At 38.1% G+C, this 72,089-nt stretch overlaps 1 pseudogene; it reads left to right on the top strand.

Moving 5' to 3' along the window:
* The first annotated feature begins 20,910 nt into the window (after nt 1-20,910).
* LOC102433090 lies at nt 20,911-30,373 on the top strand (annotated as a pseudogene).
* The last annotated feature ends 41,716 nt before the right edge of the window (nt 30,374-72,089 follow it).

Genomic DNA, 72,089 nt, shown 5'->3' with positions numbered 1-72,089 from the left:
CATGCGGGCATGTACATACAGTGCGATTGAAACTTCGTGACCCATGCACAGAAGTCGGTATTTTGTGGAAGAGCCACACTCAAGGGACCAAAGAGTCGCATGTGGCTCGCAGGCTGCACTTTGGCAACCACTGGGCTAGGTCCTCACAGCCACAGCAGCTTGCCTTGGTCCTCACAGCCCTGGCTTCATCTGGAAGGTCGCCTGGAAGGACGTCCAGAAGGTCGTTTGACTGTCTGGTCTAATTAGAATATTATGCTTTTATTATTATAGAAGACTGCTAAAGTACAAAGTGATCTGGTCAATAGAAAATGTATTTTGATAAAGAATCATGTGAATTATTTGTTTTATTAAATATGTATGCAACTTAAATAATAACGTCAGTAAACCATTCTCTAGATTTGTTGTGTCATCAGAAACTACAATTTTATTCAATATAGCCATGTATTTAATTCTATAGTAAATGAAATAAAATGCATATTAATTATACAAATTATAAAAGCAATAGCAGCAGGAATAATAATAAAAAAAGAGATTGGTGAAAACTTGCATTTTCAGATCACTTTATTGCATAAATTTCTGTGTGTAGCCCTAACCGGTTTGGCTCAGTGGATAGGGCATCGGCCTGCAGACTGAAAGGTCCCAGGTTCGATTCCGGCCGAGGGCATGTACCTTGGTTGCGGGCACATACCCAGTGGGAGGTGTGCAGGAGGCAGCTGATTGATGTTTCTCTCTCATCGATCTTTCTAACTCTCTATCCCTCTCCCTTCCTCTCTGAAAAATCAATAAAATATATAAAAAAAATTTCTGTGTGTAAACAAAGCAATCATTTAATTTCCATATATGGAGCCAGTTTACTTTTTAGATATGTTAAGTAACTCCCATTCTCTAAAATATTATGAGACCTTGATTGCATATTTGGAGAAATGATTGTTCTCTAAATTTTCTGTTAACTTTAAGCTGGACTCCACCATAAATCACATTATAGTAGGCAAAGTTCTGTTACACCCAACATCTCAATTTTACTAGAGTGTGTCACTTCTACATAATCAAGAAGAAAGAAAAAGTGACATGTGGTGTTGAAGAAGTGCCAGAACGCATTGAAGATCTATAATCCATATGTACACAAGTAGTTAATAATATGTTGAAAGCCTTTTGCAGGAAGTATCAAAGTAAATTTATTTTCCAGGGTTTCACTTATAATCTTAATTTAAATACTTTGTAGTGTTACAAAAGGCAAAGCTATTTATCTTACTCTTATCTCAAGTAAATGCAAAATAAATGAGCTAATCTACCCAATATTTCACCTGATATTTCAAAATTGGGATTTTTAAAGTGCTTCAGATGGTCATGCATTAGTAGACAACTTCTGCATTTTAAATCATACTGACTCATCTTAAATGGTGCATTGGACTCTGAGTGGTAAACACACATGCAATACACCAATGATGTATTATAAAATTGTACACCTGAAACCTATATAATTTTATTAACCAATGCTACCTCAGTAGATTTAACATTTTAAAAATAATGGTGCATGCCCATTTTGGGGCTGTTTTATAGAGCATATGCTCAAAAATAGTGTCCTAAAGAAAATTCTTCTAACTCTAAAAAACAAAACAGTTATGTAGCAAAACTGAATAGGGAGAATTAGTATGAAAGTTATTTTTAAAGGTTATCTTGTGAATGTCTAATCCATTAGTAACTAGTTCTCTTTATAGAGAACAATAGATCTGTTACTGTCACATGTACACTTCAGAGTCGATAATACTGACAGGTACAGAGATGTATATTTCTTAAGAAGCTAGTAACTCACCTTCTCAATGACTGGCAGGTGACCCAGAATGCTGAGAATAAAAATGCATTGGCCCATTTTGGCCTCAAAGAAGAATGAATTTTTTTCAAACGTTGCCAGATAATGTGCCATTCTAATATTTTCTTAACTATACCGTTTTCCTACTAGGTAATCTTAATAAACAACACTTCTCTTTTCATTTATACTACAGGTCCGGTGCAAGAAATTCATGCATGGGTGGGGGGGGGGTCCCTCAGCCCGGACTGCACCCTCTTGCAATCCAGGACCCTTCAGGGGACGTCCAACTGCTGGTTTAGGCCCAATCTCACAGGGATACCTGTAGGATCGGGCCTAAACCGGCAGGCAGACATCCCTCTCACAATCCGGGACCGCTGGCTCCTAACCGCTTGCTGCCTGCCTGCCTGATCACCCCTAACCACTCTGCCTGCCTGCCTGATCTCCCCTAACTGCTTGCCTGCCTGCCTGATTGCCCCTAACTGCCTCTGCCTCAGCCCCCGCAACACAGCTTCGTCCAGAAGGACATCCAGAAGGTCATTTGTCTGTCCAGTCTAATTAGCATATTACACTTTTATTATTGTAGATTGCATCCTAAATTTACAATAAAATTAAAACATGTGGCAATATATTCCAGGTATGTTGATATAGTCTATCCAGGATAAAATTTTAAAATACAGTTTTATAAATAATGTATTGATTAATACATCATAGTTTGTTTGATATGTTTTGGTAGTGGGTTAATTAACATTAATTATACAGACAGTCCCTGACTCATGATGGTTTGATTTATATTTTTTACTTTATAATGGCGGGAATGGGATACATATTGAGAAGAAATGGTGCAACTGATTTAAATCTCCATCTTTTTCAGTGCTGGAGATATTCAGTAGGATACTCTGTCCTGATGCAAGGCAGTAGCAGTGAGGCCAAACTCCCAGCCAGGCATGAGGTCACCAGGGCAAATTATGGATACTTAGTGTTCTGTGTTGCAGCATTTTTGGATATTGTGTACTGAGCACGTTTAAGGTAGGCTAGGCTAAGCTATGATATTCAGTAGATTAGATGTAATAAATGCATCTTTGAATTACAATAGCTTTAGCAAGACATAGACCCATAGTAAATCAAGAAGCATATGTAGTTTACTCAGTGTTTAAATAGGTAACTGCATGAAGGGGATTTATAAAAATGAAGATTCAAAGAATTAAATATACTGAATGAGGGACTGCAATACTGAATGAGCAGTGATTGAAAGTAAGTCTCTCAAGCATTATTTTTCATCTGGATGCAAAAACCTCTAATATTAATCCAAGGGAGGTCATTTTTACAGGCAAATAACTCTATTATATAGCCAAAGGACTGACATAATTTATTTGGATTATTCTGCCAATAATTAATTTGCTCTTCCTTTGAGCTGGTTTAACTGTTTTCTAGTTTAAAAATCTCTAAGAAATTATATAAATTATTTTTGGTCTTTTTTCCCCCCTTAACATTCCATGATATAATAGGCACCATCATAAGAAGACGTTGAAGTGCTGGGTGGTTCTAGCCTGGATGTTGATCTGTCCCTACACCTCCAGCCTATTCTCAAGGCTTAAGCACTCTCCTCCAGCACAGGTGCTTCTGTGTATATCACTGCATCATATCTGTCCAGCTCTGGGCAGGGTAACCATCGAGAGGCAGGGCACAGTCACTAAATATCCCAGATTCCTCATCACTCAGTGAGAATATTCTGAGGCAAGTTCCACAATTTACCATAGAAGTTTGCCAGTAAAATTGAACCACAGTGTCTCACAGGGGTAATTTTTGCACCCGTTGTCATCCCATGTCTTTGTCTCACTTTCCCATTATCTCATTGTGCTTCCTGGAATTGCTTCCCCTCAAAACTATTTGACCTCAAATACATGTCTCAAGATTTGCTTTTAAGAATCCAAAACCTATTTTTATTTTGGAGGTGAAGGAATAAAAATGTTACTTTTTCAACGTTTGATCTCACAATATTACTATCCATAGGGTATCAAATCCTAATTCATGTGCATTACAGCCAAGATACTTAGTGACCTGTTATCAATTATTTTTTGTTCTTGGAGAGAGTAGAATTGTTTTCAGTTAACTAACAAATCAATGTCTTCTGTTCGTCTATACTGTATATAATCTGTCTATCAGTAAAGAAGAAAATATTGATATAAGGCAATAGTTGAAATTCACCTAGTAATGGCTACATAGTTCTTAAAAAAATGGAACTTTCTAATATTGAGAGCTAGTTCATAGATTTATACTATTCTTATTGGTGTCATGGTTAATCTCCAAACAAAAAATCTTATGAGATAATTGAATATAGATTTCATAATTGACATCAGGTTTTGGTTGACAATCTCCAGATTTTACAAAAGAGCAAACATAGCTTAGCTTAAAAGAAAAGATTTTCCCAAGCCATCTCAACTGTGGCTCTCATTTCTCGGTTTCTTGCACGACAAACCTCTTGACAGCTCTCATTGTATCTGTTGCCTCTACTTTGTTGTCTCTCTCAGTTTCTGTCCAAATCGCTGGTAAACTCAACCACTTCACTGAAATCACCTTAAAAGTAATTCATCCACAACTTTATCCCACCCAACTCAATAGTCACTTCTTGGTCTTCCTTTCATTCAACATACTCAGCAACATTTTACACAGTCATTGAAACAATGACCCTTGGAATCCATGACTCCCTCTCTCCTTGTTTGGTTCATACCTCAGTAGAAATTTATTTTTCCTCTCCTGCTTTTTCCTCCTCAGATCAACACAGTTGAGTGAAATATTTTAAGATGTGGTTCCTAATCCTTCTATTAATTCAATTCCTGAGTAATTCCATCCAATGAAAACATTTTACAGTATTTGTATTTTGAGCTTTAATATCATTAATGATTAACTGGCATTCCTCCTTGCCAATTAACAAATCCGATTGCCTAATAAGCTGCTTAAACTTACATGTAAGGCTCAGAAGTCATATTTCCTGTAGAGACAACAGAGGCAACAGAACTGAGGGGCTGCAGTTGCTGGACACTCCTAGGATTTGGGGCCTGGCAGCCGGGGGAATGGACCAGGAGAGGTTGGCTGACCTTGGAAGGTTGGTCAGCCTCTGGAAGTTGGCTGTGGGAGCACACTGACCACCAGGGGGCAGCTTCTGCATTGAGTGTCTGCTCCCTGGTGGTCAGTGCGCATCATAGTGACTGGTCGACCGGTCGTTCCTGTCCTTTGGTTGCAAAGGTCACTTAGGCTTTTATATATATAAACTAGAGGCCCAGTGCACAAAAATTTGTGCACTCGGGGGGTTCCCTCAGCCCGGCCTGCGCCCATTCACAGTCCAGGATCCCTTGGGGGATGTCCACCTGTCGACTTAGGCCCACTCCCCAGGGGGATCGGGCCTAAGCTGGAAGTCAGACATCCATCTGGCAGCCCGGGAGCCCTTAGGGGATGTCCACTTGCCAGCATGGAGCAGGTCTAAGCTGCAGTAGGACATCCACAGTGCTGCTGAGGAGGTGGGGGAGGCTCCTGCCATCACTGCTGTGCTAGCCTGGCTTGTGGCTGAGCAGAGTTCCCCCTGTGGGAGCGCACTGAACACCAGGGGGGAGCTCCTGCATTGAGCATCTGCCCCCTGGTGGTCAGTGTGTGTCATAGTGACCAGTCATTCCCAGTCATTCTGCTGTTAGGATCAATTTGCATATTACCCTTTTATTATATAGGATAGAGGCCTGGTGCATGGGTGGGGGCTGGCTGGTTTGCCCTGAAGGGTGTCCTGGATCAGGGTGGGGGTCCCACTGGGGTGCCTGGCCAGCCTGGGTGAGGGACTGAGGGCTGTTTTCAGGCTGACCACACCCCCTTCAGGGTGGGGGGTCCCCACTGGGGTGCCTAGCCAGCCTGGGTGAGGGGCTGATGGCCATTTTCAGGCTGGCCATGGCCGAGGTCTGGAAGTAGGTATCTGGGATTTATTTATCTTCTATAATAAAAACTTTGTAGTTTTGAGCAGAGCTCAGGGCCGGCAGGCAGGTGGGAAGCTTGGCTTCCTCCATTGCCAGGGGCAACGCAAGCCTCCTGCTCGCTCCAACTCAGTGGCCGTCACCATCTTAGTTGGGTTAATTTGCAATATCCCGCTCCTGATTGGCTGGTGGGTTGTGGCTTGTGGGTGTAGCAGAGGTGAGGTCAACTTGCATGTTTCTTTTTTATTAGATTAGATGAGATGCGACTAGTTGCTTGATCTCTTGAAACCATAATTTTCTATTCTATGCATTAGTAGTAACCACCACTAGCTTCAGTAGTTATTGTGAGAATTACACTGATACATGTAAACATGTATAATAAGGTAGGCACTTACTAGATGGTGGTGATATTTGACACTATTAATAAGCCAATAATACTGACCCACTGAATTGAATGTTGGAAATTGTCAACCTGTCAAATAAAGGCAAAGCCAAAACAAGTTTATGTTTATCTCTGAGATACATATGCTAAAATTTAGTTATATTAGATGTTCAAAATTGTTTTGATTATTTCATTGAATTATAAACTTAGTTATTTTGATAAAATATCAGTACAACGTATTAATATGTAGCTTTGGCAAACTACAATGTATCACATATCCCATAGCTTTAAAATATATATATGTACAGTATATATTTGTACTGTACATTTTATCTCACGAAATACTGGTCACTATAATAGGCTATTGATGTCTGCTAGCATAGAGTAAGTTATTATTGCTACTGACGTCATTTAATTGCGTGTAGATATTACTAAATTGTTTATTTTATATGCCTATGCTGTGATTTGAGCCATTTATCAAAGAGAAAAAATAAAAACAGAAATCAAACCAGGACTTTTAAAATCTACTTAAAACAAGCTCATTGTAGTGATCTGGCTATTACCCTCTCAAGAACACTTAATCATGGTGATAGGGCACTATTATTAAAATTAAAACAAAATGCTGCTTACCCAGGAAGAGCACATTTACCTTGAGAACGATCTCATATGAGTGATATATTATTTACGCTGGCATAGGATACTGCTCCAGTAAACAGATTAAATAAAAAGTCCCCCTTGCCAACCGGCTGAACTCCTAGTACCAACTTTCTTCCCAACCACCCAGATTAATCTTAACTTTATGTTCTTGTTTCTTCTCTCATAGAGTAACAGAGCGGAGAGGTGGAGAGACTGAGAGAAACAGAGAAAGAGAAAGGAAGAGGGTGAGAAAAAGAGGGAGAACTCCAAGGCTTTAAATTAATAGAATAGACACATTTCATATTTTCTTTTTATAAATTAAAAATACAACTAAAAGCAAATAAAGGCAAGAATTTTCTCACAGGAAAACAATACAAAATGCAAACATCCAACAGCTCCTGGTAGAATCTTTCCTTGGATGCTTCATTTACATCATGCCTTCACAATAAACCAACTACACAATGAAAGCAGCTATATGCCTACGGAAAGTAAAATGCCATCACTTTAAAAATATACTCCAAATGAGTGGTGTGTGGGAAGATTATCAACCTTTTGTTCTTCTGAAAGGATAAAACAATGAAAAATATAGAAACTCAAAAAATAGGGTCTTCTTGTTACAAAATCCTTTTAGAATCATAGACCTTAAATGTAAAATAAATAAGCCAGAAATTCTGTTTTTCTTCAATGCTTTAGAATTACTTTTCACTTTATGATAATCTTCAATAGCTGACTTTTATAGACATTACAACTTATGTGTATCTAAACCCATATCTCAAGTGAGAATTTCCTTAAGAATATGTTAAGCATTCATATATTTAAGATTATTCATATTTATACTTCATATATTATAGGGATTTTCAGGCAATTTATTGAAAATGCACATCCTATATAATTAAAGGCTAATATGCAAATTGTTCCCTCAGGAGTTTGACCGATTGGGAGTTTGACGGTTAGTTATGATGTGCACTGACCACCAGGGGGCGGCATGAAACAAAGGAAGGCCCAGGCTGGCAGCTAGAAGGGCCTGATTGGCTCTGATCGCCAGCCAGGCCTAGGGACCCTAACCATGCACGATTTTGTGCACCGAGCCTCTAGTAATACTATAATCTATAATAATGAAAGCATAATATGCTCATTACATTGCGGAAGACCTTCCTGATGAAGCTGGGGCTGTGAGGGAAGCCCAGGTCCTGGGTGCCAGAGGGAAGCCAGTGCTGGCAGCCAGGGGAAGGAAGGCCTCCTCTTGCATGAATTTCGTGCACCGGGCCTCTAGCAAAATATAAACAACAACAACAAAAAAAAAACAAGAAAAATTGTACTAGGAGTTCATATCTTATTATCTACTAGGAAAAATATTTTAGTTTTTCAAGGGAAAAAATGATATTCCACATTCAGTTAAAATATATATATAAATAATTGATTTCAGACAGGAAGGAAGGGAGGAGAGGGAGAGAGAGAGAGAGAGAGAGAGAGAGAGAAACATCAATGATGAGAGTCATTGATTGGGTACCTTCTGCATGCTCCCTACTGGGGATCAAGCCTTCAACTGGGACATGTACCCTAACCAGGAATTGAACCATGACCTCCTGGTTCACAAGTTGACACTCAACCACTGAGCCACACCAGCAGGACTAAAAGTTAAATTTTAACATGTGGTGTAAAACTAGACACAATGAGAGAGGCAATAGATCAAATTGGCCAGGTCATCACTCAAAGTTTACTCTGATGAAGTCAGAAGGCATAGCAAGCAAATTAGCATCTCTTCAAAGCAATTCTTTGGGATGGTCACTGGAAAGGGACTTGTAAAATTGCTGATGTCTAGAAATGCAGGAAATGTGTGTTATTTGAAATAAAAATAAAATAAAACAAAGTTAATTCCAAATACTGGTGGAGTGGAATTTGAAAAATATTTATTAAATAATTATCGTGATATTCACTTTTGATGGGAAATGAATGGATAAATACAACCTGATGAATAGATACTCAATCTCCACAGAAAAATGAGAAATGTAGTAACACAGAGAACAAAAACATATTTTCTCATAAACAATCTATGGGTTCCCTCAATATCCAGTGTATGTATCTAGAAATCCTTCAGTCCAGCAAACTTATCATTGAGAAAACAGGTATGGAGAAATCCAGTATGATATTATCCAGCCCCTAGTTGTTTTTAAATTTAAGTAATGAACAAATTCATATATGGTGGTGTTTATATCACTTTTGGTTGCATAAATAATTATTTATTGTGTATACGATAGTTGGTTTCAGATCAAAGTTTTTGTGAGAGAATATTGACATACAGCCTTAACATTTCCCTCAGCTTGCCTAAATTTTAGACAGTTCCTTTCTGACTACAGGCCCTTGACTTCCCTTTTGGAAATTTTGCAATTGTAAATTCTTCTTTGAGATGTACATCTTCTCCCAGCCTCTTGCCAGTGTTATAACCTAAGAATGCATTTCCCAAATACCCAAGAATCATCCTCTTTAAAGAGACAATAAAAAACAGAGCCCCTGTGACCCAGTCTCTCTGGGGGGACAGGAGCCTAAATTTAATAAGGTTCAACTAGGAAACAGAGCCAATCACATTGACCAACCTCCCCCAATATCTCTAGGACTCTTCCAATCGCTCACCTCAGTGTTTAAAATTCTCCCACCTTTTGTTTCAGGGGAGTTGAGTTTAATCTCTCTACCCTATTGCAATAATCTTGAATAAAGTCTTCTTGCCTCTTTAACTTATCTGGTGCATTTTTCTTTGACAATATACTGTCATGTAACATGTATGCACATGATGAACATTTAAAACACCCATATTTTCACATATCCTAAAAGGACTGAGTTTAAAAAGAGAGATTAATGATTTAAAAGCACATATTTCTTTGTACGAAAGTTTTTTAAATAGAGAGAAATATAACAATCTAACAATTTTATTTTAAAAATAGGTTGGAATAGTGGTCAGAGTACTTCCTACTCTGCTCTTATAGTCCATGATGGTATACCTAAGAGGTTTGCCTGAATGAAAAATTGAACAATGACTGTAACTTTTATAGATGGCCAAACCTAAAAAAAGGCATTTTCAGCTTTTCTGTCAAATAAAATAGGCATTCAAAATAATCATATAAACTAACAGAAAGAGGGTGTGGTACAATGAATAAGGGAAAAGAAACAGGAACATGAATATAATATATAAAAATCAATTTCAGTGGGGCAATCAATGTTTTCTTAAACTTATAGAAAGCTCAAGTCAAGATTTGCATATCTCTTATTTGCTTTGGGCCTAATTTTAACGCCCAGAGTTAAGTGCACAATCAATGAGGAGGAGAAATCTTAATCGTTTTTCAAAATTACCCCAAGTCAATAAAATATCAAATTAGAAGCTCACATTATAAAGATTAGTTGATCGGCTTGAATTAAGTAATTGTTCTCAATCTTTTCGTAGGAAAGATAGAATTGATAGTAATTTTTAACTGTGTAACTCTTTATTATTCAGTTCGGAAAGTCAATATTTTTGTCTAAGTTATTTATGTCTTTATTTTTTTTAAATATATTTTATGGATTTTTTACAGAGAGGAAGGGAGAGGGATAGAGAGTTAGAAACATCGATGAGAGAGAACCACCGATCAGCTACCTCCTGCACACCCCAAACTAGGGATGTGACCGCAAACAAGGTACATGCCCCCGACCGGAATCGAACCCGGGACCCCTCAGTCCGAAGGCTGACACTCTATCCACTGAGCCAAACCAGCTAGGGCTTATTTATGTCTTTAAAAAGGCAATGACGCCTCAAGTTTACACTGCTAGACTGAACTTGTTTCCCTTCACATCTAAGGCTTACTACAATTACAATAAAGGAAAAACACTAATAAAAAACCATAATCATGTGAAAAATAAGGAAGAGCCATCAGAGGCAGAGATTTCAAAAAGCTCATAGAGGAGATGGCATGATTAGCAGAGGCCAAGACATGGAAGTTTCTGCAATGCAGAAAGCCTTCTGCAAAGTCTCATAGACACAGGAAGACAAACCCTGTACTGTATGGTCTCGCTTACATGTGGAATAACAAAAATGTCCTCTTCCAGCACCAGAGTAGAACAATGGATGTTTCAGTGGCTGCCTTTCCCAGGGCCCTTCTCTCTCTAGGCTCCTCACCACCTCCCTTTACACCCTCTAAACTCCTAAAGTCCTGAGTACTGGGAAACTAGCTATAGATTTGTTGTTCAAATAAAAATAAATAGGTTACTCTTCTTGCCCTGGTAGTGAAACTGACAGATAAGTAACTTTATCCCATAAAACAACTTAAAGGTCATAGGAACGATTGGCTAGGAGGTATATAACTCCCAATAGAATGGAAATCAAACAGCAAAAGACAAAACAACGGTGGAATAAAAATTCTTAATTTTGTATTTTAGTTCGTGAACATATATCATAAAAACGCAAACTTATGTGCATTTTAATTCAAATTATGTAAACCATCTTGGAATAGTGCTATGAGTCCTTTTATTTTTATTCCAAAAAAATAAAATAAGGGCCAACCAAACACTCATAAAGGAGAGGCATTTGGCATTGTTATCTGTTTTTAATTGTTTGTAATATTCAGCATGGATAATTTTCCATGTTTTCCTCCCAGTAAGTCTGCAAATTGTAACAGTGTGAAGGTTAAGACAGCTGTGGGTGTAATCACAAAGGAAACATTTGAAGACAAGGCTTGCTAGCTTTTGCTCCTGGCATCTCATTATAACTTTTGGCAATGGTGTTTCCAGTCAAGAATTATTGACCTTAATTTTTGTAGCATCTCTAGGCTATGAATCAAAGGAGCTTTTATATTTTTATACTATACGTTGCATCATATATAATGGAATCCAAAAAGTTCGCTGAAGCCCCAAATAATATCTGTCTGTTTTCCAAAACCTTAAGTCCTTTATCTTGCAATAAATATGTAGATCCTTTGAGATTTAACTCAGAAAGCTGGCCTTAGAAGTGCTATCTAGTACTCACAGAGTTACTAGTTATTCTCCAGCTAACCCCCAGTGAAAAGCTGTACTTTTTGTAATAATTCATGTGGATGAAAGTGTCTTTAAACTGATGAAGTTGTCTTTAAAATTACCTCAGTTTTCTTTATTTATATACATATAATTGAAACATTTTTCTCTCCTCTCACCATATGATTTAAAAAGTTAAAAACAAACAAAAAAACTGAACAGTAAAAATAATATTGAAAATGTAAAATTATCTTAGAGGCACATAAAAATATAAAAATCAATTCCTCCAAAAATCATTCTTAAAGAATGTGCTGCATTGCAAAATCAAGTTTTTTGGCTCAGTGGATAGAGGGTCAGCCTGTGGCCCAAAGGGTACTGTGTTTGATTCCAGTCAAGGGCTCCTCCCAGGCCCGGCTGTGCAGGAGGCAACCAATCAATGTGTTTCTCTTACATTGATATTTCTCTCAGTCTTTCCCTCTCTCTTCCACTCTCCTTAAATATCAATGGAAAAATATCCTTGTGAGGATTAACAAAAAACAACAACAAAAAATTAAATGCTGGTTTACCTTTCTTCCAAAGGTGCTTATTTTACAGTAGAGTCTTTAATAAACTGTTATTTTCTACACCTTATATAACATTGTGGATTTTAAGAGTCAGACAATTGTTTTCTTTGATCTTGAACAGCAAAGTGAATTGCATGCTTCCTAGAGCAGAATGCTGTTTGTGCATAACTAATCATCTTCTACCAGGTACACAGAAGGGAAGGCTACTTGATATTCTGCTGGGTCAAGTAATACCAAAAATGATAGCACTATCTTTCCTCTGTTTGTCAAATATCAAATCATTTTTTTTGCATTTAAAAATAAAGAAAACCCCAAATTGACAAGAACTTATTTTTAATTCATACGCAGTTTTGGTTGAAAAAGAATTTGAACAATGGAATTTGTCAATATTTTTATAACTTTTTTTAGCTTCAATGTACCTTCAGTAAAAGCTGCAATATTTGGAGACAGTCAACATTCAAATAGAATGTTATCATAGAAGTTATAGGTATCTTAGACAAATACTACTCAGCCAGGAAAACTTGTTTTTACCTAGGCACAATCCTTATTACTCAAATATCCAATTTCCCCTCCATCAGCTCAATGGCGAATATTTTAATCTAATATATAATTGTGATTTATTGTAAATTAATTTAAGATAATTAAAATTATATAACTTAAGCAATCTAATTCTGATTAAAGTTAGAGTGTTCTAAAAAGATAATCAATCCATAATCTTTTTTTTTTTAACCTCAGGGATATGGAAGAAATTTTTTAGCCTACTTTTTAGCCTGGTGGGGATTTCACATAAATGGAAGTTTCCAGAATACAGGGTAGGACAAAAGTAGGTTTACAGTTATGAGTACAAAAAACACAGAAGTGCCCCGCCAGCCTGGCTCAGTGGTTGAGCATCGATCTATGAACCAGGAGGTCACGGTTCAATGCAAGTCAGGGCACATGCCCGTGTTTCGAGCTCAATCCCTCAACAGTCTTTAAACAAGTTTTATTATGGTATTATTATTTATTTATTAACTATTGCATCAAATTTCATATGAACAACTGTAACCCTACTTTTGCCACATCCTCTAAGGCCCCTATGACCCAGTGTATTTTTAAAATACAAATTCTGATATTTATAATAACATGCTGTAATAATGAAAAATTAATATTTTAATGCTAACTTTACATGTTGTTAAGCACATTTTTTAAAAAATATATTTTATTGATTTTTTACAGAGAGGAAGGGAGAGGGATAGAGAGTTAGAAACATCGATGAGAGAGAAACGTCAATCAGCTGCCTCCTGCACACCCCCACTGGGGATGTGCCCACAACCAAGGTACATGCCCTTGACCGGAATCAAACCTGGGACCCTTCAGTCCGAAGGCCAACGCTCTATCCACTGAGCCAAACTGGTTAGGGCTTAAGCACATTTCTTGACACTCATGTCCTATGTCATATATGAACTTAATCTTGCCTTCATTAGTCCCACTGTATATCTGTGTTAAACTTACATGTACAATGATTCCCCATTCCTAAACCCAGGTAAACTATCACTGCTTACCTCTGTCAGTGTTTGCAACATACACCATTTTTCAACACACTTTATTTCTATATAATATTATATGTAAACTAGAGGCCTAGTGCATGAAATTCATGCATGGGGGAGTCCCTCAGCCCAGCATGCTCCCTCTCCAATCCAGGACCCCTCAGGGGACATCCCTCTCACAATCCGGGACTGCTGGCTCCTAACCAATAGCCTGCCTGCCTGCAGGCCTGATCACCCCTAACTGCCTCTGCCTCAGCCCCTGCCACCATGGCTTTGTCTGGAAGATGTCCAGTTTAATTAGCATATTACCCTTTATTAGTATAGATGTGGAAGTATAATGTAGAAGGCTTAACTTATTACTAAGGCATTGGAAAAAATGAATTGTACTTTAGATTCTAATGGCTCTTTAAACCCAATATATATCCTTTTATATGTAAAATGGAAGCGGGAGAGGTAGAAGGGGGTAAAGAGGGGCTCAGTGGCGATGGAAGGAGACTTGAAGTGGGTGGTGATCACATGACTCAATAAACAGATGATGTATCATAGATTTATACACTTAAAACCTACATAATTTTATTAAACAATGTTACCCTAATAAATTTGATAATTTTTAAATCCTTTTAGAACTTCAGAAAGCTAAAAACCTATAATAATGAGATTTTATTGTTAGGGTCAGCATAAGATTAAAGGCATACAATAAAAATGCTTTTCGCTTTAATCTTCCTTTATGCATTTCATTAAGAACTTATTGAATTTATTTGAGACCCAAGTTGTCAATTGCATGTCCAGTTGTATGCAAGAGTTATATGATCCTTTAAAATACAGATGTGAGCACTTGGGGATAGTAAGTATGTAGAGTAAGCATGAAGATTGAAAGAGATACTAACTCTGTCCCCACTTGAAACTTCCTCATCCTTAGACTTTGGCTAGAGTTGCTTCATATACTTTTAAGAAAAGCCCCCTCCACTCTGACATGACATTTTATTTTATGTGTTAAATAGTAAAGATGTCTGCACCCAAATTCAATAATTCCTAAGTGATGTAGGCAACAGAAAGTTATATAAAAGCTCTTAAGATAAATATTTTTAAATAAATTAAAGGGGAAGATTCAATGTTAAAAGCACACTGGGTCCTAGTAACATAGAGTAAATAATAATAAACACCCGAGGCTCTAATAACTTAAATATGACATCTCTCAGAGGCACTATTGCAAGGAAATGTCACATATTATCCTATCAAGCCCTTCAATTCTAACTTACAGAACAAAACAAAATCAAATTGCTGATAGGTACTTGTTTATATGCTGAGATAAAGGGCCTTTTTTCTTTAACATGTAATACTAAAAAAACCTAGTGGAACAATGTTTTTATTCCTTGAAAATTTATTTGTCAGACATATACCACTATTAAGCCATTAAATGAAAGGTACTGTCTCTCCTCATTATTTAAATACAACGAGAAAACCTCACACATTTTATTTCTTGCACAAAAGAATGTGGTGGGATGTAATTTTGCATGCAGGGATCCTTTTTCCTCTAATTCCTTTCCCTGAGGATTAAATTATTTTTTACAGGGTAACAAGGTTTTCAAATCCTCTCTCAACTCATTTTAAAATGGTGTCAAAAGCAAGGCTTGTTATATTGGATTTGTAGAAGTCTCAAGTTAACATCAATTCCTTTTAAATATTGATATGTAGAATAAGACATACATCTTTTTTTAATCAATTGATGTGTGGGGGCTAAAACTCAGAATTTCCTTCCTCGATTTCTGATTCTAAATAAATGTGTTACCTCACTTATTCTGAAGAATAAAGCTAGATTAAGAAAGAGTCCTACATTTTATTGGCTGCTCTAATCAACAGACCGTTAGACAAATCCAGAAACAGACCTACATGTCCTCTTCATTCATCTCTCAAGAGACACAGCAGGTGAAGCACCTGTTTGACATCCCAGGACTGTGAGCAGGCATCAATCTATTTTACGTCACCCTCGAGTGATTCCACACAGTTTTGAAGACTGAAATGCTTTGTATTTTTAAAAAGAGTAATAAAAAAAAGAACATAAAATTGTAATGTTCACTTTGCGTCAATGCAAAATGTCCCGCTCCAAGATTCATGAAATGCCTTATTGTGCTGATATAAGAAGTTCTTTAAATTTGCAGTACTGGTGAAAATTAGAGCTAGATATTCCTATAGGAGCCATGGAAAGCTCTTTTATTAGTCTTCTAACACAAAACATAGAGTTGTCTTCAGAAATTTATTTAAATAATTTTTGCAACATCCTCCTCTTACTAGTCAGTGCATTTATACACCTAGATACATGTGGGTGTGGCTTTATATTTTATTTCTAGTTGTTGTTGTTTTTTTGTTGTTGTTTTCTAAATCCAGTGTCCAAGTCTCAAAGACCTCCTGGGCCAGGATTCCTGGGTGTTTCAAGGTAAAATGTGAACGTCATAAATTAATTTTCCAAGGAGATTTCCCCCAATTAAATAAATTAATTGCATTAAATTAAAGTTGTGGAGCATTTAGAAGCGAATTGCTGAGATCTACATAAGGTACAATAAGTGTGTAAAGGAGAAAGAAAACAGTCATGAAGTAACAACCAGAATAATTTCTGACTAGTGTGTATTAACTCAAATGGACTTTCTAAAACTTAAAATTTCAGGGTCAATCATTCAGGGCTCTTTTAGTGGTAAAAGGCTATGATTTTATCTGACTGGACTAAGTATCTTGCGCTATGTATTCGATATATCTTGCTATTTTTTTTTTCATCAAATGTTCATGTTTATTCCCTAAGCTCTTTGATGAACAAAGTGTTAGATAAGCTCCTTGAATCTGGGGATTATGTGTCATCTCCCAGAAATCCACAGCATGAACTTGCTGTGCTGGACTGTGGAGGATCAATACATGCTTTGAGGCACACTACTGCCCCCCTAAGCCACTGAAATAGAGTTGCCCTTAAGAAGACACTAGCTCCCCAGCCAAGTGTCTGTCACAGGGAATGGTCCTGCGCAGCGCTGGCTCTCTGTGAAGTGCAGAGGGCATTTTTACTGGGATCTTCTTGTGGAAGAATAGTTGATAAAGCCTGATAAGCTCTACCTTCCCTCTGTCCTCTGGTTACCTTCTTAGAAGCACAAAGAAGCTTGCAGACTGACTATCCCTCCCCCATCCCCAGATATCCTTCACAGAGGGAAGGCAAAGTCAAGGACAAAGGTCACAAGTAAAGTTTCTTAATTCATCCTTTCCACTTAATGTCATAGAAAACCGTGTAGGTAGGAATTAAGTTTCCTGGAAGAGAAAATTATATCAATAAAACAGAAATGTTAATTACAAAGATCAACTACATTGTAAAGCCTTCTCATTTTTTCTCCTAAAGTCCATTTTTGTAATATTGATTCCTATTCTAACCTTAGGTAATAGACAGTTTCCTGCACTTGCCTTCACACTGGTTCTGGCTCAACCAGAGAGCTCTCTTCTGCTTTTGTTTTGTTTTGTTTAGCTTTATTTAATAAAAAATTTCCTTAAATTATTATGATGATCATGATGGTTGTCTCTTTCAGTATGGGCTATTATAATTAGAACAAATATTGTGGGTTAAGTTTAATTGAAGGGCTTTATTTCATTTTAAAAATATTTTGAGAATATTTTCTATGTGTTTATTTTATAATAGACTATATTGGAATTTAAGCAATATTTAAAACTGTTTCTTTACTATGATCCATATTTTTTGCCATTTTACAAACTGAAATGCATTGAATATGAAGGTTTACTGATATGTTACCGAATAGAAACATTTTATAATTTTTCAGGATAGGAGAATTCAAACCATTTCTAATCTATCCCCATGGAGATGGTCATAGCTAAGTTTTCTGGGTGTTTGGGCACACACATGTATTTATGCTTATACAATGCAATGACAATGCATTACACTTAGAATAAAATCAATATAAAGCCCTTTGATGGCCCTAGGAAGAACATGTGATGTGATTTCTTTTTTGAATTCATTCCTTCACTTTTCCCCTTGCTCTGTCTTCTCTAGCAAGCCTTGCCTGTGACTCGCCATGGCCTCACCCTGTGTTCCCAGGTCACTGCACCTCTTCCTCTGTATCCTTCAGATCTTTTGTCCAGGGTCTAAGCGGGGTCACCTCTGCTTAGAGCATTTCATGAACATCTATCTTATGTATAATCTATCATCCTGTCCAATTCCACTCTCATTTTCTTACTCTTATTTTTAATAACATATTTTTAAATAATGTATCTGTATCTTATATTGTTTATTTCATTTGTGTGTAACTTCATGCGGCCTATCTTCCCCTCAAGAAGATAAACTTCATGGAGGCAGCAACTTTGTCTTATTAAGGCATTGCCTTCAACACATAGTAGGTTCCTTTTATTATTTCATAAACTAATGAATTGGTATTGACATTCTGTTTATCTCAAATTCCGTGTCATCAGTTTCTTCTATTCTGTGTGTTTCCAATCTTTCCTTTTGCATTGAAACAACCTATCTCTTAACTTCCTAATTTTGCCTTCATGAGACTCTCTGGACCTACCCATGCCCTTCAACTTGCTCACATGCCATTAGATATAGTCAGGGTTCCAGATGGTGAGTTTCCTAGCCTCTGCTCAGGAACATAATTCTTTTTTAAAAATATATTTTATTGATTTTATACAGAGAGGAAGGGAGAGGGATAGAGAGTCAGAAACATTGATGAGAGAGAAACATCGATCAGCTGCTTCCTGCACACCCCCCACTGGGGATGTGCCTGCAACCAAAGTACATGCCCTTGACTGGGATCAAACTGGGGACCCTTCAGTCTGCAGGCCAACGCTCTATCCACTGAGCCAAACCAGTTAGAGCAGGAACGTAATTCGTAGAGTGAGTGTGCTTTTGTCTAAGATTAGTGTTCCAACACCTAAGGATTCCTCATATCGCTAATATGTAAAGAGCATGTTTGCAACTACAGAGACAAGAACTCAATGCAGATTTCATTTTAAGTTTTGTTCTATGAAAAATTACACCTAATGGTTGTTTCCTGCCCAGTTGGTGTGGCTCAGAGGTTGAGCTTTGACTTATGATCCAGGAGGTTACAGTTCAATTCCCATTCAGGGCTCAATCTCCAGTCTAGGGTATGCAGGAGGCAGCTGGTCAATGATTATCTCTCATCATTGATGTTTCTATCTCTCTCCCTCTCTCTTCCTCTCTGAAATCAATAAAAAATTTAAAAAAAGATTGGTTCCTGTTACAAAATTCTGAAAACACACACCTGCATAGCTATATATGAATAGATATTCAATTACTGGCCAGCTCTACCAGGGGCAGAGAGTAAAAAGCAATTGGATGCAAAATTTGAGAGCCCTGGCCCTGTTTGTGGTATGGGCCTTGTGCTTCAGCATGTGACACAGGTACTTATTTCTTTATTTCCTGAAATTTGGTAAAGTATTTCCTACCATCCATCCCTGTCTCCCTCCCTCCTTCTCTTCTTTCCCATTCTTCCATAAATGTGAGCGGATTGTCTCTTGTGCACTCTGAACTGGGGATATAACAGAACTGATGTTCACCTAGTGTGCATCTGTGTGGTTTGCAAATGACTTCTTCACATTTTGGCAATCACTTCTTGGCATCTTCCAAAACCCTCATTCCACTTACTGTTCTAGGGACCACTCCCTTAACCATGATTTAGAAACTTAAACTCCAATTGCAATGTCTGTCGCAGCAGGGGTGTCATGGGCCCTGCTTCAGTGCTGGAGCAGGGGAATTTCTGGTTGAGACAGCCGTGTTCTGCCACCCATTAAAATTCCCGCCAGCTGGCTCTGGGATTCAGCACCGGCTTCTTCCCCAGAGCTCAGAAGGCCAAGCAGTACACTCACCAAACCCCATCCTGTTCAGGGAGGCTAAGTCCCTGGAAGAGCAGGAGGAAGAGAAGGCAGCCTTCATGCTGGGGTTGGGTAAATAATTAAGAGATACCTAGTGCCCTTCTAAGAGCAGAGAAATAAGCAAGTTGAAATTCAATGGCTGCACTGTTCTGTTCAATAGAATTTTGTGCATTAAGTGGGATCGCTAACCTAACCTTGGCAGTTAAAGCAATATCAGAGGAAATTCCTTTTAAGACATACAGCCAAGAAAATTGGGGTGAGCTACAGAGAGAGTGAGGGGAACATCCTGTGGAGAGGCTCCAAGTTTGAGCAGGATCCTGATGTCTTGGGGAATATAAATATGAGGGGAGTACTGAGACTGAGAGAGGAGGGGGTAATGTGGGAATTGGGGGAATAGAAATATAGGATCACGTGTGCCAAGGTAAAGATAGTTTCCAGCCTTTTTCTCTTCAGCCCAGCAGTTTGCTCTCTGAAACTAAAAACTAATCAAGTTTCCTAACTTCTGAAAAACTGCTCCATTCACTCCTCATTTCCCAAAGGAGTAAATCAAAGCTTCTATCTGTAAATCATATTTACAAAATGGTACTGAATTTTTTAATTGTGGAAGGATTGTTCTTCTTTCTTCCTAGCAACATTTAAACAGCCATATGTTATGGAAGCTAACTAAGATCAATGACCATGGAGGCAGGAAATCTGGGGAGGACTCCAGGTTGTGCCTCTGATTAATTCTATGATGTAAAAGTTATTCACCCACTCAGCCCTTCTCTGTAAGACACAGATAATCGTAGAACATGCAAAGTGTGTAGGAGATTGCCTGACCTAGAACAAGCATTCACTACACGTCAGCAACCATTGATTTTACTTAAATTATAACACTGACAGCAAGGAAATGGTCACAGTTATAAGAGAAAGCCATATTATATATTTTTATTTTTTTTCTGAAAAACTATTTGATTGTAGAATAATATCCTGTTTCAGGTATTACATAGTGTGTACAGCCTGGAAGGCAGAAAGTTATAAGGGCTTAATTTACAGTTATCTCAGTCAAGTAAATTAACATATTTTAATAACTTCCTACATCATAGTAATAAGCCTGAAGCAGTCCCGAATGTGTAGGCTGGGCTGGCGAGGCAGCCCAGAAGGAAACTAGATAAAGTGTAAACAATTCCAAAGATTATAGGCAGTTAATGGAATGGCGAGGGTAAGATTATATCTTCACTGTAAAAGGACACAAAGAAATAATTTAGGCAAATTAGATAGTTAAAACTATATCTAGCTAATAAAAAGCATATTGAATCACTGGTATTATTTCAAGTTGTTTTGTTTTTTTTCTTCCAGAACCATCTTTACAATGCTTATGTAGCTGATTTATAATAATTAGTGACAAGACCTAAAATTTCTTTTACTGTTGAGAAAACCTGATTGCCTCACTACCTGAAAAGAACTCACCTAAATGACAGCTTCACTATGAAGTCCCAAATTCACCTCTGTAAACTCTTTAGTATGCTCAGTATCACAAGGGACACAACTCCAAGCTCATTTAAGTGCATTAGCACTTATAAGAACCCAACAAGTAGATGGTAGCATGCATTGTTTGGCCTGGCATTGCAGCCATGGGCAAACTACGGCCCGTGGGCCGGATCCGGCCCCTTTGAAATGAATAAAACTAAAAAAAAAAAAAAAGACCGTACCCTTTTATGTAATGATGTTTACTTTGAATTTATATTAGTTCACACAAACACTCCATCCATGCTTTTGTTCCGGCCCTCCGGTCCAGTTTAAGAACCCATTGTGGCCCTCGAGTCATAAAGTTTGCCCACCCCTGCATTAGGGAAACAAACCATCTCTGAAATTTTCTCATTCCATTTATTTTTCATTCTCTTCACAGATTTCTCTTTAAATGGAGATTTTTCTATCTGCTTCTTTTTATCTACATCTAATAAAGATCAATTATGCAAAAAATTCTGCAAGATTAAAAGGAAAACTTTCAATAGCCACAGCCATAAGTATCAATGCTTCCCCTTAAGGTTGTTTTCCATACATGGGTAACTTAAAATCACTCATGTGGCAGAAGGGATATTAAAATTACACATTTTAAGTCTGTGTCACTTTTTCTAAAATCCTGGTATAGACTACTAATATTTTTTCTTTAATGAAACTGGGGGTGGTGGTGTCTGGTTCTTAGGACATTAGTCCAAGTTAGTAATTGAGCCAGCATTATGCTTTATGTTGGACAATTTAGACTGTGTGTAAGCAGTCATAAAACAAGTCTTCATTTTTTATAGTATACGAGAGGCCCATGCACAAAATTCGTGCATGGGTAGGGTCCCTAGGCCTGGCCAGCAATCAGGGCCCAGCTTTCCTTCATTCCATGCCATTCCCTGGTGGTCAGCACCCATCATAGCAAGCGATTGAACTCCCAGTCTCCCGGTCGAACTCCCAAGGGGACACTTTGCATATTAGCCTTTTATATATATAGACTAGAGGCCCGGTGCACAAAAATTTATGCACTGGGGGGGGGAGGGGGTTGGTCCCTCAGCACGGCCCGTCCCCTCTTACAGTCTAGGACCCCTTGGGGGATGACCACCTGCTGGCTTAGCTGGCTTAGACCTGCTCCCCAAGGGATTGGGCCTAAGCTGGCAATCAGACATCTCTCTGGCAGCCCAGGAGCCCTTGGGGGATGTCTACTTGCCAGCGGGGAGCAGACATAAGCTGCAGTTGGATATCCTTAGCACTGCTGAGGAGGCAGGAGAAGCTCCCACCACCACCGCTGTACTGGAAGCCGTCAGCCTGGCTTGTGGCTGAGCAGAGCTCCCGCTGTGGGAGCACACTGACCACCAGAGGGCATTGAGCGTCTGCCCCCTGGTGGTCGGTGTGTGTCAGCCCTATTTTCTTAGGGCTGAATAGTATTCCATTGTACATAAGTGCAACATCTTCTTTATCCAATCATCTCTGGAAGGACAGTTCAGCTGTTTCCAAGTCTTGGCTGCCATGAACTATGCTTTAATGAACATAGGGATGAGTATATCTTTGCAAATAAATGTTTTCAGAATTTTGAGGTAGATACCTAGAAAAGGGATTGCTGGGTCATATGGTAACTCTGTTATTAATATTTTTGAGGTACATCCTTAGCTTGTAACTCCTATGTCCTTAAAATCGTCATACACATAATATGTCTAAGTAGGTAGGAATTATACAAGGGTGCATATCCTGTGATTTTAAGAAGACATCTAAACTTTATATCTTTTAGAGATTTATAATTTTCTTCCACAAAATATACACATATTCAAAATAAAACTGATTACACAGTTGCAATTGCTAAACACTACATTAGATAGAAACTTTAGTGACTTTTTAACAAATTCTAAATAAACAAAGGTAAAGATTAATATTTAAAATTCATTCAAAATAGTAAAGCTTCCACATTTCTAATAGGTTTACTTATGTGACAAGAATGCTTAAATTATTGTGATTTTTATTTTAGAAACAATACACTAGCCAAGATGCAACCTAAAGTCCCATCAATAGGCAATTGGATAAAGAAATGTGGTACATATATACAATAGAATATTACTCGGCTACTTACCACTGGTTTTTCAGTAGCAATTAAACACCATTTTAATTTCAGTCCAGCATCTACATGTTTGCAGTGTGTTATCTTAAAAAAGGACCTATTTGCAGTTCTGTTCTATTGCCCAGTCCATGTTTTCTCCTCTTTTCTTTCTTTCAATTTCAATGAAGTCTCCCTATTGCCTCATACATTTCTCTTGACACTAAGCTATGTACTGTATTCTGTTGGTGGCCTTTCCTGAGGATAATTGTAAAATCTGTCTTTTTCCAATTATGAGAGGTGTTCTATAAATTCTTTGGGGTGTATTTGTCTTGAGATGTGTGCCCATAACTCTCATTAATGTCGCCCATTTAAACTTGATCTAATGTTTTCCTTTTCTCTCTAAGTGACTCCAGTCTAGCGTTAATGCAGCTTTGTTTATAATCTCTAAACCACCCCCTCTCCTACATGCAGTCTCTCCCAAATGCTATGCATGGAGGTCATTTATGAAAGTGTATATCACAAAGCAATATCAAACCAACTGCTTTCCTTGAAAGGTAAAATACTATTACTTCTTTTTCAGATGCTCTACTGCAATATATAAAATACAATATTTAAGCATGGTAGACTGAGAAAGAGTAATATTGAACTAAAACAAACTTAGCTGTAAAAATAACTTGCTTAGCTTTATCAATGAAACAAGGATCTATGGGAATGAAAGTTACAGAAGTTATGTCCTAGACAATATTAAAAAATGGCACACTCTTCATTTAAACTTGAGACTATATCACTGGTCTGTAATTTTATTTATTATTGTGAATATGTAATAAAGTTCTTTTTGATACACGTTCAATTGAATGCAGGCAATCTGTGAAAAGCCCCTGATTTCATATCATTTTCTTCAACTTTTATTTTTCAGCTTTCAAAATACCTCATAATATCCACGTTTTTAACTCATTCCATACCTTAATTTCCAGAACACAATCCCCTATCATGACAGTAAATTTCAGCCCTATTCCACATGAGTTTTCACATAATGTGTATAAAAAACTTGTCATCACCCAAGATATATAGTTTTAAAAAACTAGATATTGTGTTACAGCCTTTTTACTTCCCTGTGATTTTTTTTCAGTTTTATTGAGAAATAATCAACATATAACACGGTGTAAGTTTAAGGCATTCAGCATAATAGTTTGATTTACATACATTGTGAAATGATTACCAAAATAAATTCAGCTAACATCTATCGTATCATATGGATACAATAAAAAAGAAAAAGGGAGAAAATCTCCTTGAGATGATAATTACTCTCATTATCCTTATAGCTGACCCTGTCCTTAATGAACCTGTTCTTCCAGTGTATCGCCCCCTTGAAATTCCATTTCACAAGATATTCAGCTCTAATTCATTGGCTATTCTAACTTCCTACCACAACCATGTGTTCAAAATAAACCTTGGATATTCTCAATCATTTCATTTCTCAGATCCAGCTCCAGGTAGCTCAGCATCATTAAGGAAAATATTCACAGAAAGACTCCATTACAAACAGGTTTCTAGTTTTCTCTGGATTTTAAAAATATATATTTCAGCCCTAGCCTGTTTGGCTCAGTGGGTAGATAGAGCATCAGCCTGCAGATTGAAGGATCCTGGGTTTGATTCCAGTCAAGGACATATATAGGTTGGGGCTTGATCCCTAGCCCTGGTAGGGGTACATGCAGGAGGCAACCAATCGATGTGTCCCTCTCACATTGATGTTTCTCTGTCTCTCCTCTCTAAAAATAATCAATGGGAAAATGTCCTCAGGTGAGGATTAACAACAACAACAAATATATATATATATATATATATATATGAATAAAAGGCTAACATGCAAATTGTCCCCTCCATCAGGAGTTCGACCAGGGGTGGGGCTGGGCGGCCAACCACCTGTGGCCCCTCCCCCCAGCCGGCCCCACCGGATTGGCCGACATCCAGGCAGGCTGGCCAGACCCCACCTGTGCATGAATGCATGCACTGGGCCTCTAGTATATATACATATATTTCTGATCAACTTATCCAGGCCTTTTTCTATTCTCCACTATTGTTTCTTTGACCACCAACCCTCCAATCCCATTGGCCTTATTTCCAGCAAATCACCATAGCTTCTTCTTCACTAAAGTAAAACAATCCTGCTCTCTTCTTTCCTCACTTTTCACTTACACTTTGGCTTTCTTTCAGGCTCAGGTGAAACTACTCCCTATCCTTTCCAAGGCTACAATCTTCTGCCTCCTCCAGAATCATATACAATTTAGTTTACTTCTCTCCTGTGGCTTTAAGTTTTTACAATCTCTCCTCCTTCTCTTCCTTCTCCTTCTACTTCTATAAATTCATAACAAATTTGTTAACACGACTTTTTCTAACATTCTTTTCTTTAGGCATCACCCTATATACGCTGCTTTCCTTTTCATGCCAAAATTTAGTTTACAAAGATGAATGTCTTTACTGGCTTCATTTTCTTAACCTCTATTCTTTCTAAAATCCATTGCAATCTCAGCATTTTATAATTCTTGAAAATAGGTTGATAATGTTTTACATGCAAGATCCAGCAATTTTTTACTGACCCTCACTTTGTTTAATCTGTATTATTTTTTTGTGGTGTATCTATTTTCTTTCTTTTATAGTTTTTGCCTTCAATATTATTTTGTCTTAGTATCAGGTATACAGCTTAGAGGACAGACAATTATATACTTTGCAAAATGGTTCCCTTGATATTTCCCGTACACACCTGGCACCATACATAGTTATAGCAATATTAATGACTACATTTCCTATTCTGTACTTTACATCCCCATGATTATTTATTTTTTTATTGCTTAAAGTATTACAAAGAGTATTACATATGTCTCCTTTTTTTTTCCCCCGCCCTTGACAATCCCCCGGCCTCCCCTACCCCACAGTGTCTTATGTCCATTGGTTATGCTTATATGCATGCATACAAGTCCTTCGGTTGATCTCTTACCCGCCCCATGATTATTTTGTAACTACTAATTTGTACTTCTTAATCCCTTCATCCCTTTCACCTAGTCCTCCAAACCCTCTCCCCTCTGGCAACCACCACTAATCTTCTCTCCTTGTCAGTGAGTCTGTTTCAATTATGTTTGCTTATTTATTTTGTTCTTTAGATTCCATATATATGAATCATTATATCATTCTAGTGTTATGTCCAAATGCTCTTATTTTCTTTATTCTCCTAGTTCAGGTCCTCTCATACTAAGTGGTATTTTTTTTAATTACACTATTCCATTTTAATTATTTCTCTTCATAGGATTATTTTAATTAGTTGCAATAATTTTTGTTGAAATAGCAAAAATCTAACTCCAATTGGTTTAAACAAACAAAAAAAATATATTGGGCCAAATGGCCTAAAATTCAGAAGGCTGAAGCAGGGCTAGAATCAAGCATACAGCTGACAGTATCAGTTGTTGATACCTCTCCGGGCTACAGTTTTGCTTATGTCTTTGTTGGCTTACATCTCAAGGTCTGTTTGTTCTCTTGGTAATCTCATCTAATTTCTATCAATTTGGTACTGTGGTTAATATAAAAAGCCTATCACTTAATTATAATAAAAAACTATTAGCTTTACTTGATTTGTTAGATGTCTTCTTAGAAAGACTGAGGAAGTTGTGCTTGAATTGGCCATCTCTGAGACTCATGACCATCTTATAATGAAGAATGTGTTATTATCTATTATTTTTAAAAAAACATCAGAATACAGAAGTTCTGATGCCAAAAAAGAAAAATGCTTGACAGGCTAAACAATAGATATTAATTATCTAAAATACAAATCTGATAACATGACAAATACAGCCCGAATTCATGAGTCTGGCATTCAGAGCTATTTACACACTACCCACCGGGCCTTTTCAGTTCAACTCTCACTACTTCCTGGCTTCTGACAGCTCAGTCCTTGCCACAATGGGACTCTTAGCTCCTTGAAGTATGAACTATAAAGTACTTGCTTTTAAATTTCCAGCATTGGGTAAAATGCTGAGAAGAATGTGCCTGAAAGGGTTCCAGGTGTAGAGTATAAGCTCATTACATATTTGTGAACTCAAGTCTCTGAAAGTAGCTGATACCATGCGGGAATCAGCTGAAATAAACAGTTTATCTATGCAAATGGGGCAAATTACAATGTGCATTTACATTAACCTACTCTTTATAAGGACAAAATGATTTATTTATTTCATCTTAATATTTGAAGTTTATTTCAGGAACACATTGCTGAAGCAAAAATTAAGAAAAAAATAAAACAATAAGGACTGGCTATCCTCTGTGCTCTCCAAATGTTTTTGAAATTTAGTGCAAAATGTACTTTTCCATCAGCCTGCCCTCAGTTACTGACCCATAGCTACATTGAAGTTACTTCTCATTGTAACATTTTGGCACAGTTTTCAGCTATTCAGTAATTATTCCAAATACTAAATAATTCTCTCCACCATAGTTTGCACAGACAGCTACAATTACCCTACTTTTAAATGAAATTCCAAAAATTAGTCAAAAGATGATATTAAATTTTTAACAAGTCCATACAAAAATAGCATAAAAACTATCACAAACCACATTAATCTACTTTATACACATAATTATATTTTCTTCATAAAGCTATATTTAATATAGTGTTGGGTCGGATGTAGGAAATTTATCTATATAGATTGAACACTATAGAATGTAGGACTCCATATAGTATTTTACTTAAGATCTCAGAAAACAGGAAAGTCATATCTAATGCATCCTAAGCATCTATCCATAGGTCACATCCAAGTTCAATAAAGACACAAAGACATTTTGGCAGATGATCTTAAGGAGATAGGTCTGGAATTGCAATAGATATTCCATTGCAGAAGTTGATATGCCAAGTCTTGATGAGCCTAAGAACAATTAAATCTTCACAATTTTTTTTCATTTATGCTTTCACTCATTCAAAAAAAACATCCAAATAGAGGAGTTAAATTTGAGCTGTATACATGTGGTTATTTCATATCCACTGTAAACTTCCACTAGAAAATTACCTATTTAAGAGAAGGCATCATTCCTCATCCACATATGTTGCTTACCTAACCCGACACCTGGCGGCATATATGTGCAACACAGGTGTAGCTGTGTTGCAATACAACAAATTTACACAAACAAGAGGTGCCAGCCAGCCTGTTGAGACCACAACAAAGACCCAGAGGATGAGTCACCCTCCACAAGCCCTGTGGCCAGATGAGGGGCCAGGGCCTTAGAAACCTGAGCCCCCACACCCATTTGATGGAGCTGATCTGGCGCTTGCAGCAGACCACAGAGGCCTACATCATGCAGCTGGAGACCAGGCACCCGCAGCAGGACCTGGTGCTGGAGAAGCAGAGGCACAGTCAGGCCACCCGGGAGCAGGAAGCCATCCTCATCCACAGTGTTCAATCTCTTACACTCTGGGGCCACAAGTAGCCTGGAGCTCCAATTGCTCTTCTCCCCACCCTTTCTCTGGACTCTAGGGGTGATGTAGGAGGTGGGCAGCAGGCCCAATCATCCTGACAGCCTGACTAAGTAAGTCACCAACTGAGTGATTTGGAAGCTGCATTCATTGGTCATGACATGTGCAACCATGGGATTGACATCTCTGCCTTATACTACTCCAGCTAGACTACACGAACTACCAAGGGAGACAAATACTATGGAGACAAGAAGACCTTGGGCTTCATTGACCTTGGTTTCAGTGAAAACAAGCCCTGCATTGATTTGATGACTAAAAGGCTGCCCAACCGGCTTGGCACAGTGGTTGAGCCTCCATCTATGAACCAGGAGGTCGATTCCCAGTCAGGGAACATGCTGGGGTTGGGGGCTCAATCTCCAGTGTGAGGCATGCAGGAGGCAGCCGATCAATGATTCCCTCTCATCATTGATGTTTATCTCTCTCCTTCCCTCTCCCTTCTTCTCTGAAGTCAATAAAAATATATATTAAAAAATAAAAGGTTTAGTCAGAGTGACATGAACAACATTGATGAGGCCCTTCTGCAACATTCTGACTGGAGAGGACAAACATTCCTGTAGGAAGAAGTGGCTCGAATTCCTGGCCTACTACTGCAAGGCACCTGGCCAGCTTGATTCAGAAATGTGGTTGTTCTAAGTGGCTGCTGCTCTGTATTCTTCACCCATGGTCCTGTGTGATCCAGGCGAGGCCTTTCTGACCCCCACCCAGTTCTATGCTGGTTTCACCTTTACTCCCACCTGTATGTGAAAAGTGAGCTGATTCATGTCCATCTGGACAGTAAGATCACTGAGGTGAACACTCATCCCTTCCAGCTGACTGTGGACAAGTTGGAGAAAGCCCTGCTTCAGGTTAGGCTCAAGGGAAGAAAGGCCAAAAGCCTTGTGTTCATGAACCATAATCCTCTGGGAGACATCTACTCCTGGGACTCACTGAAGGAATACCTAGAATTTGCCAAGAGGTACAACCTACATGTGATTACAGATGAGATTTACATGGGAACTGTGTTTGATGAGTCCATCATCACATTCCAGTGTTCTGAGCAGGAAACATCTGCCTGACCCCAGCAGGACCTGTGTGATCTGGGGCACCGGTAAGGGTTTGGAGATCCCTGCATCCATTAAGCACCCTGTACACCCACAACAAGGAGGCGGCCTCTGACGTGAGCTCTTTTGGCTTCCCCCACAGCATTCCTACCATCAACCTGTGTTGGCTTCTCCAGGACACAGAATGAACTGACAACGTGTGCTGCCCACTAATCACTCCTGGGCTACAGGCAGCTCACAGGTATAACAATAACACAGTGAAAGCATTAAAGTTCCCTTTTCTCAATCATATCTCGAGCCTCTATGTCTGAATCAACTTAAAAAGTACCTGAACCTATCCATATTTGAAGAAGAGCTGCTCCTTTATCACCCCTTCTTGGACAACTAGCTGATATCGTCCCCTGACAAGTCTTGGATATGCGAGGAGCCTGGCTGGTTGCACCTCACCTTTTTGGATAATCGCCTCTGCCTAAACGTCACCATGCATTGGTTATCTCAGGCACTAGAGGAGCATAGGCAGTACCTGACAAATAAGCAACCAACAATGCACTGAGGAAATAAGTGGTCTGCCTCCCAACCAGCAGCTCCAGCCAATCACATGTTCAGGGTATCCCTGACATCAGCGTCTGGTCCAAAAAACTGTAGTATTGACCTCCACCTGTGACAGCAAACAGTGGGCGTCTCCAGAAATGGACTCATCTGACCCAGTCATCACCCTCCTTTAGCTGAGTATCTGCCATTCTGGAAACTTTGTATTTTTTCATTTTTTTTCTGGCCATTTTGTGATGTGAAATTATTTTAGGAGGTGAAAAATAACACAAATATATATATATCATCTCCAAAGACATAGAAAATACTTGATGAGATAATTTAATCAATTGATTAGAAAAGGAGAAGGTTCTGAAGAGCTGGCTCTCCTCCCAAGCAACTGGTTAATTTCTCACTGTGTAAATTTTAGCACTACATTGAAAATTAGGAAACTTGAATTCTAAGCATATCAATAACCTAAAATAAATTTGTGTTCTCTGTGTATGTAAAATTAAGGTTTTTGGATGATGTAATCTTGAAGTTCTATTTCTACTTTAAGATTCTGTGAATGACACGGGCTTCAAGAAGAAAAGATAACTTTGACATTCTTCAGGGAATACAGAGATAAATATGCATTGCCTAGTGAATTTATAAATTTTGGAGTATTTTTGAAATCAAACAATACTTGCCAACTGGCTAGAGCATCATCACATAAACCAGGAGGTCATGGTTCTATTACAGGTCAGGGGCACATGCCGGGTTGTGGGCTCAATCCCCAGTGTGTGGCATACAGGAGGCAGCCAATCAATGATTCTCTCTCCCTCTCCCTCTCTAAAATCAATAAAAATATATTTTTAGAAAACTTGCCAATAATCTATATTGCATTAGAATTATAATAATATCTATTGTTTGTATAACACTTTAAGTATAATGTAAACTTTAGTTAGTAGTTTACAAGGTCATTTCACTTACATTATCTTAATTGACCCTGAGAGGAATATACATATGTTTATATAAATAATCGAAGATGCTATATACTTCCATTTCCCCTCCCCTCTTTTACATCTCCCAAGGTAATTGATTTTTAGAAAACTTAAGTGATTCACTGAGGTGCACACAGCTGACAGTCATTGGCCTTTTTTGAGTAAGTCAATATTCTAGGTGACAATGTCAATGCTATTTCCTATTTGGTGCTGGATGTGTCTGCAGTCCAGTTATGCCTTATTGGCTCTCATTTGCTCTTAACTTGAATGCCAAAATTCAGTCTGATGTTCAAGGTCTCTCTCATAAGATTTAGACCCATCTATCCAACTGCCTACTGGGTATTGTAAGTTGGATATTCTAAAACTATCTACGGTTCAACACTTTTGAACATGTCTCTCCTAGACCAAAATTTTAAGCATACTTTCTGGTACAAAAAATGACACCATTCATTATCCATTTGCTTGAACTAAAAATTTGACAGCCATCCTTTATATCCGTCAATCTTGGGTGGAGAAAAGAACACTGATAAGAATTGGTAAAGGGCAAGGTTGCTAGGAGAGACTACAAGTACTTGAGGAAATGAAAAATAACACAAAGAAGGGTTAATAACTATCATCTACTTCAAATTGACAATTATTCTTTTTGAGACTATCCAATTTGAGTAAATTTAATATCGCTGAATAGAAATTTAGGCATTTTTTGTAACATTCAATAAATTCTTTCTTTTATAAGAATAACTACAAAATAAAAATGCTGCAAATCATCACAGATAAAATATTTTATATTTGATTTCTAGCTTAGAAATCATGCCCTTTGGCCATTTCTCAATGAATTCTGATGGTTTCTTTTTGGTAAATAACAGTATAAATATATCTTTCTTTTATGAAATTTGCCTATGTACCTTATTGCTGAAATTTTATTTTCTTGGTAACATTTTCATTTCTACTACTTCTGTAAAATAAAACTATTTCTGGATTATTAAAATACTATGAAAACATACCAGCTCAGAGTCAAACACCTCTGGGATTGTATAAATATATGTGATAGAACTACCTCCCAAAAAAGCTTAAATATTGGTCAAGGTGAACATTAGTTCATTGTAACATAATAAATATACTTACATAAATATTAAATGAAATATGTATATCATTTCATTTTCCTTAGGATATAGTGTACAGTGACTTTTACTGTTACTTAGTAAGCAAAGAGATTCCAATAGTATCATATGTTGTATATTCTTTTCACGAAGAAAAACACTTCAGACAATGGCCATTGCAATAATTTTTGAGGATTATGGTAGCTTCCAGGCACACATTATGTTCTTGAATCTGACTTAAAACCACTTTTTTTTAACTAGCATAATAATAAAAGAAACTTAAACATTATATGAATTTCCCAGTTTATTTCAATAATGAAGAAAATAGCCTCTGGACCCAGAAATTTTGGGTTAAGAAATAGCTGTGTAACACACACACACACACACACACACACACACACACACATATATATATATATATATATATATATATCATCAATTGAACAATCAATATGCAAGACCTCTAAGACATATTCAAAGGGAAATAACTATATATGCAAATCACCCATTAAGTAAAGATTCAAAGTATGTTATTTTCCTTTTAATACTAGCATTTGAATAATATGGTCATTTAAAATACTCCTAATTATTTCAAACTATTAAATAATTTATAATTTACTGATGTATGTCAAAATAATTAGCTGCCAGAAAGGAGAAAAGCATGTTTTATTCTGTAAAAGGGAAAAACTTCCATCACCTATGACCTGCTTTGATTATATTGATTCAATAATGTCAGACAGTTCCCTTCAACCAAGAATTTATGTCTCTTGCAACTACCAGGATGACAGACTTTGTGTTCTGCTTAATCTTGCTATTCTACTGAGATTAACCATGTGAAATAAAATAAACCCGACATATCAGAATAATTTGACAATTAAGAAAAGTATCATTATCTTATAAATAACTCAAATGAATACTGAACAAAAGGAAAGCAAAATGAATCTTGCCTTTTGTTTCAGCACTTGCTTCAGATTCAAGGTCAATTTACCAGCCCTCATGGTTTTCCTACTGTAATAATCAAGCCTTGCACAGAGTGAAACCCTGGAAGTCAGGAGGAAGATTCAAATGCCAGGTGGGAGAATATTGTGAATAAAATGATCAAAAAGGAATTAACCAGAAGAGTATGTTTTTTTCCAAAATACATGGTTCGTTATGAGATGACGGGTAATATATGCTCGTGTCATTATACTAGTTAAGTGCTGCTAGCTAAAAGCACTTGCCACTTATGATACACCACATTTTCTCTGGCAGTCCGTGATGCCAGTTCCTTTGGGATTGCAAAAAATACATGTACCCTCATTAACAGTGTGATAAGTATTTGAAAGCTGTGCCAACATTTAACTCATGTCTGCCAATTGAAATGGGAAAATGTTCTTTATTGATTGGAGAAAGAATCTTGTTTGAAGGTAATTGGCTCTGTGTCTTTCATTGATAGAATACCACCTCCGAAAGAAACATATGTTCAACTTAGAAAACCAAGGTTAGATGTGAAAGGCTGATCACTTTTTCTTTACTCAAGCCCTGTTCCTGTTGACTTAGGTAAAAATTCTCTCTGCCTGTGAATCAATGGTTTATAGATCATCTGGTGTACTTTAGAAGCAGAAAAAAAATCTTCAAACAAGAAGTTAATAAATAAACAAAGCAGAAGAAAGATAGAGAGCCAGGAATCTCTCATAGAAAAAGGTAGGAATGGGGTAGAATGGTTTAAGAAACAAAACAAAAAAATAGCTATTTCAAAAAAAAAGACACACACAAATCACATTTTACTGCACTAAAATAATCACCGCAAAAATGTTGGTACAAATGCAAGGCTCAGTTTTGGAAAAGTTTGGTTTGAGATGCCAATGAAACATGCAAGTAAAAATGCCCAGTGGCAGAGGAAATAAATCACCTGTTGTTACTCAGTGTTGAGGTGGAGACAGAAATAAACACACGGTCACAAAGAGAAGATGCCTAAAGACGGAGTGCCAGGGGACTCTAAGAGTGATTGTGGTGGAAATCAGATGTATCAGCAGTAAAAGTGAGAAGCTATGAGAAGCAGTGAGGTCAAGGGAAAACCAGAGGGGTGTGGTAACCCGGAAGCCAAGGGAAGAAACGCTTCAAGAAGAAGGGAGCAATGGACTCTTTACAATGCCGCTGGAAATCAAAAAAAGGGGTCACAGAACCAATGCCATGGTTTCAGGGGGTGGCTGTAATAAAAACACGTTTGTTGAAGTGATGGTATGAAAGTGTGATTTTATAGGGTTCACAAGATGACGTGAGGTGAACAATGATAGATATTAGAGACAGACAACACTTTCAAGGGCCTTTCTTATAAAAAGGAGCAAGACTTGTTCCACTTACCATAATACCTTCTAGGTCCATCTCTGTTGTTGTAAATGAAAAGATCTGAGTACACACTTTTAGTTATAAATAAGCCACAGAGATGTAGTACACAGCACGGGGAATGTAGTCAATAGTACAGAAATGACCTTGCACAGTGATAGATGGCTACTACTAGACTTAGTGCGGTGACCATATGGTAAGGTATATAAATGTCAAGTCATTATTTGTACACCTGAAACTACTCGATGGTCTGCCAACTATCTTTAATATTTTTAAATGAAATATAAATATAAAATTGCAAAAAAAGTCAAGAAATAAATTGGCCAGTTAACTAGGAAATGACTTTATGAGGGGGCCTTTATGCTAACAGAAATGGACCCCAGAGGGGTGAGATTGGTCAGGCAGGAGACAGGGATGCTAAAGCCAGGTCCTTGATAAGTGGGAGGCAAGAGGAGCTAGTTCCCAGCTGGGGCATAGGGCCTCAGTAGAGAACACAGGTGATTCATTATCGCCGAGGGATTGCCGGAAGCATATGCAGGCCATGTTCTGGAATGTGGAAAATTCAGAGTACGTGGATGGACACAAAACACTCACTTGCCAGGTTACTCTGAGGCAACAGATAATGATCCTAAAGTTACTGGTAGGTGGTGAGTTTTTATAGGTTGTAAATAGCAGCTATTTTTTCAAACATATGCTGTTTAATGGACTTCCCTACCCAGTACTGTGGCTATAAAGATCGGAAACTTCAGGGCTCCATTAATTTCCACAAAGCTGTGGTTCTCTTTATTTATTTTCAATTGGATGAATTTGACTTGTAACATTGTGTACATGTAAGGTGCACTGCATGTTACTTTGACACATTACATCGTGACATGGTTCCCGTTGTAGTGATATTTACCACATTATACAGTATATGCTCAGTGGGACAAGTCAAACAGCTTGGTATCACTTTTATGTGGAATTTAAAAAGTCAAACGTGTTGGGGGTGGGGGCGGGAGGGAAGAGAGTAAATGGCGCTTACCAGGGATGGGTGGAGGGGGATAAGACTGATGATGCTTAAGGCTACAAACTTGTAACAAGGGCTAAATAAGCCAGAGGGATCTAACATACAATACGTTGAGTAGAACTCATAATGTTATACTGTAAGCATGTAATGAAATGAAAGCCATGATTCTTAACGCCACACACTCCTTCACCCAGAACCCACACAGCCAACTGTCCTGAGATAACAAGAATCCCAACCCTTCCATGGGAATGCTACTCCTTGTCCCCAGAACAATCAGCAAATGTATACTTTAAAAGGGCAAAGCATTACCAAAAATAATTTTTTAAATTATTAATTGGTAGATCCAATCCAATCCAGTAAACCATCATGATGCTCTCATGTTCTGGGCCACGGAGTCTCCCAGCTTAACTTGTAGTGCCTTGGGGTCCACATGACAGAGGGGTATCCCGCTATGCCCGCCCACCCTGCTGCTTAGGATCCAATGTGCCCAGAGGCACACCTTGCTCTGAAGGGTTCTCACTGGCTCCAAGGGCACCACTGTACCCAGTGTGGCCACTGATCCTGGCTCACTTTCCTCCACCAACATCTCTGGCCAGAACACCCATGAGAGTGGCTGGAGGTGAGGACACTTCTCTCTTTTCTTGGCTCTTTGAATACTTAGAGGGTGTGGGTTTCCTCTCAGGAAGCTTGAGGACCATCTGTCTCTCTGTCTCCAGGTTGCACAGGGAGGACAAGGCTTTGTGTCTGCTACAATGTTCTTGAGGGCTGCACAATACACTTCCCGCTCCATCTCCCACAAACACAAAGCCTGGTATGTAGTCTCTGTGTTCGTGGGAGATGGAGCAAGATGCGAAGGCCAAGGTGAAGGCCTGAAGGGGAGATGTGAAGGCCTGCAGAAAGTAGAGAGGCCCCAAGTAGGGTTGAGACCTGGCATGGCACAGAGGTGGCTCCTTTCCTGCTCCCTATAGGCCTGGAGTAGAGGGAAGGCCAGGGCTCTTCCTCCTGAAGCTAGAGTATTGGTGGCTGTGCCTGTGCTTGGCCTCTTTGGTGTACAGTCCCCAGAAGGCTGTGGTGGCTTCTTTATTCATCTCCTCCTTGGGCACATTGTGGTCAAGGGGCCAGCCCATAAAGTCCTTGTATGTTGGGTTGGGTCTTAGATGAGCTTGGCAAGGCCAGGCCAGTTCTAGTGCCTGAGAAGTGTGGCATCAGTAATGATTTTAATTTCATCTGCATCACTGCCGAGCCCTTGACCAACAGGCTGACCAGCAAGACCAGCAACTCTGAGAGGGTAGCCTTTGGAAGGTGGTGTTGCAGTGATGGCGAACCTATGACACGCATGTCAGAGGTGACACGCGAACTCATTTTTTTGGTTGATTTTTCTTTGTTAAATGGCATTTAAATATATAAAATAAATATGAAAAATATGTCTTTGTTTTACTATGGTTGCAAATATCAAAAAATTTCTATATGTGACACAGCACCAGAGTTAAGTTAGGTTTTTTCAAAATGCTGACACGCCGAGCTCAAAAGGTTCGCCATCACTGTGTTGTTGCAAGCCATGACTGAAGGACAGGTCCTTGGGGAGGGGCCTCAGAGTGTGGTAGATCCAACCCAATCCCGGATGCTCAGTGGGAACAACCTGATGCCTTCTCCCACGGTGGTACAGAGGCAGGAGGGCACCTGGGGGCCTGGAAGCACATGAAGGACTCTCAGCACTGGTGCCAGGCCATCAGCGCCAGGCGAGCAGCACTCTGCACTGTTCCAGTGCCTTTCATCAGTAGTGCTCTCCTTTCTCAGGTCACCCAGGAACACCAGCTTCTCCAAATTCAGGAACAAAACCTGGTTCTTCTTGTTAGACTCACAAGACCCAGGTGATTATAAGCTGTTTAGGGGTACTGCTTAAAGCACTGCGGATGCCAGGAGCTCAGTGCACACGTAGTACTGACACCCCTGCCCCATCTGGGTGAGTTAACACGCACTCTCAGCCATGGGACACGCACCTCTAAACCAATGAACCCCAAGGAAGATAGGCGGGGTGCTACCATTGGATCAAGATGGAACTCTAGTCCATCCAAGTTATGTAGGAACAAGCAAATGGGGATGGGGTGGCCTGTCTCTCAGCTTTGAAGACGTATCCAGCCCTTACTCTCTCCAAGGTATCAATATCATCTCTGTTATTACAGTCTTTAGAGTCTCAGTTATTTACCCACATTATGCAGATCCTCTTTAACCACTAGCTCATAGTATTTCAGTGATTCGATCATGTCACTCTTTAAGCTGGGAAATCGTTTCTTCCTCTTGGTATCTTGGGGAATCACTACTAACAGTAAGTTCTCCTTTTGTATTCTTCATAGCACTTATAACAAACTTCTTTTGCAGCACTAATAATATATACTAAAGTTTCTGGCCTATGTGTTTGCGTTCTCGGCTAGACTCTAAGAATAGCTATTATATATCATGTATCTTTATATATCCAATTCTTAGCACATTACTCAAAATATGAATGTTCAAAAATACCTGCAAAATTCTACGTGTGCAAAAATAGATGTATATGTAATCACACAGATACTGTGGTGACGAATGCTAAAATCTAAGCAACTGAAATCACGCATCCTTTTAAAGAGAGAGCTCTGCCTTTGTTTAAGGGAATGCTTTGATAAGCTGTTTTTGAATGCAAGGTGTGATACTGAGGTTTGGAGGGAAACAAAAGAAAAAAAATACAGTTAATTCTACTTGAGAAATATGCAGGAGATTCCCTAAGTCTTCAGTAAAGTGTGTCATCGACTCAAAGCTGTGTGTCTATTTGAAGGTTAGATGACCAAAATATTGGCTAGTTTAAGGCAGAGAAACAACTTGGAAGAAATGAAATTAGAAAAAGCTACACAAAATGAAGATTGAGTACAATGGCTTGTGCTTGTTTTCTTATATCCTGTTTGATAGTATTCATATTCTTGCAGGTTTAGGTAAAAAAAAAATAGGGAAGCCAGTGATAAGCAATTTAATGGAATGCACCCATAAATTCTTCATGTCACATTCCATACAAGAGCTAATTTCCCATTTGAATTATTAACCTCTGAAATAGGAGACAGAAATGGAAAGCCTGGAACATCTATCACTCGTGATCCTGACAGACTGAAATGTGACCACTTCAAATAAGTTTTAGTGAACTTCCAAACTGAATTATCAGATAAAGAGATGATAATATTTTTAAATGTAGTGAATATAAATATTGACATTGACTTTAATGTACCCTTATTGAGTCTTTATGATGTTTGAGGAAACAAATGCAAATATTATTTTTAAATTGTTGTAGGCCTGTGCAACCACACAGTGGGTATCCTCTGCCGGCTTCTGTAGAGACATTGAAAGTCAAAATGCTCAAGTGCCCTGACAAGGTTGTGATGACTTATGAGTTACAAATCTTTCAGTATACAGTAAACAACAACAACAACAACAACAACAGTGCTTTGATCTATATACTTGAAAATACTCAGTATAGGTCTGCAATTGCCAAAACATCTTTAAATGCTGTTTCCAACATGTTCTGTATGTATTTATGCATGTCTTGACTTGTTCCAGAAAGGATTGTGATCAAAATGCACACACGACAAAAAATAAAACATAACTTGGAAAGGATGAGGGTGAATGCAGTGTTCAGTGACATGAAGAGGTGATTGCTTTGATGAAGGGTAGAGGAATATGTTGCCTAAATATCTTCTTTTAATTCACTAGCAGTCATGTCTATCACATGTGTGGAAATAGATTCCCAAGATGTTAGAATATAGCTATGAAACTGTTTAGTTTAACATTTTAATAGACTTATTTTACATTTTAATTCAAAAAAGAATATCATTCTTGGTTTTTAAAAATTCTAAAGCTGACATAAAGGAAGTAAGAGTCTGTTTCCTCTCTTGTCTTGCTCTCCACATATTTTTCTGTGTGTGGATGCCTCATTTAATAAAGTATAAAATGCAGGGCACAAATCAATATAGATTCTATTAGGTTTCACTTATATATTCAACACACATTAATAATATCTCTGTGATACACCAGGCTCTCTATTGGGCTTCTTGAAAAACAATGATGAAGTAAAATCAACTCATGCTCTGCCCTCTGAGAACTAGGAGAGGCCGACACACGTACTGTTCAAATGCACTGATGACTATGTAACTGCACGCTCTGGGTAGATGCCATCCAGGGGAACGGCAGGCTATTAATAAAGCTGGGAACCTGGCCTCACCTGAGGGGCTCAGGAACGATTTCCCTACGTGGAGTTATTTTGAGCTGAGCCATCATGGAGGAGCAGATCAACTGGGTAAAGAAGACAGTGGGGAAAGGGACTGTGGAAACATTATTGCTAAGGGGAGACAAGAGTATTGCAAAGGCCCTGAAGTTGAAAAGAGACAATTTATGGAAATCCAATTGGAAAGAGATTAGTTCATTCAGGGAAATCTAAAATGTGCCAGTCTGTATTAAGTGTGGGGGAGACTATTATGAGAAGGCGTTTACAGAGATGGAAGATTTTATGGGGTTGTAGGCATTTTTGCTGCTGGTACCTCCTTGCCTGGCTAATCCATTATAGAATTTCATTTAGATAAACTGTGAAACCAAGACTCTAATCATGTGCAATAAGAAGAATGGCATGACTCCCTCATTGTTTTTATTGACTAGGTCCTTATAAAGTCTTGGATGTGTCTCAAACTAGCTAATCACAGATTTGTTTTGTTTTTTAACCAAAATTAATCACTGAAAAAAATCATTTTTTGCTTCCCTACTTGTGTTAGGCTTAATTGTTTCTATACTATGTACCCAAAGGAAATAATCAGTTATTATATATATAAACTACCAAAACCCTGTCTCACTTATATCCTTGGAAATATTGGGAAAAGGAAGTTTTCAAATTCTTGGGAAATTTTGTGTACTAGCAGGGATTTTGTGAATAGATGCTTATGCCCTTCTTTGAGATCCCTATCAAACAAAACTTACTTCACTCTAAGAATTAAAGAGAAAGAGATAGTAAACAAAACAAATAAAAAGAAAAAAAAGCAAAATAAAACCAGATTAACCATAGCTTGTTTGACTTAATGAATAGAGCATCAGCCTACAGACTGAAAGATCCCAGGTTTGATTCCAGTCCAGGGTACATGCTTAGGTTTCAGGCTCAATCTCCAGTAGAGAGCATGCAGGAGGCAGATGATCAATGACTCTCATCATTGATGTTTCTATCTCTTGTTCTCTCTTCCTTCCTCTCTGAAATCAATACAATTATATTTACAAAATAATAATAAAATAAAACCAGATTAAACAAACTAACAAAAGATCACCAGAAAAAAGCCAAGGTTAGAGGTGACTTTATACCTATTTACTTGCCCTAAAACTTTGTACATGAAAAAGAAAATAGTTATTTATTCTGCCTTTTCCATAAAAATTATATTAATCAAATAGACTAACTGATAAGGAAAGGCTCATGTTTTCATAAGACACAAGGTAATAAATATATGGTAAATGGTATGGTTGTATATTAAGTTTTAGCCTCTGACGGCGTGTATCAAACACATGCTTAGGCCTTGGGGTAAAAAATTAGCAAGGAATTAGATATTCACATGCTATCTAATTATCATCTCACTAGAGGCCCGGTGCATGAAATTTGTGCACTGGGGGGGGGGGGGGTGTCCCTCAGCCCAGCCTGCACCCTCTCCAATCTGGGACTCCTCGAGGGATGTCCCTCTCACAATCTGGGACTGCTCGCTCCTAAGTGCTCACCTGCCTGCCTGCCTGATTGCCCCCAATTGCTTCTGCCTGCCAGCCTGATCACCCCCTAACCAATCCTCTGCTGGCCTGATAAACATCTAACTGTTCCCCCGCAAGCACAACACTCTTTCTGCCTCCAGCCATTCATTACAGTGCCCCCAACAGCCCTCCCCTCACCCCCAACTGCCCTTCCCTGCCAGCCTGATCGCCCCTAACTGCCTTTGCCTGCCTAATCACCCCTAACTGCCCTCCCCTGCCAGCCTGATCTTGCCCCCAACTACCCTCCCCTGCCAGCCTGATCTCGCCCCCAACTGTCCTCCTCTGCCGGCCAATTTGGTTCTGATTGGTCAGTTTCTATGCCAGTCAGTGTCAAAAGCTTTGCCTCCTAGGCAGCCATTGGCTCCTCACAGTTGACCCAGATTTGGTTCTGATTGGTCAGTTTCTATGCCAGTCAGTGTCTCTGGGCCTATCAACAGAGCCTGAACAGAAAGGTGGGGCTTATCAGCAGCCCTGGTGGAGGCCTGGAGAGAAATGGAGGCGAGGCTGCTGACCATGCCCGGAGCTAAAGACAGAGGCAAGTGCTGATCAACAGATGCCACAGAGGCTATGGATCAGACCCTGCTTCTCTCTTTAGGCCTCTCTCTGGGCCTGATTCGCAGACTCTTCAGCAGTCAGTGCTGGGTCTCCATGCCTGCAGCCATAGCAGTCAGCGCTGGGTCACCACAGCAACCCAGCGCTGACTGCAAGAATGATTTCCAGTTGGTTGAGCCTCCTGGTCATTGCAGATGTGACAGACCCAGGGTTTTTATACATTAGGATAGATTACTTGGTTTTTGAGAAGCAAGGCTTCACAGGGTCTGCTTACCACTGCCAAGAGCCAATGGTTAGTCTTCAGAACATTATGGGTGGGTTTACAAAAGGTCCTGGATGCCTTGTGGTTTGAGACAATATGCAATGTACAGCATTACCTGTGAAGCATGAGTGACAAAGACACTGAAACTGCACTGAGTCAACATCTACTATGTCAACTTGACTGATCTTTTCAACAAGTCAATGTTAAGGAAAAGAGGAGAGAGAATTAAGAGTCACAGCAGCAAAACATAATCTGTAATCCCTGGGTGTGTCTTGTTTTAAACAAACAAAAAGTATGAAAATATTTTAGAGAGAATAAGGGATGTTTAAATATAGATTATGAACTAAATAGCATTAGGGAATTCCTGTTAATCAGTTATTAAAAATTAATTGTGAAATAGTGAAAAAAAATCCTCAGTATACACCTCAAATACAGAGGTGTATACTAATGTATTTGAGGGTAAAATGCCAAGATATCAGAGGTCGTATTTGAAATTCCTTAGGTTAAAAAAATAGTCAATGAAATATATTTGGCTAACATTTGATACGAATAAAATTATATCTATGTATTATTTATATTTTTCTTTACTTTTCTGTGCATTTGAGGATTTTCAAAATAAAAAGTGAAAACTATAAATAAAGAAAGCTTAAATGAATGTAAATATAATTAACTGACTCTTATTGGTATGACAAAAAGAAGGAAAGAAGAAAGGGAGGGGAAGGGAAGGGAAGAAAAGTAGAGGAAAGATCACATGTTTAAGGAAAATATCACCTTGCTTTGAAACAACTAACATTTTTGTAAGGCTTTGGCACATAGTGTTAAGCACTTTTGCATTTGAAGTCTATTCATTACGCCATACATGCTCTGTGCATACAGTCTGACCCATCACCCAATGCTGTTATATCTTTTTAGTACCAGATATTATTTTCAGAACTTATCCTGATAATGGTTGACTTCCAGAGTCTTCAGGAATATCCAATAAATAGACTGCCCTTGTTGATTCGGTCAGAACATGGAAATTAATTCATTCCATGCAAGTAGAACAACAGAGTAGCTGATCCCAACTCAATTTACAAGAAAACTAGCAAACTCAGTTGTAATCAGTGTTTTCTAAAGCATAGGCTTTTGCCTAATACAACTACAGTTCTAATCACAAGAAATAGTTCTCCCTGTTCCCCATAAACTGCCAAAAAATAGAATCCACAGGTGATAACAATGGCTAATATTATTGATAAGTAATCAATATGTTACTGATGCTAAGCTGCATGCATAACATAAATTATGCCCCTTACACAGTTATAGAAAGAGAATCTTAACTCTACCAAATTGCCCAAGGTCAATTTGTTAAAAGGCATCTGAGCTGGGTTTTATATTTCAGCTTTCTCTGCTTCCAAAGTGAATGCACTTTTCTTTATATTTCAGAATCTATTTTATGTTAAGAAGAAAATATTTAGTTGCAGAACTCAGAATTGCATATAATTTCCCATTAGAATAATGATTTGTGATATGATTTGCAAGACATAGATGAATACAGTACATTATATAGCACTTTACCCTCATTTACAACTGAAGATTGAGAATAGCTACATCCTTAGGCCAATGTGAGCCTTCATCAGCATATTTCCAGAAGCTTGACCATCAGGGCTGGAGATCCTCTGATCAGCCTTGCAAAGACCCAGGGCAGCCTCAGTCAGCGATGTGCCTTCGATGGCAGTTATAGACATAGGTCCTGGGTTTGTTACACTTGGGAACTCAAGGAAGCTCCTGTCAATACCCAGGGCTTCGCTGAGAAAGCTATTGTTGTACTGTGTCTGAACTTTGAATTGTGTGCTGACCTTAATTGGCAACAAAACTCAGCACTGAATTCTTTGCTGTCTGAATATCACCCTAAGTATTGACCGAGTCTCACATTTCCTGAATATTGAAGTCAGGGGTCAGTAACTGGGGGTAATTTTGCTTCTGCAAGTCATTCTAAGACATGTGTTTAAAAAATATCTTTGGAATGAAATCATAAAGCCCTTTCTCACTTTCTATTACTTCGTCCTACTTGTGGGAGCCAGATTTCTAATGGGTCTTCAGATTAGATTCATTTATATCAGCGAGGGTTTCTTTCATTTGTTTTTGTCTCCATGCCTTTCATTGCCTGTGCTACTTTTTAGAAGAAGATTATATATTTTATATGTTGAATGTTCCTCAAAACATTGGCATAATTGTTTCTAGGAAGAGGCACAATTGTATGAGAACACATCTGAGCAAATAGCCAAGACCGCACAGCCAGTTCTGTCCCTGTGATCCCAATGATGGTAGCTCCTACTGGTTTACACTGAGCGTTGGCTACAGTCCTAACTAGATGGGTGTCTGGCTTTTCAATTATACTTTTATGATTTTTGTCTCTGAATCCTGAATGCATAATTCTGGTAAATAATTTTGTACCTTATATATTTTGTATATTAATCAAGATTTATACAACTTAGTACTTATATTAAATACTAGAGTCTAGGTGCACTAAAATTGTGGGGCGTCCTTCAGACCAGTCTGTACCTTCTCGCAGTCTGGGAGCCTCGGGGGATGTCCAACTGATGGCTTAGGCCCACAGGGAGCCTAAGCCGTCAGTTGGCCATCCTTAGTGCTGCCTGAGCAACACTGAGCGGCACTCCCCTGTGGGAGCGCACTGACACACCAGAGGGCAGCTCCTGTGTAAAGTGTCTGCCCTCTGGTGGTCAGTGTTCATCATAGCGACTGGTCTGCTGTTTGGTCGATTTTCATATTAGCCTTTTATTATATAGGATAGATTGATTAAACCTTCTAATCTAAAGGCAGATGCAGATATCAGAAAAGTGGATTAAAAATATACTATTTTATGTTATCAATGAGACAAGTTAGATTTTAAAAAACACACAAACCAATATTTTGAATGGGATGAGAAAAGTATGCTATGCTAATGGGAGCCAAAAGAGCAAAAGAGAATTCAGCTGTTTTGGCTCAGTGGTTGGGCATTGACCTATGAACCAGAGGTCATCGTTTGGATTCTTGGTCTGGGCACATGCCCAGGTGATGGGGTGGATCCCCAGTGTGGGGCCAATCAATGATTCTTTCTCATCATTGATGTTTCTATCTCTTCCTCTCCCTATCTCTCTGAAATCAATAAAAAATATATTTTTTTAAAAAAGAGCAAAAGAAAGCAGAGTGCCTGTACTAATAAAGGACAAAATATACTTAAAACAAAATTTGTTCCAGAGATAAACATAATATAATTACAAAAATATTAATTAGTCAGGAAAAAAAATATAATTAAACACTTATATGGAGCATAGCCCCGAAATACATGAAGCAAAAACTGACTGAAATGAAAGTGAAAATAGACAATTCAAGAATAATAATCATCACACTTATATGTGGAATCTAATGATCAAAACAAACTGATGAACAAAATAGAAACAGAGGCATGGATACATGGAATAGCCTAACAGCTGTCAGAGATAAGGGGGGGGAACAATATGATGAAATATTTTTAACTGAAATTGTGGTGATAGTTGCATAATTATGAATTTACAAAAAAAACATCAAATTGTACATCATTGCATTTTATGGTATGTGAATTATATCTGAAGATGTTTTTAAAAGTAAATGAATTCACTGGAATTTTATGGAATTCTAGAAGAGAACAAGTTGCATAAAGGGAGCAGTTGGATGAATATTTCAGTAAATTACTATTTGTTTTGCTTAGGATTCTGATGCTAAATATCAAAGCTAAAATACATGTTGATTAATTGGCTATGGAGATGAAGGTCACTAAGGTAATCCAGATGGCACTAATTTTTCTATTTTAATGCTACTCCAACAGCCAGGAATCATATAATCTATATATATAAAAGCCTAAGTGACTGGCCGACCAGCCGACCAGCTGGTAGCTATGATGCACAATGACTACCAGGGGGCAGATGCTCAATGCACAGGCATGGAAACATGGAACAAACTGATGAATCTCAAAGGCAAGGGGGTATGGGGGAGGGCAGGAAGAGATTAACCAAAGATCTTATATGCATACTAGAGGCCTGATGCATGGACTCATGCACTGGTGGGGTCCCTCAGCCTGGCCTGTGCCCTCTCACAATTCTGGACCCCTCAGGGGATGACTTACTGCTGGTTTCGGCCCAATCCCTGCAGGCCAGGCCAAGGGACCCTACTGGTGCACGAATCCATGCACTGGGCCTCTAGTTATTAATAAATAGGTTAATATTTTAATGTATTATATTTATATGTATAAATTCAGCTTATGGAATAAAATAAGATATTCTTTTGATGTTTAGCAATATTTAAAATAGTGCACTATATTATCATTTTCCTTAAAAAGTATCAACTTAGAGTGTTTCTTTGAGTAAAAAAAATGTATTTTCTTGTATCAAAAAGAGAAAATAAATTAAAAAAGGTGGGAAAAAGTAGATTTACAGTAGTGAGGATGCAAAAAAAGATGTTTATTCTTGTATTGCTATTTGCTAACTATTTTATTTGTATTATAACTGTAAAACTAATTTTGTCCACCCCTATATACAATGAAATATTATTCAGACATAAAAAAATTGAATTGCCATTTACAACACATAAGTAGACCTGAAGTGCATTATATTAAGTGAAATGAGTTAGAAAACAAATGACAAATATTGTGTGACTTATATGTGGAATCTAAAATTATCCCAACAATTGAACTCATAGATACAGAGAACAGATTAGTGGTTGCCAGAGGCAGGGTTTTGGGAAGGACAAAAATGAATGAAGGTGGTAAAAAGGTACAAACTTGCAATTATGAAATACGTAAGTCCTGGGAATGTAATTTGCAGCATGGTGACTATCCTACATAATAAAAGCCTAATATGCAAATTGACCAAATGGCAGAACAACTGGTGGAACGACAGGTTGTTATGATGTGCACTGACCACCAGGGGGCAGACACTAAATGCAGGAGCTGCCCTTAGCCTGCAGGCCCCAGGTCAGCCAAGGCGGGTGTGAGTGGGAGCCCCGATCACCCCACACCGGGAAGCGACCGGTGGCAGTGGCAGCTGGGGGCAGGGCTGGCGAGCAGGTGGCCCCAGGCAGCCAAGGCGGGTGCAAGTGGGGGACCCTGATGACCCTGCCAATCACCCCACAGATGGCACTGATCGCCGGCCAGGCCCAGGAACCCCACCCGTGCATGAATTTCATGGCTGGGCCTCTGGTAGTTAATAATACTGTATTGTATATTTAAAAGTTGCTAAGAGATTATATCTTAAAAGTTCTCATCGCAAGAAAAAGAATTAACTCTGCCTGGTGGTGAATAGTAACTAGACTTAATTATGCTTAGCACTTCACAGTGTATACACATATCAAATTATAATGCTATATACATGAAGCTAATATAATAATCTATGTCAATTATATCTCAATAAAAAAAGATACAGATATAATACAACTGCTCATTATTGATAGTAAAACAAGGCAAATTTACCATTATTTCAAAATAACCTTTACAAATGTTGATATTACTGATACCAAGTCAACTTTTCTGTTAAATGACACTCTATGCCAAACCCAAGCTCAGAAAACCGTTTGTGCCAATCTCATCTCTAGGCAATACCAACCTCCATCACCCTTGAAGGGGATGTCGACTCTGTGTTACCAGCTACACATTAGCTCTTAGAAATACTTCATTACATTTGGGATAATCCCTTCAAAGAACAGTGAATGGAAACTAAAACGGAAAATAAACATCTACTGTGATAAGCACAGATGCTGCAAAGTGCAGCACAAGCACAGCACAAAGTGTTCAATTTTAATCAATGAATGAAGTATGGTAAATTGCCCAGCCTCATTCATCAAAAATGGTGCAGATTGCACTTCCTCTCTCATGAGCAGCAGATGATTAAGGATCATTCCTTCATTAAATCTTCTTGCAAAAAAAAAATATCAACAAACTGGTATTTTTTTATTTCTATTTATTTGACACAAAAGTTGTTTATCTTCTTAATTTTAATTAAGGGTTGCAATCATCAAAGCATATAGACTATATTAATGAGAACTATTCTTCTCTAGTAAGTTACTATGGTATTCAGGGAGAAAAAACTAAGAGCAATATTAACATTATAAACCAAATGGAGTATAGTAATAATTTTTAAACTTCAAGCTTTTTGTTATTGTGATATTATTGTTATTATCTTTCTTGAAAATGCCTCTGGCAGAAAATTTTATATTTTAAGAAATAAGACCCGATGAAAGAACCAAGGAGTAGGGCTCACATTGATACACACACACATGCACACACTGATAAAAATAAATCATGGATCAGTTTCTATGTGTCAGAAACTATATCAAGTTCTGGATTATGAATAGCCAATGCAACAATCATCAAGCAACTGAAAATCTAATGGAGGAGCGTAGTATATAAATATTATATCTTGATGCTAGAGGTTTGCTCAGAAAGTTACAGAAGTGCTGAACAAGAGTAATGGTGTCAGAAGGCGAGAAGCTGGTATCGTAGCTAAACTACCCATGAATAAGTAGTAGTTAGATATAAAGAAGATGAAGCTTAGTGGAAATGACATTTCATAAAGTGAAAATAACATAAACCAAAGTAGAAGGCTGAGCAGCAGGGTGATGCGTATGGAGGGGAATTACAAGCAGAGCACAGTGCAGGCAGTAAAGGTTGTGTCAATTCACCCCCGGAGTTAGGCATAACCTGAACCCTAGTCTTTTTGTTAGCATCTCTCAGGAGAGAGGATGGTATTTCCTTTCATTTTTCTAGCCCCAACATATGATACAATGTATATTAGTATATCACAGAGAATCTAATATTATTTTTTCATGTCTTATTTTAATCATCTTAAACATATATTCTCTACATTCCCATAGGTCCAAATTACTTAACACAATCACAATCTTGTTCTAGTTACATTGTTTGTCTCATTCTTCTCTAATTTTATGTTCTAATCACATTGGAATATCCAGAATTATCTCATCATGATGTATACATCTTTGCCTCATTCCTGTACATAATATTTAACAACTCATTTTTTGCTGCTGTTGAATTTTCAGTAGTCCAGTTATTAATTTCTATGGGAAATGTCTTTCATTTTTCTCATAAAGCATTAATTGATCATTTCTTAGTACATCAACAACATTGAAAAATATTATATAATTCTTTAAAGAACATATTTTCTTTACTTCTGAGACCCGTGTCTTATCAATGAGAAAAACATACAAAACCTATCTACTTTTCTTTTTTACCATTATTCAAGCACTGTATGTCTTGCTTGGACAACTTTAAAAGTCTCGCTTCTCATCTTGTCACCATTTATAGATCCTCAGAATCACCTTTGTAGAATGTAAACCAATCGTTTCTCTCCCAGTTTTCAGCGTTAAAATCCTTTAGTAGCTTCCATTTGAAACTGAATTACAATCATTTATTCTAAAGCTCTTCCTGATGTGCCTACTGCCTACTGCCCCCCACTTTATGTCACCATCACTTGCTCTGTCTCAGACACACTGGACTTAATTTATTTCCTTGAAGACACTGGGTATGCTCTTGCCTTAAGCTCTTTGCATTAACCAAGGCTTCCTTTCAGATGCTCTTCTCACCTATCATTAATGGAGGTTCCTTTTGTCTTTCGATATCAGCCAAAGCAGGTCTCCACAAGGAAGCCTTCCAAAGTCACATGCTCAGTTTCTGATATTTTAAAATTTCTTTTTATTTGTTAATCGGTTTCACTACAGTAAACTATAAACCCAGGAGAGAGGTTCTTTCTCAGCCTTATTCACTGCTGTATTTCCAATATCTTAACTAATGAAGGAACTCATACACGTTTGGGGGTGGGGGATAAATGGATCTTATTTATTTATTTTCAGCAATCTCTGCTGCTAAGCCAGGAGCAAATGCAGCCTCCATCTCAGCCGAGCTTTATGCACAGGGTTTGGGATGTAGTAAGATCTCAAATATTTGTCAAATAAATATTGAGGTAAAGTCAATGTTTGTAAGAGAAAAATTCAATATATCACTTATCAATATACATCAGTAATAGAGCAAAATAATGCAAATAATTTCAAATACTTTTCTACAGAAATGATAATGTGTAGTGTATCCTTTCCCCATTCATAAATGAAACATTATATGAAAAATAAGTAATTTAACTTTCATGACTTACTCTTGAGCTAAATGATATATAAATATTTCATGTCCTTAGGCTGCTGGAATAACACAATTTGCTCATTGGTATGAGGATAAAGTATGTGGGGCAGCTTCTTCAGGAAGCACTTTCTCTAAGTCCTTCGGCTTCATTTTGCCTGATTTTTTTGTGATTCATAAGTTCTTCTCTTGCCCATGACCTTGGTATGGCATTCCTTTGAAAAAGTCTGATGGGTTTAGGATTGAAATCCATGACATTAGTATTGAAGAAAGGTAGCTGACTCACCAAAGAATAAAGTTCATGATATTTATGGTGCCAGGTTAATCTTATTTGTGGGCATGGTGGCTATAAAAATGAGAATGTCAAAATAATTCGTAGTAATAAAGAAGTTAGTCAAAAGATCTAGTCAAAAATTTGATCTTTTTTATATTTTATTACAAGTAATTTTTATAATGAATGTATTTACTAAGATTTACATCATCAAAATGTTGTTTTAAGGGTCACTGGAACACATCTATTACTGAACTTTCCAAAGTTAAAAGTTAAGCAATTGCATAAAAACTAGTGGCCCGGAGCACAGATTTGTGCACATTGAAAGGAAATTAATTAGAAGGTGGTCGTGGGGTGGGACTGGGAGAGACCGGCTGGACACGCCCTGGAGCCAACCTCCCAGGGTCCCTTCCCAGCCAGCCAGCCACACCTGGGGCAGCACCGTGGTGCGCAGGGCATCTGCGGAGTGAGCAGGGTCCCTCCAACTGGTGTGGTCCCTCAGCTTGGCCTGTGGGGATCGGGCTGAAACCGGCTCTCCAACATCCCCCAAGGAGTCCCGGAGTGCGAGAGGGCACTCTACAAAGTTGCTGTCCTTTGGCAGCTCCTGCATTGAGTGTCTGCCCCCTGGTGGTCAGTGTGTGTCATACCTACCGGCCAGTCAGATGGTCACTTAGCCTTTTATATATACAGATAAGTAAAGACAAAATTCTACATGGATAGTTTAATAGTTATACACAATCCCATTTTATCCTTACCTTGCTATTCAAGTTTTTGTCTCTAGAATTGACTTTGCTTTTTGTTACTGTGCACGTGAATGAGATTCTCATTAGAATTTATGTTCAGGATGCCCCATAATTCCCAGAGGTAATAATAGAAAAATAAATCACTTTAGTTCACATTGTGCCTATGAAGCTTTTGTATTGATGCTTAAATCAAAAGTAAGGTCACAGAGATACCTAACTCTTCTAGCATTTTTAAAAAAGCACAAAGGAAATGGAAAAGGATTGCAAATATTTAATCATATTAAGACTTGGTGAAATAAATCTAGCATTTAATGGCATCTCCCAACCGTTTTCTCAGCATGTAAGTCTATATTTTAATCAAGTGGATAGTTTGCTCTGAGATTTTTATCTGGTTTCACATTAAAGTCTACTTACTATTGTGATATACTTTTTTTTTTAGTACCAATTCAGCTTCTGAGTTTTGTGTTATCTGCTTATTATTGATTAAAAAGTTTCCTTTTCCTGAAAGCACTATATTTCAACTAATCAGTAAAATAGTTCATCAGAAGGGTAAAGAGAATTACTCTAAATCTCCTCTAGCCTTTTTCAGAAACACATATACTGGAAACTTATGTGTAAATATGCAAAAAATCTAGGTTCTATCTGGCAACAAATTATGGGCAATATCATTCTGAAATATATTCCACACATTCTTGTTGATGTTGTAAACAAACAAGTTGATGCTAAGTTTTTGCCAAAAGAATTTAAAGTTCAGCACATTAAGCATTCTGAGAATGAAACAGCTTCTGAAAACTTGTTAAAGGAAATAGAGCAGACCAAAAATTAAATTTAAAATGCTTCTCTGTTTAAAAGATGCAAAGGCTATCCTGCCCACAGAAATATATTATAACAGCCAAAGTCAAGGAGATGAATCACATGTCTTTATGCACACATTGATAAAAAACAAGATGTAGTGAATTATGGAAGTCAAATATTTCCACATAAAACAAGAATATTACTTCTTGTCTTTTCTCTAAGAGAAGAGGAATCCTATATAATAAAGCCTAATATTCTAAGTGTCCAGTTGTCCAGTTGTCCATTCAACCAATCAAAGCATAATATGCTAATGATATGCTAAGGCCGCTCAACTGCTTGCTATGACGTGCACTGACCACCAGGGGGCAGAGAGTCGACTGGTCGACCAGTCCCTATGACATGCACTGACCACCAAGGGGCAGACAGGGGGCAGATGCTCCCCTGTAGGTTGGCTTGCTGCTGGGGTCTGGCCAATCGGGACTGAGCAAGATGGGCCAGGCATGCCCTGGAGCCCTCCCATGGTCACTCCCCAGCTGGCCAACCCCCCATGTCCCTCCCTGCCCAGATCATGCACACACTGGTGGGGTCCTTCAGCCTGGCTTGTGCCTTTTCACAATCTGGGGCCCCTCAGGGGATGTCGGAGTACCAGTTTCAGCCCGACAGTGGAAAGACCAGTCACTATGAACGCACTGACCACCAGGGGGAAGATGCTCAATTCAGGAGCTGCCCCCTGGTGGTCAGTGCACTCCCACAGGGGGAGCACCGCTCAGCCAGAAGCCAGGCTCATGGCTGGTGAGTGCAGCAGCAGTGGCAGAAGCCTCACCCATCTCCGCAGCAGTGCTAAATTGTCAGTCAGACATCCCCCGAGGGCTCCTGGATTGCAAGAGGGCACAGGCCAGGGTGAGGGACCGCCACCCCCTGAGTGCACGCATTTTGAGCAACGGGCCACTAGCAGGGTAAATAAATATACAAGTAACAAAAATTAATGAATCAATCATTTAATCATCCTTGTTAGTTTTTATACAGGCCCTAAGAATTAAATGTCAGATTAGCACTCAGGCATAAATTGGTTATGATTTCAATTCTGGAAAAAGAACCACAAGAGCAATAAAAAGTTCTGTGTTATCACGATGCTCTTATAGTGCTTGGCTACATAACTAAGTTAGCCATCTGGGCCTTACTTTTTTTATTCGCTTGGAGATGATTAACTACTCAATTTCAAAGTATCTTTTAACAACAGAAAGCTAAAACTTATGGGATAATTGTTCCGTTCCTTTGATTCTCAACACACTGACAATAATCAAAGCAAATATTACTTTAACATTACAGATTGCAGAAAGAAACAAAAACTTGAAATACTTAAAAACAGGGCTCTGGTCACCAAACTAGTTAATAAGATGAATGCAAGACAATACAAGTCTCCTAATTTCTGGTTAGCTGGCTTTACGGCATACTAAAATTTAAGAAATGGCATTTCTTTGCCAGATTCATTTAAAGAACAGTACTTATAAAATTGCCATAATATCTATGGCCTAGATTAGTTTATGTTCTTAATAAAATATATAACTCTTTAAAAACTAGTTTACACATTCAATTTAGTATTGCAAATAATTGATCATTTAGGAGAAGTAATAAAACTAATTTTCTGAAACTCGTAACTCATAAACTACTCTTTTCAATTAGCTCAAGAGATGATTCAAAAAAATCACACATAGGAAGCATTAGTGGGGAAATAACTTCATAATATAAATAATGGAAAGGCTCTCATTTGCTTATAAGTATAGAGAACATGGATTCCTGAAGAAGATTGCCAAACTTAGAACCTCGGCTCTCCCATTTCCAGCATTCAACTGATTTTGGACAAGACAGTACATTTTTTATGTACCTCATATTTCCCTTCAGGAAAATGGGAAAATTACCCTGTTACCTCATGTAGGTAGTAATTGGTGCATGGTCATAATTCAATAATGGTATATACTATTTTTAAATATATTTTTATTTATTTCAGAGAGGAAGGGAGAGAGAGACAGACAGAAACATTAATGATGAGAGAGAATCATCGATAGATCAGATCCCTTCCCTTATGCCACACACTGGGGATCCAGCCTGCAACCAGGGCATGTGCCCTGACCAGGAATTGAACCCTGACCTCCTGGTTCATAGGTCAACACTCAACTACTGAGCTACACAGGCTGGGCAATGGTATATACTATTAACGTTTAAGAGCTACCTATAACATTGTTAAGCATGAAAACATTTTTATTTTGTTATCTATAATAATTTAGTTCTGAATTTGTTTGCTTGGACTGACATAACAAAGTAACATGGGCTGGTTGCTCAAACAACAGAAATTTAGAGTTCTGGAGGCCAGGAAGTCCAAGATCAAGGTACCAGTATTTCTCTTTATGATGCAGACTCCCTTTGTGGCTTATAGTTAGCTTCCTTCTCCCTGAGTCCTCACTTGGCCAAGAGAAAGCTAGCAATCTGGTGTTTCCTCTTCTTATATGGACACCAGTTCTATTAGGTTAGATCCCCACCCTCATGACCTCATCTGAACTTCTCTACCCACTAAAAGCCTTATTTCCAAAGACAGTCACATTGGTGGTAAGGTCTTTAACACACAAATTAGGGGGTGGCACAATTGGGACCATATCAAGATCCTACTATATTTAAAGTGCTGATGTTATTTTCTATTGAAATTGAAATAGTTATTTGTCAACTCCATCTGAACTAATATTCTATCCACATTCATTCCCAGGCAACCCCTAAACACATATTTCTATGGAAGGTCTCACTTAATATTGTTTTATAAACGTTTACAAGAGATGATTTTTAAAAAATCACATATAGGAAGCATTAAAATTTTTTCAAAAAATTACATCACATATAGGAAGCATTTAAAAATTAGCCAATATTATTTTTAAGGTAGATTTTGACTTATGTATATCACAATCTCTGATTTATAAGCATTTTTGAAAACTTGTTTCTAACTCTGAAACCGTAACTAAATATTTGTGAATTATTGGCAATAATTCCCTTTCTATAATAGTGGCTCTTAGGAAGCTTATTTTACCTGCCATCTTAATATAGACAAGACAAATTTGAGAAATGCTGATATAAGTTCATTTTATTTTTGTTTTCAGTGTAATTGTTCACCTAAACTATATAATTGCATGACAGAAATAGTAGTATAACAGTTGACCATTAATCATATATAAATTGGCTAAATATAATATGCCACTAATCTCTACAGCCCATTTTAACACAACTTTTTCCTAGAATTCATTACATATGTGAATCTGGTGAATCTTTTAAAACATAAATTTAATTCACTCATTGTATCTACTTGCTGCTTGGAACTTTTGATCTCCTAGAAGCACACCTTCCCCCAAGTGTCCCTGGCATTAGCAAGTCAGACACACCCACTAAATGTCACAATTCTTCACACAGTGATCTCTTCAGCTGCTTTTTCACCATCACACTCAGTCCTATTTTTTCATAAAGTAGAACTTTGACATCCTCAACAACATAGAGCAATATCCACTACAATGAGTTACAGATTGAGTAAGTGAATTCTCATACATTTCTTGGTCAGGTCTATTATCTTACCACCTACATAGGCATCAAAGGGAGGCTCTGGACAAAGTTGTCTACCAGCAATTTCTACTTCAGTGTGAAGGGTTGATGTTCTCTTAAGATCATCGTTTTGGATTTAGAAAAATGTGGCTGCATTATCTTTTAGGAGATGCCTTGGACCCTCCCAAAGTCTTTTCACAAACCTTCCCCCTCGGTTTTCACACATGCTCAAGTAGAAATGAAACCTGGCAGCATGATTTAATTTCAGATAGACACGAGTGATGGCGTATGATTTGTACAATGGGTGATGTATTCAGTAGCCAAGTCAATTTCTAGGAGTTGTTTTTGAGGGACTATTTTATCTGTCATTTCAATGCAGTACCTCCTGTTTATGCAACAATCAAGTGCAAATCATGACAATTCTTTTACCCTTCCATAACAGATCCATGATTTATTTCTCAGTTTAAAAGAATAACTTTTTTTTAATGCCAATTACTATAGCTTAACAAAAATTATATATGAATTAGGAAAAGAGAAAGTAAAAATATTGGGACTTAGATTGTAAACACATAGTTCAATGAAATGTCAATGATTAAAATGACATTTTTATTCTCTGATGTGTAAACTGTACCCAATGACAAAGCTCTGTTTAGAAGGACAAAATGAGACTGGTCAGTGAAGAACAGGGAGAAAAAAATATCAAAAAAGCTAAGAGTGCGAAGCAGGAACTAAGGTTTGGATATGAAATGCCCATAATAAGAATGTTAACTATATTTTATAACTGCCTGAAATGTACCAGGCACTCTGCCAGGCTTGTGTATACAATCTTTACAGTGTTTACAGCAACCATTATATTATGAACAGGCTTTGTTACTTTCCCTTTCTGTAAAGGGAACTGGCTGAATCAATAAAAGGTTAGGTGGTTGCCCAAGGCTAGGAGAACATGCACATAAATGTTTTCCTTTGCCAATGACAGTGTCCTTTTCATGCACTATGGTATAACGTGTGAGAGAGGGAGAGCAAAGAGACTCATATTTCTTATAATCAGAGTAAGACAGTAGGGAAGAAGAGATGAGGAACATCGGGAAAACGATTGAGTTTTATCTCTCGTTGAGTGTCACTTGGCATTGTGAAAACTTGAGCTCTCAAAGATAAGAAATACATATGGCATTTAAGTAATTTAACATTTGACTGAATACTGAGATACTATCTTTTTTGACCAAACATAAAGAACAATCTAGGTTTATTTGAAAATGATACAATTCCAAGTGTATACAGTATACATGTCAAGAATTGGTGATGGTGCAAGTTTGTGACAACCACTTTGGAAAGCCATCTTGGGGGTGACTGGTGAAACTGAAGAGGAACCATATATTAAATCCAAACATTCACTCCTTAGATCCTCAACCCTCACCAGGAACATGTGTAAGACTGTTTACAAAAGCACTTGCTTAATGCATAAATATGCCACACACACACACACACACACATACACACACACACAAATATATACTAAAGGCCAGGTGCATGAAAATTCATGCACTGGATCGGGGGGTCCCTCAGCCCAGCCTGCCCCTTCTCACAGTCCAGGAGCTCTCAGGGGCTGGAGGCGAGCTGGCGACCAGGGGAAGGTGATGCCCCCATCACACCTCTGTTGCTGCCACTGCCAGCAGCGCAAGCCTCAGCCGACCCTGGGTGGCTGGGCAGCCACCATCAGAGGCTTGCCTGCGCCTCGGGCTGGCCCTGGGTGGCTGGGGGGCTGAGGAGATTGGGTGTTGCCATCTTGTGGCTGTGGGCACCGCTATCTTTGAGGGTGTGACAATCAATTAACATATTCCCTCCTTATTGGCTGTGGGCATCGCCATCTTTGCAGCAGCATGAGGGTCAATTAGCATATTCCCTCTTTATTAGATAGGATAATGTTTATATATTCATTTAGTTTACATTAGTGCACATGTAGGTATACATCTAATCTAATGAAAGAGAAACATGCAAATTGACCGCACCTCTGTTACACCCCAAGCCACTCCCACCAGCCAATCAGAGCGAATATATGCAAATTAACCCAATCAAGATGGCAGCCAGCAGCCATGGAGCTGGAGCAAGCAGGAGGCTTGGTTGCCCCGGCGATGGAGGAAGCCACGCTTTCTGCCTGCCCTGGCCAGCTGTGGCCTCTGCTCAAGGCAACAAAGATTCAATTATAGAAGATAAATAAATCCCAGATACCTGCTTCCAGCCAGCCTCCACTGGGAGCTTGGGTGGCTAGGGGCTGTGGCCAGCCTGCAAACAGCCATCAGCCCCTCACCCAGACTGGCCAGGCACCACAGCAGAAACCCCCACCCTGAATGGGGTGTGGCCAGCCTGAAAACGGCCCTCAGCCCCTCACCCAGGCTGGCCAGGCACCCCAGCGGGGACCCCCACCCTCATCCGGGACACCCTTCAGGGCAAACCAGCCGGCCCCCACCCATGCACCAGGCCTCTATCCTATATAATAAAAGGGTAATACGCAAATTGACCCTAACAGCAGAATGACTGGGAATGACTGGTCACTATGATACACACTGACCACCAGGGGGCAGACGCTCAATGCAGGAGCTGACCCCTGGTGGTCAGTGCACTCCCACAGGGGGAGCTCTGCTCAGCCACAAGCCAGGCTGACTGCTGCCAGTACAGCGGTGGTGGTGGGGGCCTCTCCCACCTCCTCAGCAGCACGAAGGATGTCCGACTGCAGCTTAGGCCTGCTCCCCGCTGGCAAGTGAACATCTCCCAAGGGCTCCTGGGCTGCCAGAAGTATTTCTGACTGCCAGCTTAGGCCCAATCCCCCAGGGAGCGCGCCTAAGCCAGCAGGTTGTCATCCCCCGAAGGGTCCTGGACTGCGAGAGGGCACAGGCCGGGCTGAGGGATCCCCACAAGTGCACAAATTTTTGTGCACTGGGCCTCTAGTATTATATAGGTGTCTATAAAACATGGAGCAATGTCAACAAAATGTGAACTGTGAATACTTTTAGTATGACTCCAATTATATCAAGGTTAAAACCAGAAACAAAGTAAACTATATATTGCTGAGTGATACACCTATATGATAAAAGTATTTAAAAATGCTAAAATATGTGAATAAAATATTTAGGATGAGTGGTTGCCACTGAGAGGGGACAAATCTGTTTGAAGAGGCACAAAGGGACCTTGCAAGGGAAGGGCTTGTTTTGTTTCCTAAGCTTGATGCTGGGCATATGCCTGCTCCTTTTATCATTTGTTAAGCTACATAGAGCATATCTAGTCTTCCAGGGCATATTTTTTTCATAGCATTTTACAAACAACCAATAAAGCAGTGCTTGGAAATATTAGAGACATTTAAATGGAATGCTTAGTGAGTGATCACAGTTCCCTTCCAGGGACAACTGCTTATCAATTCCTTACTCCCTTCGACATGTTTCTGCACACAGAGTCATATGTGTACATTTGCAAGAGGATAATTAGAAAGATGACATGATTGCTACAGACATTTAGAAGTCGGAGGAAAAGGAACACTCGCTCATTAAGCACTGTACTCTGTCTCCCCGGGGGTTTGCCACCAGTTAACCTCTTTCATCTTGTGCCCTCTGTGCATCAGAAAGAGATAACAAGTAGGAGATGATCTGGGCCACTGAAGCATCACTCAGCACACTATCCATCACAGAGCCACTTTACAGCATCAATATCAGAACTTCCTGGGAGCAAAGTGGCAAGTTCGTATCAGTCACTGTAAGTAGCCTAAAAGCAGAAGTGGCATTATGGTGTTAGCCCATCTGAAGGGCAGTCTTTTCCCTGTGCGCGGAGAGGACACGAGTGAGGAGAGATAACTGCTAATAGCCACATTGTATGCTTGTATTGTCATTAATATTTGCACTTAGGGATTCCTATATTTGATATGAGAAAAACCTGGGAGGCACCTTTCTGAGGCGGGGGTCACCAGCCCGGCCTGGGACATTGTGGCCTGCAATTTGGCTGGAAAGCAATGGCCAGCCCTTCCTGGTGGTAACACCCTGAGCCACGCTGCAACCCTTGTCTTGGTGATGGAAGTGGACATGGTACTATGTGGGGAACTGAAAAATAATGCTTACTCTCCTCCATGTCGGCTGCGAGATGTTTTGAAAGTTTTTAACACTATAACTGCCTACCTTCTAATTTAGAATTTTAGTTGGCATGTCAACCAATGAGTGCAAAACTGGACCAACAGGAGGACTGAGGTGCTGACTCAGAGCCCAGCCGATCCTCTCCTGGTCCCTCCTGGGAAGGAGCTCAGATTCTGGAAGCTTCTCAGGGGTATAATGCAGCTGGGAACAAAGAACATGGCTACTGGGTCCGGGCAGTGAAGGTGACCATCTCTGTGAGATCCAGGCGATGGCTCCATTGGCCCTGCCCACTGTGCTCATGGATGTGTTTGTAAATGTAAAATGCAGACAGCATTGAGAGAGTGTGTGTGCCATCCTATTGACTTATGATTCTCCACAAATAAATATTTTCATAGAAAAAAATAACAAAAATGTCTTTCTAGAAAAGAAAATTCCTATTATAAGATACTTTACTCAGAGTACTACGCTATAAAGCAGGGATGGGGAACCTTTTTTTCTGCCAAGGGCCATTTGAATATTTAACATCAAAATTATCAGTTTAAAAATTAGCCTGCTATATTTGGTCAAACATTTAATTAACTCACCCCTAATGCCTTGGCTTGCAAGGCCAGACCAAATGATTTCACGAGCCTTTTAAGGCCAGCAGGCTGGACGGTCCCCACCCCTGCTACAGAGGGACTTGGCCCCTTTGTATCAAGTACCACCAATCAAAACATTTTTAAGAAATTATGAAGGAGGACTTTGAGTCTCACTCTAAGTAAAGGCCACAACTAGCTTTTTCTTCCAGGTCTTGACTGCAACGTTGCTTCTCAGCCTTCCCTGAGAACTCTATCTGAAATTGAAAACTGTCCCTTCCCATCCCAAACTCATACTTCTATACTGCTGCTCTTTACTTTTTTTCCCTATTTATAATACCAGATGGCTATGGGGTATAGGGATTCTATGGGGAAAGAGGGGGTTGCAAATGAAATGTTCTAAAACTGATTGTGGTGGTTGCTGTGTAACTGAATATACTGGGAGGCATTGGTTGGACACTTTTAAATGGTACATGCACACTTCTACATGTACACTTTTAAATGAATTGTATGGTATGTAAATTATATCTCAAAGGTATTTGAAAGGAGATTGTAAAGAAAAAAATCTCTCCAAAGTCTATGCTCCAAGTTCTGAAAAACCATAGGGGAGTCTCTCTCTCACATGGAAGTGTTAGTGTCTTAATTTAAGCTGCTATCACAGAAATGTCATAGATCAGGTGGCTTAAATTTTTCTCACAGGGCTGGAGGGCCTGAAGACCTGGTAAGGACACTGTTCATGTTTTGTACTCATGATGGAAAGACAGAACAATGGCAAGATCTCTAGTGTCTCCTTTTATGATCCCAATAATGAGGGCCCTCCCCTCATGACCTAATTACCTCCTGCAGTCCTCATCTCCAAATATATTGGAAATTTTAGTTTCAATGGAGGTGCAGGGGGCACAAACATTTAGTCCATGGCAATTATAACTTTAAGAATTAATCATCAAGTTGAGCTACAACAGTGAAGTCCAAAAGTCGCAAATGATTAAAATCAAGGCTTGGATTGATGAGGATGAAATACATGTACATAATAGCCACAAAGTAGAGAAAGACTAAAATGTGAAATATGGCCAAGGCCATGAAGACAGGATGTAACAGATATTCTGAGATAAGAGGGTAACAACTTAGCAGTATAGTGAGGACTTAGAGCGAGTAGATGAATGAATTTATTATGCAAATGATCTGCACTGCACTTACGGGATGATAATAATAATACATATAACCATAGAGCATAATTGCAATCAGCACCAGTGTGTTGCAGTTAAAATCGCATATGATAAATCAAAACAGGAGGCTCCGTCTTGACATTCTTCAGCCCACTGTTACCAAAGACTAAGTGGAGCACAGCACCAGAACCACCAGTCAAACTGGGTTATGTGATTTCAAACCCATTCTTGAATTATGAGATAGTATTTTGAGTAGCCACATTACAGGTCAACTTCTTTTACAACTTCAAATATTTCCATAGAACCTGCTTGTCATTTATTTCCTCTTCCTTCACCACGTTCTTTCATTTCATTTTATAGTAACTCTTTAGATGCACAAAAGAATGCAGTTAAATAAAATGCTATTACATTTAATTATTAATCTTTGTGTGTCAATTTCATAGCTGATATCAAATATAGGATTTCAGTAGTACAAATTAGAATAAAAATCAGGTGTACATTTTGCCAAAAAATTTGTTTGAAAATATATAAGCATTCCTCAAAAATGTATGTTTGCAAGGAATAAATAGATAAACAGCTTTAGATAGGAAAATAGATTCTAGGGGTTTCAGGGTTTAGATAGTAAAAGACAATCATCTGCAAAACTTAAATTTTCCTGAGAAAATACCTAGAAAATTTTGTATGTGAGCACAGTGAGACTAGTTATTTCATGATAGAAAAGGCCAGGGGGTAGGTGGTTGAATGGCTATATGCATAAAGAAAAAGCAGAGTGGAATCAAATATTAGATGGAAATTTTATGGGGGATAAATAAACACTTAGCAATGTACTAATTTCTTGTAAACCCACAAATATTCAGAAACTATGCCTTAATTTTAGATAGTAGAAAGAGTGTTATATTTGAGTTAGATTCGGAGATTTTTTCCCATATCTTATAAATAATAAATAGTATTGTCATAGTCATCATCATTATCTTCACTAGAGCACATGCCTATTCTTATCTCTCTACATATTCATTACCCAGGTCACCTTGCCCAAACCCATGACTTTAAATAACTCCTAAATGTAGTCTCTAATTAATATCTCTAGCCTTGAGCTCTTCATTAAGTTCCAGATTTGTATATATTCAACTACCTTTTAAGATCTTCACTTAGATGAAAAATAGGAATTTAAAAATTAAATTCTTAATTATACCACCTTCCAAACAGCGCTGATCTTCTTAAGGCCCCAGTACAACCATCATTTATGAGTAACTCTGAATAGAAGTAAAAACCTCAAGATTCACTGTTCATATCAATTTTTCTCACAAATGGCAGACTAGTCTATCAGCAAGTTCTTTTATCTCTACCTATAAATTATATCCTGAATCTCATATCATCCCCACTACTAACCCCTTAGTCATTCATTGTCATCCTTCACTTAAGATATAACAGTACTTTCCTCATGTATCTATAAGGCAGCCCATTGATGCCCATGCTCCACAAAGTAGCCAGAAAGAGAATAGCTATTTAAAAATGCAAATCAGATTCTGTCAGAATCCTGTTCCTAATCTTAAAATAGTTCCCTATCGGACCATCTGGATAAAAGCCTGTATCCATCCCATGGCCCACAGGTAACTATGAGGTCAGGTTGCACCCTGCCTATCCAAGTTTGGCTCATTTTACTCTCATTACTCCATTCTGATCTTGCTTTTTTGTTCAACACACTGAATTTATTCTCACCATATTGTCAATATATATTATATTCAGCATACATACATACAACTCCTCCTGGTTGTTTTCATCCATTTTCAAGGTTTAAAAAATCACCAATGTATTATTTCTAAGCTTTTATTTCCATACAAATACCTCTTTTAAGCTACAGATAACAATATTCAATTTACTAATAAGTAATTACTCTTGAAAGTTCTAAAAAAAACTAACTCACCCCTTATTATTCCCTCATTTCTTGCCAAAAATTGTTTGTCTTTATTCACTAGCACCACAATTAACCCAACTGCTTATGTCACCCCAAAATATGCCACATTGACATACTGATTAAAAAGTTGTACGGAGTGTACATTGCTAGTGGGAGTATAAAGTGGCCAAAATATCATCTTGTAAAACTGTTTCACATAATCTACCAAAGCTAACTGTAAGCTTACCCTATGACCTGCAATTCTATTTCTAGTATAAACCCAAGAGAATTCAGTACATGTTTGCCAAAAAAAAGAAATATTAAAATATTTATAGAAGTTTCATTTCCAATGGACAAAACTATAAACAAGCAAAATATATGTATTATATAATGCACAAATATATTTTTCTATTCTAAAATAATGGATTTGTAAATAGCAATACAATAAACTATTTCTAGATGGCACAGTATAGATAAAACTGCTAATAAAAGTGTCAGAGAGAAAATATGGTGAACCTATGATGCTATTTACATAAAATTCAAAACCCAAGACAAAAATCAGAAGAGTGGTTATATTGGGTGGAGGAGTGTGTGGAAGCATTGAGGAGAAAAGTGAATGTGGGATGCTTCCAGGGGATCGCCACTCTGCATCATAACCCAGAGCCCGATCGCATGAGTTTCTACCTGTGCAGCGATCATCAAGGGTTCACTTAAGATGTGTGCATGTGTTGCATATAAATGAACCTGCAATTCTAATAAACATACAAAAAGCAAAGCTCTAGTAAGGCACAGAAATCATTGGTTCTTCCTATGTCATACAGTGTTACATTACTTACTACTGAAGCCCTCTGGGCTTCCAGTTAATGACCACTGGCACATGAATTTTTATTACTCTATTATTTACAGTATTATGATTTAGCTAGTCCACATTTTAAAACTCGTTTAATAAGGAAATATTTCTATGATGACAGTTATTGCCAACAATTGAATTATATTTCTAAATTTAATCCACAATGACTTATAAAAGAATTTCCCAACGTATAAACTCAATTTTAATCAAAATAAAGCAAATTAAAAACAAGGAAGAAATAAAATAATTATTTCAGAATAGAGAGCAATGATATTCCATGAAAAAGAAAGCAAGAAACATTATGTCCAATATTTTTCTTAACTTGTTCTTCAAGTATAATGGTTTTTGGATAGAAAAGAAAAAATATTGATTAAACATAATTTTGAAGATCATTTATTGCTTACAAATTCTGAAAGTAAAAAATGAAAGCTCATGATGGCCCAGGCATTGAAAGAGCACCAGCTTCTTTAAATAAATTCAAATCTCTTGGTCTGAAAACAACAAACATACAATCTAGTTCTTCAGAATGGTGTTAGGATTTGCAAAAGAGTCATCTTGCCTCTGAGTCCAGTAGCAATTTGTGGGTAAAGTTTTTATTTTATATATCATGTTAGCATTCAATGGCTTTCATAACAAATTATCATAAACCTCATGATTTAAAGGGTAGACTTTTTTTTTCCCTAAGTGTTATAGAGGAGAGAAACCTCCGGAACCAGCTAGCATGAAGTCAGGTTGTCAGTAGGTCTGCTTTCCTTTCTGGAGGCTCTAAGGAAGTACCATTCTACATTCTCCAGCCTTTTCCAGCTTCTAAGTGGCACTCCCATTATTTTACCTGTGGTCCCTTCCTCCATCTTCAAATTCAGCAAAGTTGCTTTTCTCTGATCATTTTTCAGTGACCATGATGCTGGGAAAGATTCACTTACTACTTTTAAGGACCCATATGATTTCATATTGGACTAAATAACCCAGGATACTCTCCCCATCAAGTCCTTAGCTTATTCACATCTGAAATATCTCCTTTGCCATGTAAGCTGACATACTCACAGATTCTGAGGGTCACTTTGGGGTCACTGCTCTGCCTACCACACACATATTGAGTTTGGAGTGTCTCTTCAACATCAAAGCAATATTGTATGTAAGCCACTGATTGCATGAGGCAAAAGTTCAGGGTAAACACTTTGGCCAGGGATCCTATATAATAAAAGGTTAATATGCAAATTGACTGAATAGCAGAACAACCAGTCGCTATGACACACACTTACCACCAGGGGTAGACGCTCAATGCAGGAGCTTCCCCCTTATGGTCAGTGCACTCCCACAGGGGGAGCACCACTCAGCCAGAAGCCAGGTTCATTTCTGGCGAGCACAGAGGCAGTGGCAGGAGCATCTACCACCTCCTCAGCAGCACTAAGCCGTCAGTCGGACATCCTATGAGAGTTCCTGGACTGCAGGAGGGCACAGGCCAGGCTGAGGGATGCCCTCCCCCCGAGTGCACAAATTTTGTGCACTGGGCCTCTAAAATATATATATAATTAGATGTAAATATATGTCTAATATTTTATATACTATATAGGTAGCATTTAAAGCCAGGAGATCAAATGAGACCACTAATAAAGGAAGCATAAATGGAAAAAAAAAGGACCAAGGACCTAGTGCTGGGGAACAGTAACACTGTCAGATCAGGGGGTCACTGTAGAAGATAGAGAGCTCAGAAAGTGAGTGGAAGAGAAACCTGGAAGATAAATGCAGTCTCTCCTTCAGGATGATAAGTGGCCAGCTGTTTCATCAGTCAAGTAAGATGACTATTGAGAATTGATCATTGCATTTAGGAAATAACTATCATATCATTTAAAAGGGCATGTTTCAATATATTGGGGATAAAAAGGCCAATTTAAAAATGGTGTAAATATATAATATAGTATTTTTTACTATAATAACCATGTTGTGCATTTGATCTCAAGCACTTATTCATCTTCTAGTTGCAAGTTTATACCCTTTAACAACATCTCAATTCCCCCACCCCCTTAGTCCCTAGTAAAGACCATTTCCCCTCCATTCTTATGAGGTTGGCTCTTTTAGATTCTACATATAAATGATTATCACACAATATCTGTTTTTGACATCTCTCCAAGCATAAGGCCCTAAGATCCATCCAAGTTGTCACAAATGACAGGATGTCCTCTTCCTCTTGACTGAATATTTCTTTGTGTGTTTATAGATACCACATCTTCTTAATACTGTTAGCCATTAATGGACACTTAGGTTATTTCCATATCTTGGCTATTTTGAATAATGCTTACGTAAACAGGGAGAAATATATCTTTTCACTGCCTTATTTTCATTTCCTTTAGATGTTACCCAGAAGTGGAATTGCTGGACCATACAACAGGTATTGTTTTTTTGTTGTTTGTTTGTTTGGGAACTTTCATACTATTCCACTATATATCTCAAATCATGTTGTATACTTTAAATATGTATAATTGTCTTTGTCTATTAATATTAAAGTAGATTAAGAAAAACATCAGAGGATAATTGAATTTAATCAGAGTAATCAACTATTGTTTAGGAAATTTCCAGCTAAGCTAGAAGAAATGTAGTGACAACTAAAAGAGAAAGGTTTACCCAGCTGTGGTGGCTCAGTGGTGGAGCCTGGATCTATGAACCAGGAGGTCACAGTTTGATTCCTGGTCAGGGCACACGCCTGAGTTGTGGGCTCAATCCTTAGTAGGAGGCAGCCAATCAATGATTCTCTCTCATCATTGATGTTTCTATCTCTCTCTCCCTCTCCCCTCCTCTCTGAAATCAATAAGAAATCTATATTTTTTAAATTATTTAGGAAGAAAGTGTTGGAATGATTTCCTTTAGGATGTCAGTGCTGGCTTTTTGAACCTATTTTAAACAGCCTCAGATGGATGAAAGCTCAGAAAGTTTATCTATAGCAGTGGTTCTCAACCTTCCTAATGCCGCAACCCTTTAATACAGTTCCTCATGTTGTGGTGACCCCCAATTTCATTGTTACAAATTAAAGCATAGTGATTAATCACAAAAACAATATGTAATTATATATGTGTTTTCCGATGGTCTTAGGCGACCCCTGTGAAAGGGTCGTTCGACCCCCAAAGGGGTCGCGACCCACAGGTTGAGAACCACTGATCTATAGCAAAAAGAGAGAAAACAGAGGAGTCAGATGTAAATGCAGCTACACTGATGGATTTAATTTCTATGATAAAGTAGTCAACAAGGCTGATAATGTAATGGGGGAAAAGCTGGAGATTTCAGAAGAAAGAAGAAGGTGGGAGCAGTTGCTGGAGACAACTTGCTGTACAGTGTCATATACGAAGCTGGAAATTATAAAATTGCATAAGACATAAGAAGAGACAGAGCTTATGTGCATTAACACATTTATGCATACACACCGACGGTTTAGTCCACAGTAGGACTAATAATTGCTTGTAGGTTGATGTGGATGCCCAAAAGAGCTAACTTTATCTTTAGCTGCCATAATGAGACATACAGCTATCTAGAATACAGGTGACAACATATTTTGTTCAGTTCCTTGCCAGACTTGAAAAGGATGGTGGCTTCAGAGGGAGGCAAAGAAATTAAAACATACAGCTGAGTTAATAAAACAGGTGGGGCATGTGTAGAAGCAATGGAGAATGCATTTTGGGGTTGAAAGTAATAGGATTATTTCATGGCACTTATCTGTAAGACCAATGTGGTTACAATGTCAAGGAATAAAAGAAACTGAGCTGAGGAGCACCATAGAGATCATTTAGGTAAAAAACTTCTCCTCAAAACAGGGAGCTGTGCCTCTGGAAGGAAGAGCGCTGGGTTAGGAGGGGTAATCTTGGCTCCAGGCCCTGGTCTGCAACTGATGCCTTCAGGAAAGGAACTGTTTTTGTCTCCCCATTGGAACTACCTCAGTGAGCAGTATGATGTGTTTTCAAATAAAAACAAACACACAAATAAATAAATATGCGTATCTAAATAACCACATACTATCCCTGAGCCTCAGTTATTTTATCCTCATTTAAAAAATGGGATAATATGAATCGATTTATCTACTTGCAGGTAATCTGTGAGTACATTGTTGATGGTAAACCATTTGTATACATGTTGCTTTCAAAAATAAAATCATACTTTTATTCATTCTGCATTGTTTTATTTCTCTAGCAAAATGTTAGGCTCTGTGCTCTAAAACCTTGATCATATTTCGAAGTCATGTGAGTGGAAATCTCTAGTATCAGAGCTCTTTGAGTAAAATTTACAGCTGCTGATAAGCATGTAAAACAGGACATTTCCAAAATCTTTAGTTTAGACTAGAAAATTCTTTCTAATTTGCTTTTCCTGAATGGTAGTTTACATTTTAAATATAATTTTCTTTTATATTAAAAACTATATTCTTTGTATTCATACTGAATTTTGAAGACTGATAACTCAAGTTTTTTGTTGTTTTTTTCCTACTCTTGAGGTTTAAGAAACGATGGACATAGACATGTAAACAACGTAAGGATAACAATAAGTAATGTCCTAGAAAACCCTTAAGTGCAGGAAGCTCCCTAAGGGAGCATGACCCTAGTTGATGATTCCCTGCGTATTTATGGGTTAATGAAGGGGAAGGGAGTCCTTGAAAATTTTTCTTTTCTTGGCACTGTCCTTCGATTTATGCCCCTGGGTCAGCTCTTCTGAACCACTGAGACAGAACAAACATTTTCTTACTTGTATACTTGTTTTGTATATAAATTTTAGTCTATGATTTTAATTTAAAAAGTTTCCTTTTTTCTGTAGGATGTGCATAGAGAGTAGATATATGATGGATATCTATTTAAATTCAATTAGAATTACAACTCTATCTAAAAGAGAATGTGGTAAGAAATCAGTTACAATAAAACAATGCCCTTATTCTGAAAGAAATAAAGCAATTCTCACCAACCTTGCATTTTAGTTTATGATTGTATTTGAGATAATGCCAAGGCAGCAAATAGGATAATCCCAGCTGGTCATAGTCTCAAGGAAAGAGGACATCCTCACACAGAAGGGAAAAAACCTCGTGTCTCAGGAGTTCTATTGAATGTTTATGGCCCAACCCTTTAATAAAACTCCTTCATTGCCTTGTCAAGATCTGCTGAATGAGTCAGAGTCAGGGATTTAAAAAAAAAATCTTGCAATGTAGCAAAAGTGAGAACTGCTCTTCTCCATAAATTACGTACATTTCACTGGTGGAAAATGTCTTCCATGATATTATTTTCTCCAAGGCAAAGAATATTGAGAGGTTCTTAAGTTATATTTTTCATTTAGAATTCAACAGTTCAAAGATATCCTATTAATACTACCATCAATTGGGTTAATAGGTGAAATTATCTAGTTTCTTTAGTGCCCAATGGAATAATTTCACAGTAGGTCCTGGAGTTAAAACACCAGTGGGAATAAAAACAGGATGACGTTTTTAAACAAATATATAAATCTGTTTAATTTTCTGTTGCACGTAACAGGTTTTTTTTTCCATATGTTGAATGAGAAAAAAACCTCAGCCATATGGTAATTGTACTGTTTGGAGTGGAAGTTTGAACATTTACACACACAAAAACACAGAGAGAATTTTGGAATCTGCATTTGTCTTTCAAGTCTACTCCAGCAGAGTATTAGCTTAGAGAAATTACCTATGTCTTAAAGCTTACATGTGACTGGACGATATCAATACCTGACTCTCAGTGTGGTACAAAAAACACTTAGCAAATTAGAGAATACTGTGACACTGTGAACTTTATTTGGTGTTAATAGAAATAATTTTATACTTGAAGAAACATTGTGGTTGAATTTTATAGCTTTATGCATGCAGTGTCTGAAAATCTGAACAAAAACGTATACTTATATATTTAGGCATATAAATGTACTTTTTTCATAATTTTGAAACTAAAGAAAAACATTGCTTATATGGAACAAAAAACAACTGTGTACACTCTACCATTTCACTTTCACCAATCGCTAACTTTTGCAATTTGCTTATCATATTATCTCTATTATCTCCCCTTTCTTCATATATATATGAATATATATGTATAAACATGTACAGCACATGTACATACTGTCTATTTATATACACATGCATATATACAAATATATGGGATTTTTTAGGGCTACTAAAATTTGTTATAGACATCATTTACATTTATCCCCAAATATTATGCTGTGTTCTAAAATTAGAAATACTACCTTTTTACATAACTGCAATTGTATAATTGTGAAAAACAGGAAATTTAACAAGATATCACACTATTATCTAAGTCATAGTTAGCATTAAATTTTTGTGTGTGTATTTCAATAATGGTCTTTATATCTGACCAACATCTAACCCAGTGTAAATGTTTAAAAACACACAGGGGTTAAATGAGTTCATATTTTATTTCACTCATATTTTGAAGAAAAAAACTCATTGATATATCAGATACATTTCTCAAAATGATTGTAAAAGATGAAAATCTTTAAAAATCATTTACAGTCACTAACATACAAAAACTGGATAAACAAAGCAAACACATATTTATGTGCAAATACACATACATTACAAAGACACACACAGAATATACTTAGGAAAGTTCCTCTATTTCAGGGTTACTTTAACTACAAAGTTGGCTTATCCCCAAGTATTTATTGCTCTGCATTGGCAGGTAAATTATAGAGCAGGACATATAACAAGACAAGAATTCACATTCTTCACTACAGTAAAACTTCAACCTGGTTTCTTATTTGAAGATTGATACCTGACAGTAATCATTATTTTTATTTTTCTCACACCAGTCTGCTGTGTTAGAAATCATACATATTTGCTACTACAGATATTGATCAACTTTTACCTAGCACCATCTACAAAAATACTAGAAGTTCTAAGATAATATTTTCACTGGAAAAATAATGATAAAAATCAGGGGGAAAATCTACCAAAATTTAGATAATTTGTTTGCTAACTCAAAAAAGCACAGCAAGATGATTTTTCTCCTTCACCCTCCAATATTATTTTTCCACATTAAATCACTGTTTTATCAATTGCCTTAATTTTCTTTAATCCTCACCCGACAACATGTTCACTGATTTCACAGAGACAGTAAGAGCAAGAGCAAGGAGAGAGAGAGAGAGAGAGAGAGAGAGAGAGAGAGAGAGAGAGAGAGAAGAAACATAGATTAGCTACCTCCCACACATACCTGGACCAGGAATCAAATCTACAGCCTAGGTATGTGCCCTGACCAGGAATCAAACCCGCACTCTTTAATGCACAGGTGGATACTCCAACCAATTGAGCCACATTGCCAGAGCTAATTGCCTTAATTTTTAAAAATATTTAGTAACTCATTTACTCATGGATTTAAATATGTTTCTGTTTAGATATTTTTAAAACGTGAGGTTTTAAATAATACCACTGGCTTGCAGTCGCCTTTAAAAAATTAAATATAATTTTGATGTAGTAATATGTTATCAAAATGCATTGGTTAAATATACTGTTCCTATCCCAGAGTAAAAATAAACACATAAACAAACAAACAAACAAAAAAACAACTCCCAAGTTTTCATTATTTTCTATTAAGGAATTGAAG

This window comes from Myotis lucifugus, unplaced genomic scaffold (assembly GCF_000147115.1).
Source record: "Myotis lucifugus unplaced genomic scaffold, Myoluc2.0 scaffold_0, whole genome shotgun sequence".
Lineage (NCBI taxonomy): Eukaryota > Metazoa > Chordata > Mammalia > Chiroptera > Vespertilionidae > Myotis > Myotis lucifugus.
Note: the sequence above shows the minus strand (reverse complement) of the source record. Positions and strands in the feature narration are given on the sequence as shown.